This window comes from Hirsutella rhossiliensis (assembly GCF_020360975.1).
Source record: "Hirsutella rhossiliensis strain HR02 chromosome Unknown scaffold00002, whole genome shotgun sequence".
Classification (NCBI taxonomy): domain Eukaryota; kingdom Fungi; phylum Ascomycota; class Sordariomycetes; order Hypocreales; family Ophiocordycipitaceae; genus Hirsutella; species Hirsutella rhossiliensis.
This window is the reverse complement of record NW_025408668.1, coordinates 3,286,031-3,352,489: the sequence shown is the minus strand read 5'-3', so window position 1 is coordinate 3,352,489 and position 66,459 is coordinate 3,286,031. Positions and strand designations below refer to the sequence as shown.

General features: G+C 44.4%; 11 protein-coding genes and 1 non-coding gene across 12 annotated transcripts; 6 read left to right on the top strand and 6 right to left on the bottom strand.

Moving 5' to 3' along the window:
• Positions 1-24,497: 24,497 nt before the first annotated feature.
• Positions 24,498-27,666, bottom strand: HRG_01990 (uncharacterized protein; the record flags this gene model as incomplete). The annotated part of the gene is made up of 2 exons (XM_044860461.1): positions 24,498-24,528; positions 27,317-27,666. 2 exons carry the CDS (start codon positions 27,664-27,666, stop codon positions 24,498-24,500), a joined length of 381 nt encoding a protein of 126 aa, XP_044724094.1.
• A 281-nt stretch (positions 27,667-27,947) lies between these two features.
• HRG_01989 (reverse transcriptase (RNA-dependent DNA polymerase) domain-containing protein) lies at positions 27,948-30,932 on the bottom strand (the record flags this gene model as incomplete). Its single annotated transcript, XM_044860460.1, has 5 exons — positions 27,948-28,102; positions 28,165-28,420; positions 28,460-28,738; positions 29,130-29,287; positions 30,200-30,932. The coding sequence occupies 5 exons, from the start codon at positions 30,930-30,932 to the stop codon at positions 27,948-27,950; spliced, it is 1,581 nt and encodes a 526-aa protein (XP_044724093.1).
• A 4,073-nt stretch (positions 30,933-35,005) lies between these two features.
• Positions 35,006-35,427, bottom strand: HRG_01988 (uncharacterized protein; the record flags this gene model as incomplete). Its single annotated transcript, XM_044860459.1, has 2 exons — positions 35,006-35,328; positions 35,391-35,427. 2 exons carry the CDS (start codon positions 35,425-35,427, stop codon positions 35,006-35,008), a joined length of 360 nt encoding a protein of 119 aa, XP_044724092.1.
• A 1,507-nt stretch (positions 35,428-36,934) lies between these two features.
• On the top strand, positions 36,935-37,016 carry HRG_12061. The gene has a single exon. It is a non-coding gene; the product is annotated as a tRNA-Gly (tRNA).
• An 883-nt stretch (positions 37,017-37,899) lies between these two features.
• Positions 37,900-40,746, top strand: HRG_01987 (HMGL-like domain-containing protein; the record flags this gene model as incomplete). The annotated part of the gene is made up of 18 exons (XM_044860458.1): positions 37,900-38,095; positions 38,157-38,172; positions 38,227-38,357; positions 38,458-38,477; positions 38,526-38,538; positions 38,589-38,637; positions 38,703-38,783; positions 38,893-39,020; positions 39,278-39,322; positions 39,390-39,420; positions 39,544-39,605; positions 39,754-39,780; positions 39,846-39,865; positions 39,917-40,030; positions 40,092-40,122; positions 40,323-40,378; positions 40,575-40,585; positions 40,644-40,746. 18 exons carry the CDS (start codon positions 37,900-37,902, stop codon positions 40,744-40,746), a joined length of 1,134 nt encoding a protein of 377 aa, XP_044724091.1.
• Positions 40,747-42,811: 2,065 nt separating this feature from the next.
• Positions 42,812-44,139, top strand: HRG_01986 (uncharacterized protein; the record flags this gene model as incomplete). Its single annotated transcript, XM_044860457.1, has 2 exons — positions 42,812-43,674; positions 43,722-44,139. 2 exons carry the CDS (start codon positions 42,812-42,814, stop codon positions 44,137-44,139), a joined length of 1,281 nt encoding a protein of 426 aa, XP_044724090.1.
• A 1,070-nt stretch (positions 44,140-45,209) lies between these two features.
• Positions 45,210-46,648, bottom strand: HRG_01985 (peroxidase domain-containing protein; the record flags this gene model as incomplete). The annotated part of the gene is made up of 3 exons (XM_044860456.1): positions 45,210-45,593; positions 45,652-46,361; positions 46,405-46,648. The coding sequence occupies 3 exons, from the start codon at positions 46,646-46,648 to the stop codon at positions 45,210-45,212; spliced, it is 1,338 nt and encodes a 445-aa protein (XP_044724089.1).
• A 938-nt stretch (positions 46,649-47,586) lies between these two features.
• On the bottom strand, positions 47,587-48,933 carry HRG_01984 (uncharacterized protein; the record flags this gene model as incomplete). Its single annotated transcript, XM_044860455.1, has 1 exon — positions 47,587-48,933. One exon carries the CDS (start codon positions 48,931-48,933, stop codon positions 47,587-47,589), a length of 1,347 nt encoding a protein of 448 aa, XP_044724088.1.
• A 1,117-nt stretch (positions 48,934-50,050) lies between these two features.
• On the top strand, positions 50,051-51,230 carry HRG_01983 (PQ loop repeat domain-containing protein; the record flags this gene model as incomplete). The annotated part of the gene is made up of 3 exons (XM_044860454.1): positions 50,051-50,127; positions 50,182-50,439; positions 50,492-51,230. 3 exons carry the CDS (start codon positions 50,051-50,053, stop codon positions 51,228-51,230), a joined length of 1,074 nt encoding a protein of 357 aa, XP_044724087.1.
• A 2,038-nt stretch (positions 51,231-53,268) lies between these two features.
• Positions 53,269-54,687, top strand: HRG_01982 (secretory lipase domain-containing protein; the record flags this gene model as incomplete). Its single annotated transcript, XM_044860453.1, has 1 exon — positions 53,269-54,687. One exon carries the CDS (start codon positions 53,269-53,271, stop codon positions 54,685-54,687), a length of 1,419 nt encoding a protein of 472 aa, XP_044724086.1.
• A 627-nt stretch (positions 54,688-55,314) lies between these two features.
• HRG_01981 (uv-damaged dna-binding protein) lies at positions 55,315-56,505 on the top strand (the record flags this gene model as incomplete). Its single annotated transcript, XM_044860452.1, has 3 exons — positions 55,315-55,660; positions 55,741-56,281; positions 56,340-56,505. The coding sequence occupies 3 exons, from the start codon at positions 55,315-55,317 to the stop codon at positions 56,503-56,505; spliced, it is 1,053 nt and encodes a 350-aa protein (XP_044724085.1).
• Positions 56,506-56,791: 286 nt separating this feature from the next.
• On the bottom strand, positions 56,792-57,364 carry HRG_01980 (uncharacterized protein; the record flags this gene model as incomplete). Its single annotated transcript, XM_044860451.1, has 1 exon — positions 56,792-57,364. One exon carries the CDS (start codon positions 57,362-57,364, stop codon positions 56,792-56,794), a length of 573 nt encoding a protein of 190 aa, XP_044724084.1.
• Between the last annotated feature and the right edge of the window lie 9,095 nt (positions 57,365-66,459).

The window sequence follows — 66,459 nt, the reverse complement described above, 5'->3', positions numbered from 1 at the left end:
AAGGCTTATATAATAAGTTAAATGCGATAAAGAAGAGTATAATAAATATATATACCTAAACTATAGAGTTTATAAACACGAAAAAGTATAAGTATAATATAAACGATATAACGGTGCACTAAAATATTATTAGTAATACGTATAAAGGCTATAAGCCGTATTCGACTAAGGAAAAATCGATATAAAAATACTATACGAAAAATAGAAAGACGCTAAATAAAAACTTAACCTTTAGTATAAAAACGAATAGAATTACGAAGTATAGTACGCAATTAACTACGAAGTAGTATAATATAAACGATATAGCGTTAAGAAATAAGAAATCTTTAATTAGCTATAAGAAATTAGTCTCTTAAGCCCTAATATAATACTACGCGACGAAAATATAAAGAAACGATATTAAAAATAAATCGAAGAAGAATACCTAAATAAAACGAATAAGGACTAGGTAAAAAACGAGGTACGCTATCTATAAAAAGGCTATAGACTAGCACGATACGATAAGATCTAAGGACCCTATATATAGTAACGGTAAGCTATAGTAACTAAATAGTATTAGATATCTAAATCGTAGGATATTACATACGTATACTTTTAGACTATAGCGCGATAGGTAATTACGTTTTACCTAGAGTTATTAATCGTTACCGACTTATATAGAGATATAAGAAAGATCTATATAAACTTACGAATATCGAAGGAGAGGCCTTTAACTATAATAACGGAATTATTAATATAGAGATTAATTACCTCGATATTAATATCTAAGGCTACGACGAATAAGTTAACTTCGATATTATAGATATTAAAGAATATAACCTTATATTAGGACTTCTATAGCTATAGGAGAGCAACCTACTAATTAACTAGAAAACTAGCTAGCTATATTAGAATAAAGACGTAAGTTTCTAGGACTAGTAGATTTAGGAGAAAGTAAAATTTTACGATAATTTAGCTACTAAATAAGATAAAAGGGATAACCGTTTAAGTAAATTATTATAGGCTTTAGCGATATAAACGAAAATAGTAACCGAACTAGCGGATATAATAAAATCGACTAATAAGACCTACGTACTAACTAATATAGCTATATAACCTAGCATCTAATATAAATAGAATAAAGGATATAATATAAAGATCTAAAGAGTTATTACTACTCTAAGGAAAGACCTTAAATAAATTAATAAAGAGCTTAAGTTAAGAGAAACCAGCTCTTAAAAGAAAGAATAAAGCCTATAAGATAGAATAAAGAACATCCCTTAGGAATACCGGAAATATAATAAACTCTTTAAGGAAGAACTTAAGATAGGGTTACCCGAATATAGCTAATAGGACTACGAAATCTATCTTAAGGATAGAATAACGCCGACGTTCTATAAGATCTATAACCTAAACGAAAAGCAACTATAAACGCTACGCGACTACCTCGACGAGAACCTATAAAAGGGATATATATAAACGTTAATATCCGAAGTAGGCTACCTAGTTATATTTATTTTAAAGAAAAACGGTAAGCTACGATTAGTTATCGACTATAGACGCTTAAACGATATTATAATAAAGGACCGAATACTATTACTACTTATATTAGAACTATAAGATCGACTATACGGTAAAAAATAGTTTATAGCCCTCGATCTTAAAGGCGCCTATAACTTAATACGTATAAAAAAGGGACACGAATAGATAATAGCCTTTAGAACGAAATTCGGACTATTTAAATATCTAGTAATACTATTTAGACTTATAAATATACTAGCTACCTTCTAATAGATAATTAATAATATCCTACGCGAATACTTAGATATCTTTATAGTAGTATACCTAGATAATATCCTAATCTTCTCGGATACCTTAAAAGAATATAAGGAATATATCTATAAGGTACTTAGCGTACTTTAAAATACGAAGTTACTAGTTAAACTAAAGAAAAGTAAGTTCTATATATAGGAAGTAGACTTTCTTTAATATACGATCTTACTAAGAGAGATATAGATATAATAAGATAAGATTAACTTAGTTAAAGAATAGCTAACGCTAAAGAACGTTAAGGACATATAAAGTTTCCTAGGATTTATAAATTACTACTAACGATTTATTAAAGATTTCGGAAAGATCGTAGTACTATTATACGACTTAATAAAGAAGGAAAAAGAATTTATATAGGACGATAAAGCTAACGAAGCTTTCGAATATATTAAGACTACGATTATATAAGAACTAGTCTTAACTACCTTTAACCTAGAACGATAAATCGAACTTAAAACCGATATATTAGACTTTACTCTAAGAGTATAAATCGGATAAAAGGACGATAAAGGAAGACTACGACTAATTATATTTTACTTAAAAAAGCTATATAGCGTAGAACTTAATTACCCTATCTATAATAAAGAATTCCTTATAATTATTTAAGCTTTTAAGGAATTTCGATACTACCTTCTCGGAAGTAAGTATAAAGTTAAGGTCTATATAGATTATAAAAACATCTTATACTTTATAACTATATAATAGTTAAACGGATAATAGATCCGATAGGCCGAATATTTATTAGAATTTAACTACGAAATAATCTATAGAAAAGGAATAGAAAACGGTCGAGCTAATGCCCTTAGTCGATAAAGTAACTACGATATAAGAGCACCTATAGTAAAAGGATAGCTCTTAGAAATTAACGAAAACGGGAACTACTAGCAACGATAGCTAAATATAATATTTAAAGTATAACCTAATAACTCGATATACTAGAAGATCCTAAAATAGATAAAAGAATATAAAGTACTAAAGGGATATAATATAGAATATTTAGAAGTTCTAATATATAAGAATAAAATCTAGATACTACTAGCGTTACGAGATAAAGTTATATAAGATATATACGAATATCTAATATATAGATACTAAGGAATCTAAAGAATAATAGAACGGATTAAACGATAATATAACTTCCTATAGCTTAAGGAAGTAGTACGATAAGTTATTAAAAAATATAAACTTTATATACGAAGTAAAGCTAAACGATATAAGCTATACGGAGAATTATAACCGCTACTAGTACTAGAGAAACTATAGGATTCGATAGCTTTTAATTATATTATAAAGCTACTACCGTTAAAAGAACCTATAACTAACGTTAAGTACGATAGTATATTTATTATTACCGACTAATTAACGAAGTATAGATACTTCTTACCGTATAAAGAAGTAAGTAATATAGAAGAGCTAGTATATATATTCCTATAAATAATTATTAGTAATTATAGACTACCGAATAAGATTATCTTTAATAAAGGAAGTATATTTATAGCTAAGTTTTAGTAAGCTCTTATAGTATAATTAAGGATAAAATATAAGCTTAGTATAGCTTATTACCTATAAATAGATAGATAAATAAAACGACTTAACTAAACGCTTAAATAATATTTACGATACTATATTAGTTACGAATAAAACGATTAAGTTAAATAGCTACTAATAGCGTAACTAGCTTATAATAGCTTAGTTATAGAAATAACTAAGCTCTTACTAGTATACGCTAATTATAGATATAACCTAGAAGTATTTAAGGTTACCTAATAAGGACTATAAGTAGAACGAGCGATACTATAAGTAGATTAGCTATGAAAATTATATAAAGAAATATAATAAGAACTTTAATTCGTTAGAGAATAAATATCTACTTACTATAATTAGAAAAGATTATAGGGACTAATCTTTTAAGAGGGAGATATAGTCTACCTTATACAACGAAATATTAAAATAAAACGACTAAGTAATAAATTAGATTTTAAGAAACTTAGACTATTTAAAATTAGGAAGGTTATTTCGAAAGTTAACTACGAACTTTCGCTACTAATAATAATACGGATATACCTAATATTTGATATCTCGTTATTAGAACTAGTACTACGAGACGCTAAACTATAGGATAAAATCGAAGTCGACGACGATTAGAAATATAAAGCCGAATAAATACTAAATATAAGAAAATAAGGTTAGTAATAAGAATACCTTATTAAATAGAAAGGATATAGACTAGAAGAGAATACTTAGGAACTACTTAAGTACTTAACCTACTATAGCTCTCTACTTTAATAATTTTACTAGAAGGTTTAGGAGGGATTAAAGGACTAAGATCTATAAACTCCTCGCTAATACTAAACGAGGACTAATTCGCCTTATTAGGAACGCCTAACGATTATAAGTTATTTACTACCTAATGCTTATACGTATCGAGCGTAGGTAAAACGCTATCCTCGGCATCTACTTCTTAGATACTACGACGAAATAACTTAGAACTCTTTTCCTTCGTACGATTCCGAATCTTCTAGATACGAGCTAAACGATTAACGGCGATAGATATTTACGACTAAAGGTTCGTAAGCTATACCTAAAGCTCTAATAAGGCTTCCTTAGCTTCCTCCTCTTTAGAATATAGCCTACGCTACTCCGCTAATAATTTAGTTACTAAAAGAAATACGTTAGCTACTACGTATAGAAAGAATTAAAAGATACCTATAAGAAGAGGCTACTAAAACACTATTATAATAGGGACGACTACTAGCAATATAATTATTATAGCGCGAAGAATTTTCGGCTATCCGATAATTTATCTTCTTTGCCTTAAAGTATCGAGTGCACGGTATATCGGTAGGATCTCTACTTAAGTCGATATATTCGGTAAGAGTAGCGCGCTTAGAGGCTTTTTAGGAACGATTTTTTAGTATACGACTAGATATACTATTAGTAGTATATCCTAAAAAGATAAATAAATAAGGAACGATATACTTACGCATAACGCGATAAGAGTATATTTATATACGGCGGCTAAGGTAGCTATAGTAGGTCTTACGGATAAGACTAAAAGGAGGGGAGACATCGTATTACGACCACGGCTACTAAGCCGCTAACGGTCGACCGCGTTAAGCACGTAATATAGTCTAACGGATAAATAGTCGGCACGACTATCTAATAGATATAAGATCGAGGGGATCGTAGAGATCTAAGTAATCTAGGATTAATAGGATTACTACGCTCTATACGATCTAACGTTAGGGATTATAGCTAGGCCTATAATCTAAGGATAGTCTCTATAGGTATATATAGCTACCTACTTTTACTCCTTTAGATAGATAGCTCTCTAGCTTTTAATATAGATCTTTATTACGATTCTATCTCTAATTCTAATTACCTAGTTATAGTCTACGGTCTACGACCTCTAACTTATTACTAACGTAATATATATATTATTGCTTAGACTACGCCCTATTATATCTACTAATATAAACCCCTTAATAGGTTTATCCCTTAGGAATAACGCCGGTCGTTATATAAGGGCTACTAGTACTACGCTATAGTTAACGAGGCGCTTACGCGAGAGATATAAGTATTAGTAGAAAAGATCGCCCTAAGGCGAGTAAAGGGCGCCTTAGGCGCGATAGAAGGTACGGTAATTAAGGGTATTATATAGCTAGCTATAGAGGTCGACGGCTGCTATAAGCTTATCGTAGCCTATATAATCCCCTAACTAAAGTTTCCCTTAATCCTTAGGAAACCCTAGTTATTATATATAGAGTTATACTTAGTTCTATACTAAAAGAAGCTATAGTTTAAGCCTATATAATAGTAGGTCTACTATAACGACGGTTCTATAAGTATAGGACTAAGCGTGCGAGCTTTATACTTAGCCTAAGAAGTCCTTACCTCTATCTTTATAAGAACTATATAATAGGTAGAGCGGGAGGAAAGCCGGGCAGCGGCTAATATAGTAGTCTATATAGTTAGCTTAGCGGATATTAATAAGGCCCTTTAAATAAAGAAGCTAAAGTCGCCCGCTAAGCTATAGTAGTAGATACTAGAGCGCTTTTACGACCTCCTACCGCTATTTAAGTCCTAGGAAGTAAATAAGCTTAACCTATATAAGCTAGGGGTAGATTATAGGATCGTACTTTATACTAATAAGAAAGGGCAGGAACTACCCGTACTATTTAGACCGCTATATAGTATATTATATATAGAGCTACTAGTACTAAAGAAGACGCTAAGGGACCTCTTAGATAAGGGTTTTATTTAAGTAAGTAGCTTTAAAGTAAGAGCGCCGGTCCTATTTATACGTAAACTAAGGGGCGGGATATAGTTCTATTATAACTATAGGGCTCTAAACGTAATTACGAGGCTAGACCGCTACCCCTTACCCTTAATCTTAGATACGCTCTATAACCTCTCGAAAGCAAAGTAGTTTATAGTAAGGAACGGTGTTCCTACTATAAATAAAGCAGCTATAATATACTCTCCCGATTATATAAGCTAATAAGTAGTATATCAATTATAGACAAAATCTCATCCTATAGAGTAAGAATCGCTCGTTATTTTATATGTTATTATATATTAAACGGGTTGCCGGTTATCGTATAATCGGGAATCGAAGGAATAGAGCTAGCTTAGAATGCTAGCTAAGACCTCTTAAGAACACCGGCACGACCAACCTCCTCTAAACACGAATATTAGTAGAACCAAGACACTTCTAGATTCACTCGAGATATCACGGAATTCCCTAGTCTTAGGGCTATACGGCAGCCTAAATCTAGTCCCGAAAGGTTCTTCCGTTTAGCTATAATTATCTATATAAGACAGCATGTCCGCTAGTAGATAGATAGAGAATTATTAACTTTAACACCTCTTCTATATACTAATATACTACTAATAAATTCCGTTAAAAATCCTACCTTATACTCCTTCTTCCCCTCTATTATATAGTCTTACGTAATTCCTTAATTTCCTAAAATTCCGCTTTTACTTATATACCTTAAGATTTACGAAGCTAGATATAAAATAGGCGTTTTATAAGGTATAGATCTTAGAGGGTAACGAGTAAAAGACAGCGTTCTATATACGCTATAGCTTATTCGAGTAGCTTATAACGCCCTTTAGCCTATTAAGAGCGCCCGCTACCTTCTAGCGTTATATTAATAACGTACTTCGCGACTTCCTAGATAAGTTCGCCTCTATATATATAGATAATATCCTTATTTATATAAGCGGCTCTTATAAGGACTATATACGGAAAGTATAAAAGGTCCTAGAGCGCTTCTAACTTTATAGGCTCTACCTCGACCTAAATAAGTACGAATTTAAGGTTAAGAGGGTTAAGTACCTAGGCTTTATTATCTACGTAGGCATAGGTATATAGGTAGATCCTATAAAGATCTAGGCGATCTAGGACTAAGCGGCCCTAACTACGTAAATAGGCGTATAGAGCTTCCTTAGGTTCGCGAACTATTATAGGATATTTATTAGGGGCTTCTCCTATATTATAATACCCCTAAACGAGATTACTAGGAAGTAAACCGCCTTTTATTAAGGGCTTATATAAGAAGGAGCGTTCCGCACGCTTAAGGACCTTTTCTCGTAAGCCTTAGTACTACTTTAGTAGGACTTCGACCGGTCTACGTTAGTTAAAGCGGACTATAGCGGCTAGGCACTTAAAGGAACGCTCTCTTAAGAAGTAGATAGGCGGAAGTAACTAATAGCGTTCTACTCCCGTAAGCTAACCTTAGTAGAGCGGAATTACGCTATTTACGATAAGGAGATACTAGCGATTATTAGCTACCTTAAGCGATAGTAGGCGGAGCTCTAGAGCTATAAGAGCTTCGAGGTTCTTATAGACTATAGGAACCTCGAGTACTTTATAACCCGCTAGTACCTCTTAGAGCGGCAAGCCCGCTAAGCGGAGTATCTCTTACGCTTTAACTTCTTAATTAAGTACCGCCCTAGGCGGGACTCTATAGTCCTAGACGCGCTTTCCTAGAGGGATTAAGACCGGCCGACGGGAGTAGATATCGAGGCCTAGGATCTATAGCTTATCTTATAGGAAGCGCTACGGACTTATATAGGAGCTTCCCTAGTAAAGGAAGGCGCGAAGCGTAGAATCGGGTAATCGAAGTTATAAGCGGAAAGATCGGTTAAAGGAGTATAGGGTAGGATTTCGTCCGGAATTTATAACGAGTATATAAGGGGCTAAATAATATATTAAAAGAATAGCGTTGCAAAAGATACTTACGAACTTACTTATTCTATCTACTACTCCTAGGGAAATCCTTCGTCTTTTATAGACTATTGCTCGCCTACTAGTAGACTAATTAGTTAGCTTTCTAGCACATTCTATAGTGCTTAAAAAGCTCTATCTATAGTATATCTTCCTAACTTAGTAGGTGGTCTAATAATAGCGTGATGGTTAACGTAAGACTATAGGTTCTAGTATAAGTAGTGGATTTAACTAGAATGTTCTATGCCCTACCTATTCTCGTATCGCGGATATCTTCGGAACCGCTAGGCCAAAATAGGCAATAGGGTATCCGTTCTGCTCGTAATTAACTTATGCATTTTCTGCATATTTTTGTTTATAAGGAGAGGCTTATCCTAACCCGCTTTTCCTAGAGGAAGATATAGATGTCTAGTAGAGGTCTTTATCTTTTAAGGGTTATTCCCTTAGACTGTATTATAGAGCCTCTTTTTACTAGCTTATTCTATAAAGCCTCCCTATGCCTATTATTTCTTTATAAGAGTAAAATAGGAATATAAGGGTATATTCTTATAGACTTTAACTAGTCTATATTAATTAAAGTAAACTATAGTAGCTAAGTACTTAAAGGAACGCTCTCTTAAAAGGTAAATAAGTAAAAGTAACTAATAGTATTCTACTCTTATAAGCTAACCTTAGTAAAGCGGAATTATACTATTTATAATAAGGAGATACTAGTAATTATTAGCTACCTTAAGTAATAGTAAGTAGAGCTTTAAAGCTATAAGAGCTTTAAGGTTCTTATAGACTATAAGAACCTTAAGTACTTTATAACCCGCTAGTACCTCTTAGAGTAATAAGCCCGCTAAGTAAAGTATCTCTTATACTTTAACTTCTCGATTAAGTACTACTTTAAGTAAGACTCTATAGTCTTAGACGCGCTTTCTTAAAGGGATTAAGACTAGCTAATAGGAGCGGATATTAAGGCCTAGGATCTATAGCTTATCCTATAAAAAGCGCTATAGACTTATATAGGAGCTTCCTTAGTAAAAGAAGGCGCGGTACTAGTAAATAAGCTTTCCTTTATACCTTTATTACTAAACGAGCTTTCCTTTATACCTTTACCTTAGCCCGGTAAGGAAGGATAGACTAGCCTAAGGGCGCGCGCGGTAAGAGTATTCTAAGATAAGGCCCTTTAATGCTTATAAGATAAGATAGTAGCTCTAAACTATACTTATAAGGGCGTACGTTATACTATAAAGTCTAGCGCTTAATGCTTAGATCTAAAGCTAAAGCTAAAGGTATAGGTAGCTAACTACTATATCGACTTATAAGGGTATTTATACTAGTAAGAGAGACTATAAATACCGGGCGTACTATATACTATAAAAGCTAAGGAGAAGGATAGACCGCTAAAGCTAGATAAATAAAATAAACTTTAAGGGAAGCTAGTCTAGCTCGTCTATAACTTTAGTATTATAAGCTACTTAGGTCGGTAAGGTATAATAGTAGGCCTTATAAGGGATTTTTACTAGCCCCTCTTATAATACTACGTTTACTACTTCCTTTATAACTATAATATTTATAGCTATACTAAGATTTAAAGGGTATAGCTTAAGGGGCTACTTAAGTAGCTTCCGGTACTTAACTAGTTCTATATATATATATATAGATAGACTTTATATAGATCTTCTACTTATAAAAAGAGGTAACCGCTATATATAAGTAATTAAAGACTAGCTTAGTAAATTAATAGTACTAAAGCTAATATTATTTATAGATATAAAAGCTTATATAGAGCGCTTCCTTTAATACTAAGCCTACTTATATAGCTAGCTAACCTTTATTATAACTAATAAAAGATCGAACTAAACTAGCTACTTTTAATAGTACTTATACTAGCTACTTTAGATTATATAGCTACTTAGTATAGCCTATTACCTATAAACCGATAAGGGACCTAAGAGGGTTAACTAGGAAGTATAAGTATACTTATAAGTAATAGTAGATTATAACTATAAGAATATACCCTTATATTCCTATTTTACTATTATAAAGAAATAATAAGTATAGGGAGGATCTATAAAATAAGCTAGTAAAAGAGGCTCTATAATATAGTCTAAGGGAATAACCCTTAAAGATAAAGACCTCTACTAGATATCTATACCTTCCTTTAGGAAAAGCGGGTTAAGATAAGCCTATCCTAATAAAATAAAATATATATAAAATGCATAAGTTAATTACGAGCAAAACGGATATACTATTGCCTATTTTAGCCTAGTAGTTCCGAAGATATCCGCGATATAAGAATAGGTAGAGCATAGAATATTCTAGTTAAATCTACTACTTATACTAGAACCTATAGTCTTACGTTAACTATCACGCTATAATTAAACCACCTACTAAGTTAGGAAGACATACTATAGATAGAGCCTTTTAAGCACTATAGAATATACTAGAAAGCTAACTAATTAGTCTATTAGTAGGCGAGCAATAGTCTATAAAAGACAAAGGATTTCCCTAGGAGTAGTAGATAAAATAAGTAAGTTTATAAGTATCCTTTACAACGCTATTCTTTTAATATATTATTTAGCCCCTTATATGCTCGTTATAAATTCCGGACGAAATCCTACCCTATACTCCTTCGACCGATCTTTCCGCTTACGTTATCGATTACCCGATTCTATACTTATTACTTTTACCTTCTTATAATAACTAAGTAGACTAAGACTGCTAGCTCTTTATAGCCTAGCTTACGTTAAATAGTAAACCTTAGACCTCTATTAAGATAGCCCCTTTCTTTGCTATATATAGCTTTAAGCCGCCCTTCTTAATCCTATTCGTTATAGATATAATAGTAGAGTAATATAGTAGTTTATTATTAAAGAGCCGCGCCTCTACGTTTATATAAAAGCTATAAGAAACTATAGAATACTATTAATCCGCGATAGCTACCTTAGTATAAGATTAAGAGTAGTACGCTAATAAGACTAAGGCCTTAGTAAATAAGTTTATAGTAAGAGATAAGGTATAGCTTAACCTCTATAACTATAGGTTAGCGCAGCTAAAGAAGAAGCTAAACTAGCTATATATAAAGTTTATAGTATAAAGGGTTATTAGCTTATAAGTAGTTAAGCTTAATAGTCTTTTAATAAGGGTCTATAATAAGATTAACGTTAACCTCCTTTACTAAGCTTCCTTTAACTCGCTACTTAAATAAAAAGTAGTAAACGCTTAACTACTTACTATTAAGGTAGAAAGAGATAATAAATTTAAGGTTAAGGAGATATAAGCTATACGCTAAAAAAAGGTTAGCTAAGGGAATCGCTAAGAGGTCCTTATAAAGTAGCGCGGGTACCTTAACCTAACGTAAGAACCTATATATAAGTTTATAAGAGCTATAGCCCTTAATAAGTTTAAGGCCTTATATAGACTAATAGATAAGAATAATAGACTAATAGACTACTAGCGGTAGCCTAAGCTAAGACTATAAAGTAAGTAAAATAAAAAGGGTAGTTATAGTAATATAAGTATAATAATATAAATAAAGATAAAAATAGTATTTATTATAAAGTAGAGCCCTTAAACTACTTAAGCTTATTCCTTATTATCGTTATTACCTTTATTATTATTATTATTATTATTATTATTATCCTTATTAGCCTCTTCTTACTTATTAACGGCGGCGGCGGCGCTCTTTAATACGCTAAGTCGGCCCTTTAGGCCTATAAGCTAGTTAGCGGCGGCGGCAGCTCTAAGGGTAAAGGGGCGGCGGCTAGCTCTAATAGTAGTAGTAAGGGCGGTAGTAGCGGCGGCGGTAGGTATAGCTAAGGGGACCGCTAATAAAGCAATAAAGATAGTATCCCTAGTACTAAGAGAGTTAATAGTAAAGGTAAGAAAGCAAAGAGGGAAGAACCTACTTAGGGATAAGCCCTTAGCGCTCTAGGGCATAGAGGTTATAGTAGGCGGCTATAGTAGTAGTAAAGCGCTTCTTAGTAGCCCCTTATACCTACCTATACGCGCTAGCCTTTTAAGCTAATACTATAGCGAGTATAATAAGAGGCGCCGCTTTATAAGCGCGGCCGGTATATATATACTAATAATAACTACCGCTATAGTAGCGCTTAACTTAGTCGGCGTAAGGGAGCTCTTATAATATATACTATATATAGGGGGCCGTATAAGCGGCTCTAGCCTAGACCTAGCGCTTATACTTTAAAAGGTTAGTAAAAGACGTTTATTACGCTTATTTAACTATAGACTTATAAGGGTAGCGGAGATAAAGGTAGGGGCTAAGGGGCTAGGTATTATAGGTAGCGGTAGGGATAGTATCGTTATATTAAAGGGCGATATAAGAGCGGCTAGTATAGTAAAGGTATTAGTAATAGTAGTAAGCGCGGTAGTAAGGGTATAAGCGGAAGTAGTAGTAGCGGTAGAGCTATTATTAGCCGCGCTTAGTATAGCGTTAATAAACGACTTTATATACTCTAAGAAAGAGGAGGTAAGGGAGGGGGAGGTAAATATATTTATTATAGAAGTTAGTATTATAAATTATAGCCTCCCGCTTTATAAGGTAAGGAATTTACTAGTTAAAGTTATTATTATTATTAAGGCTATTATTACTACTATAGCTATTACTATAAATATATATTAATAGAGCGGCTTATATAGCTAGGAACGAACTAATGCCTTAAGTAAAGTAGAACTTATTTATTACTACTATTATTATAGTTAAAGAAAGAAGAGAAAAAAAGAAAAAAAAGAAAGGGGGTTACTACTTTATATACCCCTTAGTAAAGGAGGCTACCTAAGGCTAAGGGGATAAGTAACCTAAGGCTTACGTAGGTCTAGGCTAGCTACCGGCTACTTAAGGGCGTATATAATAGGTTATGCCCTTATTTAAACGGCTAGCCGGCTAATAAGTATAGAGCTAGGTTATAGCTACTTAGGCTAATAAGTATAAGGATAATAGAGCTAGTAAGGCTAGTACTATTAATAGGGAAAAGGCTAGGTAGAGTTAGCGGTATAGGCCTAATAGTATAAAAGCTATTAATAAAGTAGCGCTACGCTACGCTTAAGGGAGGGTATTATATAAGAGTCTTTAACTATTATAAGTTATAAGCTTAGGCTATAGCTTAAGCTATATAGTTATATATAAAGGGCCGGATCCTATATATATATATATAAGCTAGCCGCGTATAAAAGAGCTTTATATAGCTTATTAATATTATCCTATAAATAGCACCTATATATATACCTTTACTTACTTTATAATAATAATTATAAGAATCGTTATTAGTAATAGGAAATAAATATATCTTTATAAGTCCTTTATACTTACTTAAAACTAAGTAAATTAGCTTTAGTCTCTTTTTTTAATAAAATAGGTAATCCTATTTAATAAATATTAAGCTTACTAATACTTAATAAGGGCATAAGTAAAGTAGTAATTATATATACTTCCTTTTCCTCTTAAAAGTAGTTAATATACTTAGTAAGCTTTTTCTTTATATTATTAATTACTATTATTAATATACTTTACTAGTTATTATTAGTATTAAAAATATTAGTAATTTTAGTGTAAGAGTAAAAAAGATACTTATAAATTATCTTTAATAAGTTTTAAGATTCTAAGAGTATTATATTTTTCTCTTAGCTAATATTATTTATAAGCTATAGGAATATCTTCTTAATATTAATTAAGTAGTTAATTTACTCTTAATTCTTAGTAGATAAAGGTAAGCTAAGCTAGGTATTACTAGTAAGAAGTATATTAATTACCTATTATAGCTCCTTAGCTCTCTTAAGTATTATAATAGTAAAGTTCTAGCGCGTAATAATATAACTAGGAATACTTAATAGTTATTTATTTAGTCGGACTTCTTATTAAATATTAAAGAAAAGCTTTATTTACTTTACGCTTTAATAAAGTATTAATACTAGTATATAGATCTAAGAGGGTTAATATAAAGATTAGTATATAAGTTATAGTATTTTAATTAATATTAACTTACCTTTATTATTATTCTTAAGATAATATTACTTATACTTATAAGTAAGTTACTTAATATATCTTTATTAGTACTTACTTCTTCCTTATTATAGTTATCTTATAAAGTTCTTATTATATAAGAATAACTCTATATAATTAGTTTCTACTTTACCTTAATCTTAATAAGCTTTTTATAATTTAGTATCTTAGATATAAAAAGGTTAAGAATATATATAATATATTATATATATTATAAAATAGGTAAAGGTATATATATAAGTACCGTTTATAAGATAATATTAATAAGCTATATAAAGCTCTTTATACGCGGCTAGCGTATATATATATATATAAGATCTAGCCCTTTATATATAACTATATAGCTTAGGCTATAGCCTAAGCCTATAACTTATAATAGTTAAAGACTCTTATATAATACCCTCCTTTAAGTGTAGTATAGTACTACCTTATTAATAGCTTCTATACTATTAAGCTTATACTATTAGCCCTACTAGCCTTATTATCCCTACGCTTATTAGCTTAAGTAGCTAAAACCTAGCTCTATACTTATTAGCTAGCTAGCTATTTAAATAAGGGTATAACCTATTATATACGCCCCTAGGTAGCTAGCGGCTAGCCCGGACTTATATAAGCCTTAGGTTACTTATCCCCTTAGCCTTAAGCAGCCTCCTTTACTAAGGGGTATATAAAGTAGCGTCCCCCCCTTCCTCCTTCCCTTTCTTTTCTTCCTTCTTTAACTATAGCTATAGTAGTAATAAATAAGTTTTACTTTACCTAAGGCATTAGTTTATTCCTAGCTATATAGGCCGCTCTATTAATATATACTTATAGTAATAGCTATAGTAGTAATAATAGCCCTAATAATAGTAATAATAATAATAACTTTAACTAGTAAGTTCCTTACTTTATAAAGTAGGAGGCTATAATCTATAATACTAACTTTTACGATAAATATATCTACCTCCTTCTCCCTCGCCTCCTCCTTCTTAAAGTATATAGAGTTATTCGTCGACGCTATATTAAGCGCGGCCGATAATAGCTCTACTACTACCGCTACTCTTACCTATACTCCTACTACCGCGCCTACCGCCGCCGCTACTACCTCCGCTATACTAGCTACCCTTATATTACCCTTTAAGGTAATAATACTATCCCCGCCGCTACCTATAACGCCCGGCCCCTTAGCCCCCGCCTCTATCTCCGCTACCCCTATAAGTCTATAGTTAAGTAAGTATAGTAAACGTCTTCCGCTAACCTCTTAAAGTATAAGCGCTAGGTCTAAGCTAGAGCCGCTTACGCGGCTCCCTATATACGGTATACGTCGTAGGAGCTCCCTTACGCCGACTAAGTTAAGCGCTACTATAGCGGTAGTTATTATTAGTATATATATACCGGCCGCGCTTATAAAGCGGCGCCTCCTATCTTACTTATTACGGCGTCGGCTTAAAAGGCCGGCGCGTATAGGTAGGCATAGGGGGCTACTAAGAAGCGCCTTACCGCCGCTATAGCCGCCTACTATAACCTCCGCGCCTTAGAGCGCTAAGGGCTTATCCTTAAGTAGGTTCTTCCCTTTTTACTCTCTTACCTTCGCTATTAACTCTCCTAGCGATAGGGACACTACCTTTATTACCTATCGGCGGTCCCCTTAGCCGTGCCCGCCGCCGCCGCTACTACTACCCTTACCGCCGCCGCTAGAGCTAGCCGCTGCCCCTCTGCCCCTAGAGCCGCCGCCGCCGCCGACTAGCTTATAGGCCTAGAGGGCCGACTTAGCGCGCTAGAGAGCGCCGCCGCCGTTACTAAGGAAGAGGAGGAGGCTAATAAGGACGTTAATAATAATAATAGTAAGGGCGAGGGTAGTAATAAAGAATAAGCTTAGGAAGTTTAAGGGCTTTACCTTAAAATAAACGCTATTTTTATCTCCGCTTATACTATTACGCCTATATTACTATAACTACTTACTTTACTTTACTTATTTCGTAGTCTTTAAAGATATATAAGTAAAAGCGGAATTTTAGGAAATTAAGGAATTATACAAGACTATATAATAAAAGGGAAGAAGGAGTATAAAGTAGGATTTTTAATAGAATTTATTAGTAATATATTAGTATATAAAAGAGGTATTAAAGTTAATAATTCTATTTCTATTTACTAGTAGATATACTATCTTATATAGATAATTATAGCTAAATAGAAGAACCTTTTAGGACTAGATTTAAGCTACTATATAGCCCTAAGACTAAGGAATTTAGTAATACCTTAAGTATATTAAGAAGTTTCTTAGTTCTACTAATATTTATATTTAAAGGAGGTTAGTCGTGCTAGTATTCTTAAGAGGTCTTAGCTAGTATTCTAAGCTAGCTCTATTTCTTAGATTCTTAATTATATAATAACCGGTAACCCGTTTAATATATAATAATATATAAAATAACGGGCGATTCTTACTCTATAATATAGGATTTTATTTATAATTAATATACTACTTATTAGCTTATATAATCGGGAGAGTATATTATAGCTGCTTTATTTATAGTAGGAACACCGTTCCTTATAATTAATACTTCTTAAAGATTATTAGTAATTATCTCTATTATATTTATTAGTATAGGGGCGGAGGGAATATAGAATTCTAGATAGTAGAAATAAACTAAGTCTTAAAAAGACTTATAGTTTACGATATTAACGGCTAAGTATATCTATAAAATAAACTTAATAAGATAATATTAATATTATAGCTTTTATTTTTGGGTGCCTTATAATAAGATTAGTATAATAGATTACTATATTTTTATATAATAAATATAAATATACTAAGGTATATTTCTTTTATACTTAAGTAAATTAAAATATATTCTTAGGTTACTATTTTTTAATATAAAACTTACCTTACTTATAGTATATAAGAGCGCTTATACTAGAACCTTTAATATAAGGATAGATTAGTATAGACTAGTAAGATATATAAATTACTTAAGGTTCCTTTATTTTATAGTTTATACTTTCCTTAAAAGGCCGCTATATATTTAAATAATATAAAGTATTAAAGATTAAAAAATTATTCTTCTTATAAGGATATATATCTATATTAGTAGTATTAGAGCTTAAGATACTTACTTAAGAGTATATTATCTTAGGAGATTAAATATTATTATTAAGATTATACTAGTAACCTATCTAAAGGTATCTAAAACTTTAACGTTAAATAGGAGGGAAAAACTAAAGTACTTAGAGGAAAACCCTCCCCTCTTTTATAGCTAGTCCGCCCTTATACTAGGTCGCGGTTGCAATATATAGGAATCTTACGCCGGCTATCTTAAGTATCGTTATAGTTAGTCGGAATCGTATTAGCCCTACTATAAAGTAACCTTAGAAAGTAACTCCTTTATATACGCGGGGTATATAGCGTTAATCGGTAGTATAAGCGTTTTCTAGTTAACGGTTAATAGTTAATTATATAATTATCTCTAACCTTATCCTATAATAATATCTTTCTAGGCTCTACTTTATTTTTCCGCCGTAAGGCTTAGCGGGCTATTTTTTATTAATACCGGCCTTTAGCTAGGCCGGTAGTTAGGTTATCGCACTAGCTTCGCGCTATACTTATTAAGTTACTAGTATCGGCCCTAGGTTTTTATTTTCCTAGTTAGGTGGCCCGGACCGGGGTTAAGGGGGGAGGTCTTAACGAATTCGTCGCTAGGTCTAGGTAGGCGAGGTCCGGGCCGGCCTACTTATAGCGGGGCTAGACTGCTACTATATTTATAAGCGCTTTTAGAAGCGCTAACTAGCTAATTAATAAGTAGGTTAGCGTAGTCTACTAGTTTAACTAAAAATTAATCGTGCCCTTAGCTAGATTTAAACCGACTCTAGCGTTATAGCTAGTAGGCTTCCTAGGTATATAACTACTATACTATAAGAGTAGAGATTAAATATTATTTAATAAGTTAGCTTTAAATCTCGTTTTATACTAGCTAGTAGATATTTATTAATTAAGGAAATCTTAATAATCTTAATACTAAAAGTATAGCGGCTTTTTAAGAGATATTAGCTTATAGTAGGAATTATACTAGTATCTATAGTACTACCTTCTTTACTTCCTTAATTAAAAGATTAAAAAGGAGATAGTAGGTCTTTATTATTATTAAACGAAGAATTAAGATAATCGTACTAACTACTTTAAGTTAATAGTAAAAGGGTAAAAAGCGAATCTTAGTCTATATTACTATAAGGTAAGAAGCTTAAAGCTTAGAGTAAGATATTTAACTTTTAAGCGTTTTATCTTTAAAGAAATAGATTATTAAAGTATAAAATCTATAGAGTATCTACTATAAAGAAGAGGATATAGATCTATATAAATAGTTATTATAAGTAAGTAGGTGCTTTTAATAAAGTAAAGTAGATAATATATATAAATAATTAGTATAACTAGTATATATAGAGTGCTTTATATTATATAGTACTAAGGTAATAGGTATATATCTAATAATAAGAGAAAGTAAGAAAAGCTATATACTACTTTAATATTATAAAAAGGTATAAGTAATAAGCGTAGGATTAGGTAATTAATAACGTAAGCGGAATAATCGGTCGATAGAGTATAAGGTAGGATCTCGTCTAGAATTTATAACGAGTATATAAGGGGCTAAATAATATATTAAAAGAATAGCGTTATAAAAGATACTTATAAACTTACTTATTCTATCTACTACTCCTAGGGAAATCCTTTATCTTTTATAGACTATTGCTCGCTTACTAGTAGACTAATTAGTTAGCTTTCTAGTATATTCTATAGTGCTTAAAAAGCTCTATCTATAGTATATCTTCCTAACTTATTAAGTAGTCTAATTATAATATAATAGTTAAAGTAAGACTATAGGTTCTAGTATAAGTAGTAGATTTAACTAGAATATTCTATGCCCTACCTATTCTCGTATCGCGGATATCTTCGGAACCGCTAGGCTAAAATAGGTAATAGGGTATCCGTTCTACTCGTAATTAACTTATGCATTTTATATATGTTTTATTTTATTAAGATAGGCTTATCTTAACCCGCTTTTCCTAAAGGAAGGTATAGATGTCTAGTAAAGGTCTTTATCTTTAAGGGTTATTCCCTTAGACTATATTATAGAGCCTCTTTTTACTAGCTTATTTTATAGAGCCTCCCTATACCTATTATTTCTTTATAATAGTAAAATAGGAATATAAGGGTATATTCTTATAAATATAAAGTTATATCTTAGTATATATACTATATATAAAATATAAAAGAGTTTTACTAAGCCTTTATATATTACCTATTAATTAAAATTTCCTACTATATTATTATAGAAAGTATTCCCTCCTTTCTTTTTATTTCTAAAGGTACGCTCCTAGTATACTATATACCTTACCTTAAGAAAGGTATATCTAAAATAAAATAAACTCTTACTATTTACTAGTAAAAGTAAAGCTTATAGCTAGATAGCTAGAATTAAGCTTTAATAGCTTCTTTACTAGCTTAGCGATTATATTAGTCCTTAGTAAATATAAGACTAAGCGAATAATTAATCGACCGATTTAGCTTATAAGATACTAGCGCCCCTTTTATTAAGCTCGCTATATTTATAAAGCTCGCTATCTCTAAAAAGTTTGCTGCCTTTATAACTAACTTTACTACTTCTATAATACTTATCTTCGCCTAAGTAAAGCTTTCCTTATCCTCTATAATAAAGCTCGCCGCCTCTTAGACTAAGCCTAGTATAATAAACGTTAATAGTATTCCCTAAGCCGCCGCTAACGCTAATATATTAAATACTAACTCCCTTATCCCGGCCGCCCTTAAAACTTCTTCCTCTTTTACTAAGATAATCTCGAGACTCCCGCCCCTTAAGTTCTTATATATTTAGTTATCTAGGCAGTTTATAGATTAATAACTCTACCTACTTAGTTTTAATCCTTTCTTAAGATAGATATATTTAGCTTAAAAGGTAAAAGGGAGGTAGTAAGATAGAAGAACTATTTAGAATATAGCTAGAATTCTATTCCTACCTTTAAGTATCTACCCTTATTTTAATAGGCGTAATTAATATCCCTTTTAATCTCTATCTAAGGGTATATACTTTTAATATTAAGTAATTATTTCTTTAGTAAAATATAGTATGCTCTACTTATATAGAAGTTTATCTATTTAGTCCTTCTTATAAAGGGATATATTACTTAGGAAAAATAAAGGTTTATAAACTTTTATATAAAAAAGGAAATAATTAAAATATATATTTATATATTAATAGTAACTATACTATTACTACTTATTATAAAATATTATAGTATTTATAGTAATATTTATATTAATCTAAATAATAGTATATAAATAAAATATACTAAAATTCTTTACTTTCCTTACTTTTAAGCTAACTCTCTAAGGTAGTAATAGGTTAGGAAAAACGCCTTAAATACCTTCTATAGATTTAAATATCTACTTAGCTAACTTAAACTAAAAAGCTTTCTATTAATAGTATCTAGAATAACGCTAGGGCTTCTTATTATAAAGGACTTAAAAGAAACTAATAAAGTATATTCTTATACTCCTTAGTATACCTCTTAAAGTTTAAAAGGATTCTCTTAAAAATAGATTAAGGAAAGTTATTAGTCTCTTATTATAGTTATATAGGTCTAGGAAGGATTACCTAACTCCTTTTCTTCCCTTTACCTTACTTTATATAGCTATAAATCTCGCGTACTATTAAGATCTTTAAGGGCCTAGTTAAAATTCGTTGTTAAGAAATTACCTAAAATACCTAACGATAGATATTAGTCTTAAGCTATATACTAAAAAGTCTCTTATTTATTTAGTTAGTTTAATTAATTAGCTTAAATTATTAAAAGCTTAGTACTTATATAAATAGTCTTCTTATTAACGCGATTTATTATAAAGGCTTAGTTTAAAGACTAAAAGTAAACTAATAAAATAGTTTATAATATAAGAAAATATTTAAGCTATAAAGGGATTCTAGAAATCTAGTAAGGAGTTAACTTAGAAATATATAAAGAAGTAAATAAAGTAAGACTTACTCTTTCTACTACTCTAAAAGAACGCTTTTTACTACTTAAACTACTAAGGTTAAGTATACTTTAAGTACCTATAGCTTAGAAAATATTAACTAAATAGTTATACTAAAGTATTTTTAAAAGCACTAAAATACTAATGCTTTTTAGTTCTATAATAATTAGTATATAAGAGTAATTAAGGTTAAGAAGATTAAAATACCTTTTAGTTTTATTTAAGTACTTCTTTAATTCCTTAAAAAGGTTACTTATTACCGAACTAAGCGCTAAACTTAAGCGACTTATCGCCTTTATTAAGAAGAAATATAATCTTATTAATTTATTAGGCTTTATTCTCTATCTTAGCGTCGATATCCTTTTAGTTAGTACCCTCTTTAGTAAGAGCGTACTTATTAAGGGTTATATTGCCCTATAATATTAATAGGTAAAGTATTTTTTTAACTTAGTCTAAATATTAGCTAAGTAGAAAACTAAATTATTTTTAATTAGTATAAAGATTAATTTATTTCCTATAGTTATTACTTAATACTTACTACTTAATTTTAATTTTATAAGAGTCTTTAGTAATTATAGTAGCTTTTTCTTCTTTACTTATATTTATCTAGGTTATAGAGGACTAGACTTTCTTTTTTAATTATATAATTCTCGTAAAGAGAGATGCGAGAAGTGCATAAAAATGCACGAAGGTAAAATTAAAAGTAAGGGGTCGGATAGGCAGGGCAGAGGGATTTAATTCTTACGGGGGCAGCAATAAAGGTAGGGGAGTGATTGTTATATTGCCTTAATTGTCCTTCTTTCCTCTATCTAACGCCCCTCTTTATACCCGTCTAGCATCTCAATTAACAAAGAAGATCCTGCTTAAAGAAGCTACTAATGTCCTTTTAACTACCGAGCTTTTTACCGGTTTTTCCTTTCCTTTCTAGCCGTTGCCGGCATATCCGTCTTATCTCTCGCCACCTCTATAGGAAGCCATCGCTACTTCTACTTCCCCTTATGCCCCCACCCTCCTTTCTACACCTCTTTTTAGCTCCTTCTTCCTTCTTCTATACCGGGTGTTTTTTAGCTTCCTTGGTCCCTCGTGCTAAGGGATATCTCCGAGAACTACGAAATCAGGCCACGCTTCGCGACACACCCCCTTAGCTATGGCCTGCCCCTTAAGGGCATAGCTAATACGGCTTCGGGCTAGTGAGCGTATAGAGGAGGTCTTAGTCTATACTTCTCCCCTACTCGAGAAATCCGGGTTTTGGCCCCGGGCTCTTTTAGACCTACTTTAGGAAAAGGGGCCTAAGGAGGAAATCAAGTCCTGCAAGAAAGGGGGTCTTCTCTAAGGATAAGTCCTAAAAGGGGCCTTTAAGAAGAATAAGTCCTAATTAAGCTAGGGCCTCCTTTAGGACAAGTCCTAATTCCTCTCTTCGGCTATAGACGTCTCCTTCCTCCTACGTGCTATTAGCTCCTCTCGTAGACTCTTAAGGCGGGCTTCTAAGGATAGCTTCTCTCGAACGTCTTCTAGCCTAATTTACTATAAAAAGACAGCTAGCTTCTACTTCGGTAGGGGCTTCGTAAGACCGTCGGCTTTTATTGATGCCGTTAGAACCTAACGGACGGAAATAAGTCCCCTTTAGACCTCTTAGCGTAACCAATGCTAGTAGATATCGATATACCGTAGCCGGGTCGATAACTTACTGTTTTCCGTAAGAATTCGTATAGTTTGCGTGTTATCGTATTCTATAGCTAATAGGGTCGGAATTTACAGTCGTAGAGATATTAATAGCCGGCTAAGGAAAATCGCTTCTTTTAACGCTTCTAAAAGAGCTAGTAGCTCTGCCTCCGTACTAGAAGTCGTAACGGTGGCCTGCTTCGAAGCTCTCTAAGCAATAGTTCCTCTAAAAAGGGATATAATATACCCTTATAAGCTTTTTCTATCTAAGGAATTATCCGTAAAGGACGAATCGCTCGAATAAAGGAAGATTTCGGCAGCTTATTTCCTTCCCTGCCCTCCTAGGCGCAGACTATATAATCTCATTAAATAGAGATAAAGGATAGCTCTATCTACTGCTTCTTAATGCCTAGGGCTAGGATTCTAGTTATGCCTAGCTAGCTAGGAGACCGTAAAAGAGATATCCGGTCTAGTAGAAATAGCTAAAAAAAGCAGGGAGCCCACCTTCTATTAATATTAGTGTTTCTCTTACTCCCTAGCTTAAAAGGACGGATCAGGCAAAAGCTCTTCGTCTAATATAGGCGTAGAGGGAAGCTTCTTATCGAGGGAATTAGGGAGGAATTTATAAGCGACCTTATCGATATAGGCGTCTTAGGTAAGCTAGATTATCCGTTAGGACCTATTCCTAAGGATTCGTATCCCTAGGAACCACTTTAGCTCCCCTAGCCTAGTTATCTTATACCTTTATTATAGGCCTCGTATAGCCTCCCTAGCAGCAGCTTCTTCCTCTTTCGGGTAGGCCTAGATAATATCGTCGACGTAGAAGAAGACCGTGATTTTACCCTTCTGCATTATATACGGTTCCTAAGGGACTTTCGTGAAGCCTAGGGCTTCGAGGGAACCTATTAAATGCTATTGCTAAAGAAGGGGTGATCTTCGTAGTCCGTATAGAGCTTTCCTAAGCCGTAGAACCTTTCCTAGCTATTAGAAGCCTAGTAGAAGGCGTATATAGACAACTTCTTCTTCCTTAAGTAGGCAGTTAATAAAGGCGTTAACTATATCTATCTAATCGAGCTCGAGGTCGAATTCTGCTACTATAGCCATAAGGGTCCGAAAAGACATCCTAGCTAGGGTGGTTGCCCTAGTAGGTAAATCCCCTTTTTCCTATTAATTCCTATAGATAACTAGCCGGGCCTTATACTTTTAAAGGAAGCCGTGTTTATTAGTCTTATAGATAAAGACCTACTTATAGCTAAGGACCTGTTTTCCTCTTGCTTTTTCCTTAAGGACCTCTTCGAAAGACCCTATCTCTTCGTATAAGGCTAGGTAGTCTTTCTAGGCCTAGAAAAACTAGTCTCTAAAGGGGTGTTTTTCTAGCTGCTTCTGGTTTGCTAGTGGGTCCGGGAGGTCTCTTTTATATACCTTCCTTGCTAATACTAGCTTAAAAAGCCGGCCTGCTATGAACGCTCCGTGGGAACCGTCTTCTATTAGCGTTAGGTAGAAGTCGGAAAAACGATCGAAATAGGGGAGAAACTAGTCTTCTTTCGTATCGGGCCCTATACCTTCCTTTGCTTCTCGAAGCAGGGATAAAAAGGCAGCCGGGTAATCCTTCGAGAGAGGTGCCTTTCCTACCCCCTTAGGGGCCGAGACGGGAAGACTAACTAAAAAAGCTGCTTCTAGATCTTCTTCTTACGTAGGAGGAGGCGTAGGTAGGTAGGCGTATTCTAGCTCTACCGCTTTCCTATAGTCTCCTTCTTCGTCTAGATCATCTAATCTAGCAGCTTCCTCTTCTTCTTTTTCCTCGAAGTCGGCGTTATCCTCTACTACTTCGACGTCGGTTTCTTCTTCCGTTTCCTCGTCTAGGACCTCTTCTTAAGACTATTAGGAAGGGGGGATTTAAATCTTCTAAATTAGCTAACGTTAAGAGAGTAAGAGGGGCTATTAATCCCTCTTTCCGTCGAAGAAGCTAGATTCGTTGAAAATCACATCCCTAGTCGAAATAACCTTCCATAGAAGAGGAATCTAGATCCGGAAGATATTCGTAGAATTATAACTAATAAGGTAACTAATAAAGGCTCTTAGATTAAGCTTTCTTTTCTTCTTCCTTTTTAGCTATGCATCGGCAGTCATTGCGTATACCTTATAGCCGTAGGCACGAAGGTGGGCTAGCGAGGCCCTCTTCTTCGTAAAGAGCTCGAGGGGGGATTTCTAGTCTATTCCTTAGGTAGTCCCTCTAGGGGTCCGGTTCCGAAGGTAATAGGCGGTCTCAACGACTTCCCTCTAAAGGTCGTGTGGAAGCCTTACAGTAAGTCTTATCGTACGGGCCCTTTCTATTATAGCACCCCCTGATCTTTCTGCCCCTCCGTTCTAGGCCTAGGTATTCGGTGCTAACGGGAGGGGTAAAATGCCCCTTTTTCGAAGCTAATTTAAGATATCCTTCGTAAATAGCTCTCCGTTAGACCGTATCTTCTTTACCTCGTAGCTAAAGTAGGATTTCATCTAGTTAACGAAGTCCCGGAGGGCAGACTAGTTATGCTTGCTTAGGTAGGTCTATAAGAAATAAGGGAAAACTATCCCTAAAAAAGCGTCTATGAAAAACATTACCCTAACGAAGCTTTCCTAGTCCCTAGAGACGTCGGTCTAATCGACCTAAATTTCCTTACACGGCTAGTCCGGCCGTAAAGGCGTTCGTCTAGAAATTCGTCTCCTAGTCTTTCCTTAGCCGCAGTGTTCGCATTCGACGGTCTTTGGTCCCCTTATTCGTACGCCCTATTATTGTCCTAGCTTATATAAAGCTAAGGGGCCCGGGTGACTAAGTCGTGCGTGCTAAAGATTGCCGTCTCCTTAGGCTGCTAGAAGAGGGTCCTTAGATCCTACCCTCCTAGCAGGGAAAGCTAACTTCTCGAGAGATTCCTTCCTAAGGATAGGTTGGAATTCGAGAATAAATTAACCGAATTTTTCCTCGATAAGCCTAATAGTCTGATTCTTCTAGACTAGCCTCGTAGGCTTAGACGTCGTATCCTAGAAGATTCCTTCCTTTCGAAGAAGGCGGAAGGAAATCAGGCTCGTTAAAAATCGAGGGCAAAAAGCTACCCTTTTTCTTCGAAGAATTTATATAGATCTATTAGGTAATTTTATCGTGAAATTCACCCTTCTATATCCTTCTATCCGTACGGTTGATTCCCCGGCAATAAGGTATTCCCTCCGTGCCTTCTTAAAGGACCGGAATCGTAAGAGTGTATTGCAGATGTCGAGGGAAGCACCGGAGTCAAGGATAGCTGATTTTCGTAGGGGATAATCGGAGGGTCCTAACGGTTGGTCTTGCTAATCCGTAGGGAAGACGAATGCTAGATTTGCTATACTAACGATTTTTCCTCGAATTTGCGGCTCGAATAAGGGCAGCGGCGTTATTAGTTGCTATTTCTTAGCAACCCGAATCTCGTCTATCTTCTTCTACAACGAGGGATCCTCCTTAAGAGACTATTATATCGTTTCTTATAGCCTCTTTAAAGGGTTAAATCCTTCGGGTCGGTTTTCCTTAAAGACCTACTAGCATTGTAATAATCGATGGCCTAGGGATTTGCAGGCTAGGCAGCCGTTTCGTCGTCTAGTCTTCTGTTTCTTCGAGGAATCCTCGTCCCGATCCGGAAGGTCTGCTTAAAAACCCCCCCTTTTTACCCCTTGTTGCTGATTTTGACGAAGAGGTTCGATTTCGACTAGTTCCCTGATTTTTCGACTAACGGACTGAAAGGTCTATTAGGGGACTAGTCGGGCCGGTCTGACTAACGGGACCGGGGCCGGGCCCGGAGCAAGAGGCGGAGCCGGGGCCGGGCCTAGGGCAGCCGTTGATAACGGTGTTAATGCTCTCGAGGGAGGAGGAGCCGAAGGAGCAACAGCCGCAGCAGCAGCAGCGGGAGCCGCAGCAACAGGGGCTGCAGCAGCTGCAGGGGCAGCAGGTCGAGCCGTCTAGGTCGAGTGCTGGCCACGAAGGAATAAGACTGCTTGCTGTTGTACTCTAGCAGCCTCTTCGTCTAGTTCCCGGCTAGCCTCTCGAAAGATAGTCGAGTAACCGTTACTGTTGCGATTGAACTTGCTTCTATTCAATTCTGTCTGACAGCTCTCAACATACATATATACATAGTGGCACGTCCGTGCCACTATCCAGTGACTCACCACTTGTAACTGCTGCCTAAACATGTCTTGGTCCATGTCTCATATCAAGTCAACACTCCCCTAGAGCTGTCAGACTTCAACTGCAACGCTATTCATAGCGTATGGGTCCAATTCCAATCCTCCACCTGTTCCTCTCGAAAGCATCCCTAGGCAGAGGCTTGGTCATCCCATCTGCTAGCATATTCTCCCTGGAACCCAGTAGACTTGAATTCTCCTTCCTTGACCTCATCAACGACGTGATGAAATGCTATATCAACATGCTTGATTTTCGACGTGTTCGATACTCCTCGGGTCAGCTGTACAGCCCTTATTATCTCCAAGCAGTAGTGGCACTGTTTGCTCCCCTTTCCTTCCAGCTCTGCAAGTAGTCGACGTCCCCAGAGAGCAGCTTTGTGGCCTCCCCATCCCAACATACTCTGCTTCTGTCGTAGATCTTGCCACTGATTTCATCTTCTTGCTATACGTCATGACGGCGCCTCCGTAGACCATAAAGATGAACCCCAGGATACTCTTCCGGTCCCTTGGATCAGTAGCGTAGTCGGTGTCAGAGAACGCTTCCCCATCTTGTAGGCCTGCAGAGCCGACGTGCCCTTCGATGTTGTGGTCAATGGAATAATAGTCGATATCGCTGCCTTCGACTCCTTGAGCGTGCTCATTATTTCCGCCATATGTGATACCGTGGTGAATAGTCCTGCCGACATAACCCAATATTCGTAGCAAAGCCTTCCAGTGGTTCCAGCATGCCTCTACCGTGAAAGATGCCATTCTGTTAACTGCGAATATAGTGTCGAACCTCGTATTGCATAGCCAAATCAGCTTTCCGAGCAATTCCACGTATTTCAACCATTCGTCATGGTTCAGAGGCCGTCCGGTTCCTCAACGAGCTTCCGTATAGCTCCAGGTTCCATGGGGTTGCGTGCTTCATTGAGTCGTCGTAGAGAAATTCTGCCACGATTTCTTCGCAAATTGTGATTGACCAATCATCAGCTTTCCTTTGTGCCTTTGAATCCGAATTCCGAGAATGTTCTCTGCTTCTCCGAGGTCTTTCATCTCAAATCTTCCTTCAGCTTTTCCTTGACCAGTTCAATGGCATCCTCGTCCCCTGTAATCATAAAGTCATCCACGTGCACGCCGATGATTACCCCGACTCTGTATGTCTGAATATTGTCGGGTCCACTGTCATCGGTGAGAAACCAATCTCCTTGAGATATTCTGATATTAGCAAATACCACATCCTTGCAGCTTGCTTCAATCCGTACAAACTCTTCAGGATCTGAACGTATTTCCCGAAATATTGCTGGAGCTCAGTTGGCACTTTCATGAAGATCCTTTCCTTTAGGTCTGCTGCAAGGAACGCAGCCACAGCATCCATCTGGTATACCTTCCAGCCTTTCTTCGCCGCTAAAGCTAGAATGATCCTCATCGCATCGAGCCGGATCGTGGGTGCGAAGGTTTCCTCGTAATTGATCCCGTGTTTCTGTGTGAACCACGAATCTGGGATCTTGTTTTCGGCAGACTCCTTTCAGCAGAGGTTATATCCGCTCCCTGTATTGACAACGATTGTGTCTCCTTGGAGCTCTTCCTCCGAATCTGCAGTGTCTTGGTCGGTCGGGTTCCCATCCGCTGCTTCTCCGGCATCCTCCCCAGCTTCTGTAGCTTCCTGGTCCATGGTCCTATCCCTGACCGAATCTTCGGCATCAGAGTCATCATCAGTGAGCTCCCCTTGCTCCTTTTTCTCTTCCTTCTCATCGTCATACTGCGATTGTGATTCTTGGCTGATTTCATTGTCCATATACTTGCTCTCATCGAATTCCACGAATCGAACCTCGTGGACCTTCTTATCAGCTGGGTTCCAGACTAGATAGATTTTATCTGTCTCCTCTTTGTATCCAACAAAACTCCTTGCCATGCTCTTTCAGAAGCTTTGTTCTCTTTTCTTTGGGAATAAATACCCAGGCAGGACATCCGAACACTCTCAAGTGCCCTGATCTTGGCTTCTCTCCACGCCATAACTCCCATGGGCTTTTAGCCATTCCCTTGACAACTCCCTATTTCTCAGATAGGCCGCTGTTGCGTTCGAAAACTCCCAGTATGCTGCAGGGAGGTCCATTTCGTGGCGCATAGCAGACCCCTCTCTGATATGGTTCTCATGCCTCTCAGAGATACTATTCCCTCCGGGTGGTAGCCCACTGTTGGTCTGATCCGAATAGCTCTCCCGTGCAAAATACCTTCATTGCCTCGTTTAGAAACTCCTTCCCGCGATCAAAGCGCATCGCCTTGACCTTTTCGCCTTTTCCGTACTCGCGACACTCTGCCTCTGCAACAACTACCCAGGCTTTGATCTTGTCGGTAATTCTCGTTTTGTCTCTAGAGAAATAAACCCAAACTCGCCCGGTAGCCTGATCGGTGATTGTCAGCATGTACTTCATTCCTTGAAGTGATAGCTCAACTGGCCCCCAAAGATCTATATGGACTCTCTCTAGCTTTTCTGTCACCGCAGACATTGGCTCCCTTGAGACCTTTCTTGTCATTTTGGCCTCGGTGCAGCTTGAGCAGAATGACGGGCAGAATGAGTTGTCTCCGAGATCATCCATTACGGCGTTCAGTTTGCCCTCCATATGCTTTCCAGGGTGTCCCAGCCTAGCATGTAGTAGTCTTTCAGGCATCTTCAGGATTGACTTCAGCGCTACCCCGTTATCGCCATCCTTTCTTGGATTGTATGGGCTCGGTGCCCTCTTGTCTGGCTCAAGCGCCACACCTTTTTATGTCTGTGGCCAAACAGCACCTCCTCCTGATTTCTTGTCACCGTGACTGTCTTCCCCGGAGAGTCCACGACAATACATGCTCCCCTGTCTTCCAGTTCACCGACTGATAGCAGGCTGCTCGTCGCCTCCGGGATGTAGTGCACCCCATGTACTATTGTCGACTTTGCTCTTCCTTTCTGTGAGATGTAAAAGATCCTCACATCTCCTTTCCCTCTTGAACGAACCTCGGAGCCGTCTGCAATCTCAACACTTGTCTTTGTAGGGGACAACTTTGAGATAAATTGGTCTTCCCTTGGGGTGATATGGACGGAAGCACAGCTGTCGAGATACCATTGTGGAGGGCTGTTTCCTTTGTGTTCGAAGCAAGTAGGTAGATCTCTCAGATTCACTACCACTGTCTTCAAGGATCCTGACCGCGTTTGCCTTTTCTTTGCTATCCATGGCCTCTCTCGCCTTCGCTTTTTCAGAGGCTAGCCAGGTCTTCCCTGCTTTGGTTTGGTGCCAAATTGCACAATCATGCTTGAAATGCATACCGCCACAAGACCAGCACCCCCCTGCCTTCTTCAGATACTCCTCCTTGCTATCATCGCCACCATCCTGTGCTTTGGACCTGTTGTTCCCTTTGTTCCATGCACTGCGGCCACGACCTGCGAATTGTGCGGTTTCTCCCTTGATTGTCGTATCGACGAGCTCCAACTCTTTGCTTTCCAGAGAGCTCTGCACCTTTTCCATTGTCAACGTCTCTGTCGAGGCGTTCAAGATCTCGACCGTAGTGTTAAAAGCGTCGTCCATGCTCATTTGCAAGAAGCAAATCAATAGCTGTTCATGGATAACAATGTCCTTGTCTTGGCTATTAATCTGAGCTCGAAGTCGCTTTAGGTCGTCGACCTTCTCCTGCACAGTTCTATTCGTCTGCGTACTAACGTCGTATAGCATTCGCATCAGCTGTCGAAGGCGCGCTTTGTTCGATGTCGCATATCGCTTAACGAGGGATTGATAAATTGCTCGTGGATCGGTGAGATGGTTGACTGAGTTCTTGTGGATCTGGTCAATACTCTGTCGTATTTTCATTCTCGCAAGAGAGACATTTTTAATGTCCGCAGCATTCTCTCCTGGCGTTGATAAATCTGACGATTCCGCTGTTGCCTTACCGGTGACGCAGCTCATAAGATCGTCACTCAACAAGTTATCTTCAAGATCCATCTTCCAGCTGTCAAAGGAGTCTCTTCCATCAAGGATGGTTCCTTTGTAGTCTTTCTTGCCCATAGTGCCGGGTCTTTGCTGTCAACCGTCGATTCTTGACGAAAAAGTGTTCTCATATGCCGAGTTCAATCGTGCAGTGGAAGGATAATAAAAGCAACCGGGCTCATAACCTGTTGCGATTGAACTTGCTTCTATTCAATTCTGTCTGACAGCTCTCAACATACATATATACATAGTGGCACGTCCGTGCCACTATCCAGTGACTCACCACTTGTAACTGCTGCCTAAACATGTCTTGGTCCATGTCTCATATCAAGTCAACAGTTACTAATAGGCTTTATTAGCAGAGATATATCCCGTAGCCACTAGCCGGAAAGAGCTTCTATGAGGAAGTATTAGTTAGCTTCCTCGAGGATTTCTTCCTACTTAGCTAGCCACGAAGAAGCTAGCAGGTTCCTAGCAGAAAAGGCTCCTAGATATGCCGTATAGGTCTTCCTAATACGGTTAGTTATATACCCTCTCGAGGGAGCTATCGAGGTCTCGAGCTTTAAAAGCCACTGCCTAGGAGTCTCTTCTTCTCGAAGAGTGATTAGCTTTGCGGCACTAACGGATTCCGTTATCGCCGTACGAGCAGCCGTTAATAGCTTCGTTTCGTAGAGGTATTCCTTCCGGTGACTCTCGTAGTCGCCTAAGGCAGCAGAAAAAGCTCTCTGTTATGTAGAGGTTAGCTCGGAGAAGAGGGTAGCTCCCTCTATAAAGTCCGTCGCCCTAGGACGAAGAGGGGGCTCGAGAGGGTCCTGCTTATTAGAAAAGACTAAATTATAGATGGTTCTATCTACCCGAGCCCGTAGCTCCTTTACCTACTTATCCTAATCTTAGGGCTCTATAAGAATCGTCCTACGGACCGTAGGGACGGTAGAGGAGTCGATTTTCGTTATTATTGCGGGGAAAGGTAGAAAAGTCGGTTAAAAATCGGCTTTTCTAGTAAGAGGGGTAAAATAAAGCTACGAGGGATGCAAGAAAGGTGCCTTTTATAGTAGCCGGAAGGTATAAGAATACTATTCCTCCCGGGCTTATAACTCTCGCGAAGAGAGATACGAGAAGTATATAAAAATGCACGAAGGTGAAATTAGAAGTAAGGGGTCGGACAGGCAGGGCAGAGGGATTTGATTCTTACGGGGGCAGCAATAAAGGTAGGGGAGTGATTGTTGTATTGCCTTAATTGTCCTTCTTTCCTCTATCTAACGCCCCTCTTTATACCCGTCTAGCATCTCAATTAACAAAGAAGATCCTGCTTAAAGAAGCCACTAATGTCCTTTTAACTACCGAGCTTTTTGCCGGTTTTTCCTTTCCTTTCTAGCCGTTGCCGGCACATCCGTCTTATCTCTCGCCACCTCTATAGGAAGCCATCGCCACTTCTGCTTCCCCTTATGCCCCTACCCTCCTTTCTGCACCTCTTTTTAGCTCCTTCTTCCTTCTTCCACACCGGGTGTTTTTTAGCTTCCTTGGTCCCTCGTGCCAAGGGATATCTCCGAGAACTGCGAAATCAGGCCACGCTTCGCGACAATAATAGCCTAATATATTATATTCTTAGCCTTTTTAAAGACTTTCTTATTATTAGTTATCTTAGTAACGCGATCGCGTGCTTTCTTTATATTTATACTTATTAATAAGGTATCTTCTGCCTTTTATTTTTTTAAAGGCGTACTAAGCGGACGGCCTATTATAGATTAGTATAAAGATTAGTATAAAGTAAAGAGGAGTATTTAAGAACTCTTATTATATCGCCGTTGCTTTTAATTATCTATAAAGAAGAGAGCTAAGAAATACGAAAATATCTAAAATTATTAGCTAGAGTATTATATAAAATAGAGAGAGATATTACTTACTATTTAATATATAGTATTAATATAGGTATTAAAAGTAAAATAAAAATTCCTAATGCTAAACGAAGACTAAATCTTTACTTTATATAAACCTACTTTTTACTAGAAATTAATTAGGTTAGTAGATCTTTATAACTAGATAACTATATTTTAATTAGCTAAGAAGCTTATTACTACTAGCTTATATTATTATAACCTTTCTTTTTTTTTCTCCCTCCTTAATAAATATATACTCGCTTATAACCGCTAAGCCTTTAAGGTTAGTATACTATTTATATATAAATAGCTTTATATTAATATATTAATTATTTATAGTAATCTTACTTTTAGTCTTATAGTACGCGGCCGGTTTTTAGCTAGCTAACTAGCGGAAAGACTCTCCTTAGCTAGAATATAAATACTAGCGGAAAAACTAATAGTAAAGGTAAGGGGAAATTAGTTAAGCTAGTAAGTATTATTAAGCGTAAATAAAGATTTAAGCTAAGTAGTAAGTCTTTATTTATCTTTTCTTACTTAAACGTAATAAGACTTAAGTATATTTCTTTCTTAGATTATCTATTAATTTTAATATTAGCTATTACTTTACGCGAAATTCGAAAATTCTAGTAAATTCCTAATTTACTTATCCCTTACGCCTTATTCGCCTACTTTATTTAAAGGGTTATATAAGATATTACTCCTAGCCTTTATATCTAAAAGGTAGTATTAGTAGCTATCTAAGAGTTAGTAAAGAGTATACTAGCTACTATATTCTAAGGTAAGTTAATATAATTATTATACTAATTATTATACTAATTAGCGACTATAAATAGTAATAAGATAGCTAGCTATTATAGCTAAAAGAGTTATAATTTAATAGAAAGATATTACTACTCTTAAGGATATTATTAATATCCTTAGGAAATAAGACTAATCTTTCTTAGTCTAAAATAAAGCTAGTATATATACCTTATTAAAAGTTATTATATTAATTATTTATATTAACCTTTTTCCTTTAGCGTATAGTTCTACCTCTTAGCGTAACTTTTCTAATCTATCGAGAGTCGAAAAATAAAAGCTTTTATAAAGCACGTAACTAGTAAAGATTAAAGAAGCGCGTACTTATAAAGTTTAAGCTTAAAGAGATAATTTTAATAAGAAGTAAAAGTAGTTAAAAGAGTAACGATAATCGAAGGTATAGTAAAAGAAGAAAACTACTACTATAGAGATTAATAGTAAGGGGAGTAAAAATAAAGATAATTCTAACTATAAATAGCCTTAAATAATTAAAAAGATCTATAAAGTCCCCTTAGATAATAAGGCTAATAAGGATAAAATATTTAAAGAATTACTATAATTATTAAGTATAGAAAAGCCTATAATAACTATAGATAGGCTTAAGCTTATCTTAGCCGGCGGGAAGTATAAGGGTAGAAAGTTAAGAGTAAAAGAAGCTAAAAATATCCTAGCTCTAAGTTAGAGATAAGGAGATAATTAGTATAATTAATTAGTACTAGACTTCTAGTTCTCTAATCTTTATAAATTCGCTTAACTAAAAGTAACTTTAAATAAGAATCTACTAAGTTATTTTAGGCTAGTCTAGGTACCTAGCTTTATCTAAAGTATATATTAATAACCTATAGGTAAATATAGTCTTTTAGCTTAAAACCTATTTCTACCTATAGACTAGACTGAAAAAATTAGGCGGCCTATGGGTAGCCACGGGCGCCTACTTTTAAAGTCTACCCGGCACTACTATGTTCAGGCACTCGATGCCTACGGGCTATTCCCGACCCCGAGGAACAAGGGGTTTCAATTAGTGTGAGCAGGCCGGTAGTGTTGGGACTGATCAATCGTACGTGTATTGTCAGAAAGAGCAAGGTTATACTGGACAAAAAAGGCATATAGGGACGGAGGTGACAAGACCAGCATTATATACGCCTATTCCATGCCCTAAACGTAATCTCGCCTGTAACATCGGATATTTGTCGCCTCAATACTTCGTTTGCAAGGTTTCCATTTCGCGTGAGTCCAGAGATGTGAGCAAATGCAAACTGGAAAATGGATGCTTGATCAAAACAGACTGAAGACAGCGTTCTGTTCAGCTAATGTCTGAAAGAGTCAAGGGGTTTAGAAAATTTCACTCCCTACGGCCAGACAATGCAAGGCCTTCAGAGGTATCTAGTCTTGAGTTACAGTGACCTGGCAGTCCCCTGTTTCACCGCGATTCAAGCCCCCTTGACCCTTCCAGCGAAGGTCTTGTTACTCCTATTAATTCGCGGCCTTCTGCGCTTGCTGGAGGTTGGTGAGCTGCTGCGCAATTGCACCATTCTTCTGCGTCCTCAACGCGTCGGCGAGGCCTTGGTTCCCGCTCGCCTCCGCCTGCACTGCATCCTGCTCCTTCTTTTTCTGAAGATCCGTCAACTCCTTGATGCGTGCATCGACCGCCGGGGTCTTGCTTGCAGTTCCACCAGCTCCAGCGGTTGCGCCATTTCCATTGGCATTCCCTGCGGCACCTGCAGCGCCGCCCTGCGCTTGGTTGACGGCGTTGTTGGCGGCTTGGCCCTGATTACCGGCCAGAGCAGAGGCAGCGACTGGTTCTTATGTTAGTTGGGCACTGGGACAAGAGAAGCGTGGAAAGATGGTGATGACGCACAGGCAAGAAGGGCGGCGGCGGCGGCGATGCGAACCATGTTGGGCAACTTTGAGAGTAGTGGGAAGGTTATGTGCAAAGAAAGACGGGCGTAAGCCTGGTGTTAAGGAAAGAATAAAGAATAAGAGAGGGACAACGCCTGGTTGTTTTGGTATAGGAGAGAGAGAAGTGCTTAGAGGATAAGGACGGATGCTGACTTCTAGAATCAAGACTGGAATGCTCTAGGGCCATCGATCTCTTTTATACTTGTCTGGCAGACGCGCCACGCCGTCTTTCGTCTCATGTCCGAGTTCGTTCGGGTTCGGACCCCTTTGGAAAGCCCCCCAACTCACACAATCAATGGCTTGAGAAGTTATGGGACGACAGGCGGGAGTGAGGCGCGGCAGACTTGGGACAGGCTTGTCTCAGGTGCCGAGTATGGCCGGTTGCAGGGCCTGTCCAGTCGGAACTCCCTCTGAGCAGCTGAGTCGGGTACGTTGCTGTGGTGGCGATTTGCATACGGCCCGCAGGGTCGGTTTTGTCCCTGGAGACAGTGGTGAAGGGCCGTGTCGCCGTGAGACGGGGGGCGTTACAGGCGACGTGAAACGAGGCGCAGGATGGGCGAACATGTTCGAGCGACAATTAGGGGTTGAATCAATTCTTTAGCGTCTTCCTTGGACGGGATTGACAGAGATCTGACGATGTCCTCACATATGGAAATGGACAGCATCCGGGACCATGGTGTAAGTTGACCAGCCGTCAAGGCGGCGCTAACCAAGGCTTCGGCTTAATTCATGGATAGGAGCCGTCGACGGACCGAGGACAACGCTACGAGTGCTGCTGCTTTCTCTTATAAATTTAAGCAATCCGCCAAATGGCAATGTGCCTCACCTTTCTTGGCGCAAGAAAGCACGGTTAGACCAATGTTTGAAGTCGGTCGGTGCATCACTGCCAAGGCACATGGCCAAGGCAGGGCATGAATAACTCCCGTCTGCCACGTGCAGTGTGCAGTAGGCGCGGCGCCTTTGGCATCAGACGAAAGAATCGGACCGTTGTCCTTGTCTTGTCTCTGACGGATAGGGGAATGCCTCTTGTTTTAGCTGCGTGGAGCAGCAGGTTTGGCAGAGGTTACGTAGTTGCCCTTGCCAACCCCGGCGCCCTCGGGTCCCGCCGAGGTCCTTTCGAAACTCGAAGAAGCTCCCTATAGCCCCGGATCTAGGAAACGGTAGGGTTGTCTATTCACGCCCGCCAAGTTTGGGTGATGCGGCATACATATGTCATGGATGCATTTACAACTTGCGTCGCCCAACCCCGTGCACCTGGACTTTTTCTTTCTCATCTCTTTCGAAACCAGGAGTCGATGGAAGCCATCCATCGATGGAAATCGGGGGCTGTGCCTTGGTTGCTGGAGCAATGTCCGCGAGCCGACTGGCGACACTGGTAACAGGAGAAGGAGTCTCCTGACTGGGATCCGGGAAGAATGACAGGACATAATCATCGTGTACGCAATTAACGACAGCAGTCATCACAGCGGGTCCAGCATTTGCTTGCTCACCATGAGCTCACCAGCGTGATTGGTTTAGTGGTAAAATTCTCCGTTGCCATTCGAGCAGCGTCGGGGAGCCCTGGGTTCGATTCCCAGATCACGCATGATTTCTTCTTTTGCCTGGCGCAGCGGGTAAATATTTCTTTTTTTGCTTCTTTGCTTGACGGGAGGAAGTTGGACGAGTCTGCAGCTGAGAGAGAGCCCAGCGGCACGGGATGCTCTGCGTAGACCGAGTCCGCTAGTCGCGTTGGCGGGGTTGATCAGTAGCAGCGTACGTGGCGTATTGCAAGTCACTCGCTCGCAACGCGACGCCTTGGACTTTCCAAGGCAGTGGTGGAAAGTGTCGCTCGGCTAATAATTAATAATTCGTTCCCCTTTTCCAGCCTGAGCGGTAGCTGTCCGCGGCCACGAATACAGCGCGCCCCTGCTCAAGTTCCTGCTCAAGTTCCGTGACACAACATGACTGAGGCGAGCATGGCAAGGGCGGGGGCGAACAGATTCTTCGCCCATACAAACTTGGCGCATATGTCATTTAGGGAGCCTCCACTGCCCCACGGCGCTGGGCTGGCCCAATTTTGTTGGGTTTCGGTGTGAAAAAGGCACGACACATGCTGTGCGAGAGCGAATAAAAAAACACGCGCAAAGCTTCGGAAAGAACAGACAGATATTCCAAAAGATATCGGTATAGTGGTCTTAGTGGTCGTGCATCTATCCATTTTGGGGAAATATTTAGATCATCTTCACGTCTATCCGTAGAAGCGCTACATAAACGGTTCTCTTATTGGCGGTGGAAAAGGGGGCGTGGGCGTTTTTACCCCGCTTTGGTGAGTGACTCACCCCCCAGTCCCCTCCGTCCACGGCGAGGCAGCGTTTTTGGAATTTTTGTGTCTACTTCGAGAGCACTTCTCCCTCCTCCGACATCTCTTCTCGTCCAATCGGCCCCGACTCGTCTCGAAAACCCACGACTCCTTGCGAATCGCCGCGACAATGTGCTCCGATCCAGCAGCAGACGGCTCCAACGACCAGCCCACTGCGACGACAGTGGCGGCGGCCCTGCGCGAGGCCAAGCGATCCAACCCTTACCAGTCCGTCGGCGACTTCCTTTCCAACACAAACAAGTTCCAGATCATCGAGAGCACGCTCCGAGAAGGCGAGCAATTCGCCAATGCTTTCTTCGACACCGGTAATGCCATTGGGCCCAGCACGTCAAAATGCTCCAAGTTACTAACTCGTTTGTCCAACAGAGACCAAGATCAAGATGTGCGCCGACCTGCTTCCCCCTCACGGTCGACTCTACTGACATCGTTCCCTCAGAGCCACGGCTCTCTCCGACTTCGGTGTTGAATACATCGAGCTCACATCCCCGGCTGCCTCGGAGCAATCTCGCCGCGACTGCGAGGCCATCTCCAAGCTCGGCCTCAAGGCAAGCAATCCGGCCAGCCATTGTCTCTGCAATTACTGACAACTCCGCAGGCCAAGATCCTCACCCGTTAGTACCTTCACTTTGGCTGCCCGACTTCGCTTATCTAACCATTAACTGGTCAGACACAAGGTGCACTCTCGAGGTAAGTTGCCTCATCAGCTAGATCTTTTTCTCAGCTAACGCCAGTTAGGATGCCAAACTTGGTGGGTTTTACATTGCGGGAGGCTTTTGACGTTTTGCTAAGCCATATAAGCGTGCGACTGCGGCGTACACGGCGTCGATGTCGTCATTGGCACCTCCAGGTCGGTCCCCTTTCCCTCTCCAGCTCCCGTCTGGTCCCGGGCGGCCTCCACTGACATCGCGACAGCTTCCTGAGAGAGCATTCTCATGGCAAGGACATGGTCGCCATCACTAAGCAAGCTCTCGAGGTCATCGAATACATCAAGAGGTACCTAGCATTTTCTACTTTTACCCGTCCATCTCCTCTCACCTCTTTCTTTTTCCCATCGCCAACTTCGGCCTCAGAAAGATGCCCCAAAAGCTAACCCTTTTCACAGTCGAGGCTGCGAAGTCCGGTTCTCCTCTGAAGATTCTTTCCGCTCCGACCTGGTCGATCTACTTCAATTATATCGTGCGGTGGATAATGCTGGGGTCAACCGTGTAGGAGTCGCCGACACGGTGGGCTGTACGTGCATCCCCTTTCCCCTCTGTTCCGATGATATCGCTGCCTTGGGCGTGCCTTGGAGTCTCTATGGAAGTGCCCAAGGAGTGACTGGAAGGAGTGCGGAGTCGCGCATAGCCTGGGATAGTAAGGCCTTTTGAGTCTACCATCCAAGGCAGGTCGTGGCGCCGTCTCCTGGTCGTCAATTCTCAGCCATCCTTCTATGCCTGTTCCGAATCGTGCCAAGCGCTTGAGGAAAGGACACCGCTAATACTTTACAGGTGCTACGCCTCGCCAGGTCTATGATCTAGTTAGGACGCTTCGAGGTATGCTCAACCCAATTTAATTATCTCTTGCTTAGTCCTATTGGAAACACTAACTTTACTTTCTTAGGCGTTGTCTCTACGGATATCGAGACCCACTTGTGAGAAAGCCCCCTTTTTCCGCCCTTGAGAGCGAAGCTTTTTATCGTCGGTCTTCAGGGCCGGCGTTAAATTCCTTGCCTCCCCGGCGGTTATTGGGCACCAGTTTTCGCTTACATACGCAGCCACAATGACACAGGTTGCGCGATCGCCAATGCGCACGCTGCTCTGGAAGCTGGAGCAACTCGTAAGTTCAACCCCGATTTACCGCTGTCCTAAGAATTCTTATATCTATCGAAATACCTTTTCTTGGCTATTGGCAACCCCATCCCTTCATCATGGGCCACACCCCATACATAATCGTTGAGCCGCAAGCACTAATCAATAAATTACAGACATTGATACCTCTGTACTCGGTATAGGTAAAGTAGCCATTCTAATACTCAGGGTTATCATCTTCGCTGCTAAAAGCTAACCAATAACCAAGGCGAGAGGAATGGCATTACGGTAAGCACAGCGTGGCTACCTTATGGTTGATGGTTCGGCTAATGCATCCAGCCCCTGGGTGGCCTCCTGGCCCGCATGATCGTCGGTAGCCACGACTACGTCACTTCGAGATACAAGCTTCACAAGCTCAAGGAGATCGAAGATCTCGTCGCAGAGGCGGTGCAGGTATGTCTTTCTCAAGCTTCGTCAAGCCTTCAAAAATTCAGTACCTAATGTGAACATCTAGGTCAACATTCCGTTCAACTCGCCTATCACAGGTGCGTTTATTTTTGTCTTCAGCCTGTCTTCCCTCTACATCATTCTCGGCACGAACTTCTTCAAAGTAATGCCAGGCGACGCTCGGCTACCACCTCAATACGCTCCGAGCCCACTTGCCTTACGCCGTCGCGGCGAACAATTCGTTTCATCAACACATCGTATGAAATCTTCCAAGATCAGGTCGCTAACTATCATAAAGGCTTCTGCGCATTTACTCACAAGGCCGGCATACACGCCAAGGCAATTCTCAACGATGTAAGTACTTTTTTCTCTTTGCTAGACTGCTCTTGGCTCCTTGTTGCTAACTCCTTTACCGCCCTCAACCTACGAAATCATCAATCCGGCCGATTTCGGAATGTCGCGTTATGTCCATTTCATGTCCAGACTCACTGGGTGGAATGCTATCAGGAGCCGAGTTGAGCAGCTTGGCCTAGGCATGACTGATGAACAGGTTAAGCTGCTGTACGTCTACCGGCTCTATAATCCCCCTCAACAACCGATGGCTGACATGACATTCAAGGACGTCCAAGATCAAGGCCATGGCTGATATCCGCCCCCTTGCCATTGACGACACGGACTCGATCATCCGTTCCTTCCACCTCGAGTTGCAAGACCAACAATAGACGTGGTAAACCACGTTGGCAGATGTTGAGGCAAGGAGCCGGAGGATTGCGAAGGATATCACGTAAAGTATGGGATCGGCTCGGCCGCCTTGATGCTGCGACTCTAAGGAGGCGAACCGAACTCGGATTATTAGAGGAATGGCAGGGTGTAATAAAAATCAATTTGCACCCCTACTATCTTCTCTTTACAAACGATTCTCGACGTATTCCTTAAGTGGGCGGCGAAATGACGCAGAGGTATCATCTTCAAAGGCAGGACTCCTGCGATCACGGCCTCGTTGAATCAGTCAACCTTCTACACGCTGCCTGGTTGCATCAACAGAGAAGCGCATTTGCGCGTCCTCACTAATCTGTCTTCCCCCCTTCTGGCCATTTGTTTTCTTGTTTCCGCAAGATAGCACCGACTTTGCGGGCAAATACATGGCCTCGTCCTTTGCGTGGACTCTCAGCTAAGCAAGGACAAAGGCCTGATTGCATCACCGTCACCCGAACTGCATTCGACCGACCCCCATCTTGATACATTAGTCCCGCTCCAACCATGCACCGCCGAATCCGCCCAACGACGTAGTTGCGGGTGATAGCCACCGAAGACTCCGCTTTGGATGGCAATCAGGACTCATCTGCCGACAGAACCATCAAGAACAAGGCTCGAGTCGGCGACTTACATGATCGGACCGTCTGCCATGCTGGACATTGGCCCTGAAGGATCGATCAATGACGATGGGTCCCTGGATTTGGTACACCTGCTCCAAAGACAGTCCAGGTATATGAAACAGGGAGTTGCAAAAGGCCATTTGGAAGAGAAGGGGTGGAAGCTTTGGGGGATTGGAAGGAGGAACGGGAGCCTTGGCCTCGGGATGACGACTGAGCGCAGATACGCAAGCCGTGGAACATCTGTTGATGCCTGAGAAAGCCGTGACAGGTCCAAGGGAGGTCTGCAGAGACACAGGCACTGTGCCAACTGGCGTCTTTTCCATCGTCACTTACGTGCCGTGCCAGCCCTCGGTATGGTAAAGGCGCGGCACGGATCGAGCGCGATAGGCCGGTGGCTGATTAGCCTTCGTATTGCGGGATGTTCCGTGTGAACTGCAGGGAAAGCATGGCAATAATTTGCCAGTGTCCCACCTGCGGAGCGGGAGAAAATTCAAGCTCAAATGTCGCCTTGCGTTGTGCACACGAACGAGCATGGCATCTTTTGTTCCAGCCCCCACGATTCATTGTGCACGAAGAAAAAAAGCAAAGGGGGGTGAGACACGGTGGCTTGCACTAGGCAGCGTTAGTGGACATGCACTAAAGATGCACAACCACATGGTGAGTGCGCTGGAAAGCGACGACAAGGGCCCTGAAAAGCGACGACAAGGGCCCCGAAGAACCACCAACACGGGGCCCTACATCCCGGCGCCGTGGCAACCAGACGAGGCCGTTTCTGCAGGATTTACAGTACGAATACGCGAGGCTGGATGGAACGTGTTTTCTGTACAGTACAGTAGGGGCCTGCAAGGCGATCCCAGAGCCGTGCCCGCCCCGAGGCCTCCTCGACGGACAGGGGGCACCGGCAAGGAGACGCCCCCAACCTCCGTGTAAGCATCTGTGCCTGATGCCGCATGCACCAAGTACCGTAGCATCGTTACGACGCTGCCTTATCGCTCTTGAACGATAAAAATGTCGGGAAGCCCCCCGGGGGCGTGCACCCGTTTTTTCCCTCTTCCCTTTCACCCCATCGACACCTGCGTGCGAGCGCAGACAAGAAGGGGAAACGATAGTCGAGCACGGCGAGGCCAGTTTCCCGGTGAGCCTCGACCCACGGACAACTGACATGCCCTTGCCCTCTTCTCGCATCCCCATCACTGCTCCTTGGCTCCTCCTCTACCTCCCCTCTCTCCCCGTTTCTCCCCATCTGCCGTCTTCTTCTCACAGGCTGGACCAACAGACAGGCCGACAACGACCCCGACGACAAAGAGACGAGCATGCGCGCCGTCTCCTTTGGAACATACTTGGATATCCCCATAGTTTCCCCCTCGTTCCTTTGTTCCTCCCGCGTCATCGACAATACACGCCTTTCGCCATGGTTCCCAACTGCTTCTTCATCCGACTGCCTCCCCCAGCCGCCCTTCTCGTTCTCGCCGCCGTCCTGCGCCTCTCCTCGGCCCATGTGCTCCCTCGAGAGTTGCCCCCTCGAGAGTCGAGAAGCCTTCCGATGCCGACGCTCAGTGCCAGGCCCTCGCCCCTGGCTGCCACTCCGGCCCCGACGCGGCCTGCCCGGCTCCGTGAGCGCGACTCGTACAACACCGTCTGCGGGTACATAGGAGGAAACCCCGCGCTGCCGGCGACCTGTACCGAAGGTTCGCACTGCGCCGTCGACGTCCAGCATGGAGTCATGGGCTGCTGTCCCGATGGCCATGAGTGCACCCGCGGCATCTTCACCGGCTGCGTCGACAAGAACAGCAGTCCCCAGACCCTCAGGGACCCATACGTCTTCACCTGCCAGGGCGGCGACGTCTGCTACCGCAACTCGTTTGACGGCGGCTTCTATCAGTACGGCTGCGGCTCTGCCTCGCACCTCGCCACCGACGTGGCCTCGACGGCTCCCGGCCGCGACCCCCTCGACGTGAGCCACGTCACCCTCGCCCTCACCGCGACGCCCACGCCTCTGGCCACGCCCGTCGTCATCGGCACCCTCTCCTCGTCGGCCTCGGGCGCCAAGTCGGATCCGGGCCAGGCAAGCAGTCTGAGCCCAGCCGTGCCATCCGCCGCCGCCGAAGCAGGCGCGCCACCCAAGGACGCCCGCTCGCCCAACACAGCCGCCATTGTGGGAGGGACCATTGGCGGCGTCGCTGCCTTGGTGCTTCTGCTTGGCCTTTGTATCATGCTGTTTCGACGGAAAAGGGGCCACGGGCGCGGGCCTGGTCAGGACACGCGCTACATCAGGTGAGTGGCCTCGTCGAGCCTCCTGCTATCATCTAACTCGTTCGCAGCCCCATGGCCGATGCACGCCATCATTTTGAGCCTCTGCCATCGTCGCAGTCAGCTGGTCCGGAAACAGGAGCAATGAGGCATCGTCCGCTGGGGTCTTCCAATCTGGCCGCAGCGCCGGACAGTGACAACTCGGCCGCGCCGCAGCCCAAGTTTCTCAGCGACGGCGCGCCTCCGAATGGCGCTGGGAAGCCCAGAGGGCCCCCTCGAGATTTGGAACTCGATCAGGTGCCGCTGACAAGAGGAGTCGACGGCCTGTCCCCGGGCGTGAGGACGACGCGAGCAGCGTCCCCAGAGAATGACAACGCGACACTGGCCACCGACGACAGCGCAAGCTCGTACCGCGGACCGCGCCGGAGCGGAGGGGGAGCCCTGTGGCAGCAGAATCGCAGACAACGCCGCAACTTGATGTGGATATGATGACACCAAGGGCAGTTGAAGATGGTGAGTGTCCGACACCAGCATGCGACGGTCTCCCGGGAGGCTTTGCGTAACGATACCCTTTGTCGACGCTCGGGTACTTTTGGAAAGTGATTAGTGGTCGATATGATTTGGGGCAGCATGGTCTGCAGTCTTTGAAACAACAAAACATGGCAATTGCCGGCGTTGGATGCTTGCGAGAGATATCCAGGCTTGCAGAGGTTCGCGTCTTTGCGTGCACGGGGATAGCGGTGGGTTGTCTATAGCGGGATTATGCCAGCCATTCGCGTTGGTCGCGAGAGGACTTTAATGCACATGGCGACGCTCTGGCAGAGAAGCATGACCAAGAGAGCAGGGCTAGATGAGACAGGCAGAGTCAACAAGACATCAATACCCATGACACGCTTGTGGAGTGGGCGAGAGCCTGGTGGGGGCTCTGGGTAACTTGCTGCCGTCAAGGTCCGTCATTTGGCGGCGCGGGGGCGCCGGGGCGATTCGGCGCCGGCGGGCTGCTCCACCCCTTTGCCTACGCTGCCACCTTATGACAGTCAATATTGTACTGTGCAGACGGGGCGCGAGACAGGCTGCAGACACAATGGATCTGCAGTAGAGATGGATTACCTGGTCGGTCGATCGACTCGTGGCATGGCATGGAAGAAGACCCGCTTTCTCGCATCCCTCCACCCTCCCGAAGCAGACATCTTGGAACGCCGAGCCCGGCTGTGGCTGGCTGTGTTGCATCGGTCAATGTTGTTGGTTAGCTCGGGCCGCCCTGACAAACACAAAGGGACAGGGTCGTCTGCGAGGAGATGCGGGTATTAAACAAAGTATTAATAGGGATCTGGTACCGAGCAAAGAGCCTCAACGCCGTAACGAGCCCCGAGGCGTGTCCCGCTCGTCGGCCGACCTTGCCCGTCCGTCGACATCAGCCGTCACCGGCAAGCTACTCCCCCTCTTTCCGCAAAAACACCTTGAGCGTTCAAGCGTTGTCTATCGTATGTTCCCCCTTGCTCCAGGTGTACTCCGTGCGTGCAGACTTGAGAGGGTAAGAAGACCAGTGTCCGCCAGGTCTAATGCGGCGTCGCTCGAGAGTCGTGAAACATTACCATGAAAAGGTCGCGGTCGTGAGCCCGCGCCACAAGAAAACTTGCCCAGGTCTGCCCCTTCGACCCGCCTGCTTTCTCTATTATACCCATCCGCAAGGGAAAAAAGTTCGTCAACATGTCGTCGCGAGAGATACCCACGAGCCCCGAAGGCCCCGGGAGCTTGTCCCTGTGTAGCAGCGCGTCCGTCGCTATAGAGTCCCGTCCGCCCCTCAAAAAGTCCTGCAGCTGCTTCTTGACCGGGCTGTCAAACGACCCCATAAAGTTGGGCAGCGCCTTGGTGCACTCGGTCAGCTCGTTGATGTTATACACGCCCAGCAGGCTGAGCCGCACGTGTTCCCTCGAGTATGCCTGGGCGGGAAATGTCAGCCACTCCGTCCAGCCGGACCGCCGACGGGGGAAAACGCACCTGGTTCCACTTGATCTGTCCGATAAAGGCGCTGCTAAACGACCGCCACGTTCCGCGCGTGTGCGTGTCGTTGGCCAGGTTCATGTCGCTCTGCAGCTTCAGCACCCTCTTGGGCGCGTCCTTGCTCGTCGTCTCTCGGCAGTACAGCGTGTCCCACACGCCCGGCGTGCTGTCTTGTGGGTCACCCGCCGGGTCAGGCTGCATATTGCGCTGCTGGCTCGTTGTGTGTGCGCCGGTCAGGGCCGCAAGCCCGGCCGGGCTGATTGTCTTGTCCTCAAACATGGAAATCAGCGTGTCGGCGCTGGCAGAGGGCCCCGGCAAGAGTCCCTTGGGCGAGGGCTCCTTGCTGTCCTTGCGCCCGATAAAAGATCGGATGCGGGGCCCGAGGGGGCAACTGACGGTGCCAACCGTGGCCCCGAACTGGATCAAATCGGCCATGCCGATGCCGAACTCCTTGTGTTTGTCGAACCAGATCCTCATCTGGGCGCAAATCTCCAACAAGCCCTTGTTCTCCCGACGCTCGTCGCACTCGCGCACCAGGAGAATCGAACCGTCCGCGCCGCTCTTCTTGCCCGTGCTCTTGGACCATGTGCCCGCATCGTGGAAGCCCATGCGTACGGCCTGGCGGGCAAAGTCGTTGCAGCGTTCTGCCGACCCAGCCATGGCGGCGTGCATTTCGTCGGCAATGTATTTCCAGATACAGCACTTGTCTTTGGCGCAGGCGGTCGACCCTTTGGGCGGGACCGAATTGACCCTTCCCGACAGACTCTGCCCGCTCTCTCTGCCCGCTCTCTCTGCCCGTGAGGATGTTCTTGATGGCCCTGCCCGTGGCGCCCAGGTCCTTGTCCGCGAGCTCTGCGAGATCTCCAATCAGAGATGTCGATAACGGTCCTTGACGTTTCTCAATCTCGGCCAGAGTTTGGTCCATGCCGGGGAAGGCGGCCGCGACACCGGCCATTGCCACGGCGACGGCGTTTATGAGTGTCGGTTTCCTCATGGTCAACAGATAGAACAATATCAAGGAATAACTTCCAGAAACAAAAGTGCCTTTGGTCGTCGATAAGATTCTACAGATCAAGAGGCATACATCCCCCACCTTATATACTCGCCCCAAGGCAACGCGCCGCAGCAGGACGGCTGCCGCTCTGGCCGACTCGTCTCCGCGTTTGTCACAGCTGGCCTCGCGTTGAAGGACGAGTACATTCCCGGCGCGTGACCCCAGCTCTAGATCCCGGGGACGGGTTGAGATACGCTCGGTCGCCGCGTGCGATCCTTCAAGTAGCGAACACGGCACGACACCGGAGATTGCACGGTGCAATACGGCTTGTTCGCTCCCCTGTTAAGCGTACAGCGCTCAGTCCAAGTCTGCGTGCAGAGACGGATACGTCAGCAGTGCAGCACTATGCCAAAATTCAATATTGCCAACAGTCGCTTCGCAGGACCTCGCCAATGAGTGGGCTGGAAATCATCTCGTTCAGGCAGAAACACAAGTCGGCGCGAATGCCGAAGCGCGTGAAGCAACGCAGCTGCGGTTGGCTTGTTGCATAGCCGCTGTTGGTTCCGACACTGATTTGTCCACTGGCAAGGGTATAGCGTTGAGCCACTCAGATATATTCAGCTGGCGTTCAGAACGCATAGACTTCGCGCGTCTGCCTTACTGACGGCCGAGAACAGTGCTGAAGGTATGCTTCGATGTTGTGTTGGCCGCGTGCTCAGCCGGTAATGGTCGCCACGTCACTTGCTTCCTCGCCGTGGCACAGCGGACAAGGCTGACAGAGACTTGGAAGTCCAAGACGATTGCACCGCCCACCCTCCATCCTGGCTTCAGCATTTGCATTTGCGCCAACCACTTTGAAACATTCACGTCGCCTGCCGCAGCCAATGTCCGAGCAGACCGACCGCGATGGCTGCCAAGCCCCGGAGAGGCCAGTAGGATCAATACGACGATGACTCCTGTGTCCCGATTGACCATATTTTGAGAGATGACTCGTCTAGTGTTCTGCTGCCACCGCAAGGTTGTCGGCCCGTTCCGAAGTTCTCGACCGCGCGATCCGAAGCGTGCTCCCAGGCGCCGGAGCACGTGGCAGCCACCGAGCCACAGCTGTGCAGCGTCATACTTCCGACAGGGGAATCATGTGCCTTCCAACTCCACGAGGGCCGTACAAGGCCGAGCTGGTTGCCCACATCTTCCCATACGAGGACCGAGCCGTCATCGGACCCGGCCCAGACCTCAAAGGCGGCATTCCCACCCGTGTCACCTTGATACACGTCGCAGGCCAGCCGCTGCTGAGACTTGGCCTTGCGGCCGCTCAAGGCGGCGAGGAGCTTTCCTGAGCCGCGGATATCGTAGATGAGGAGGTTGCTTGACTGTCGTTCGTTGACGATGAGGTACCGTCCACATAGACTCCACACGAGCTGCACGATTCCTTGACCGTAATGGTCAAAGTCGAAGTCGGCGTTAACTTTCCCAGCGTGAGCAATTCCCCAGTTTGCAACGGCGTGATTTGTGCGGTGGAGGTCGTACAGCCCAATCCATCGGGTCCGGGTGCCGGCAGCCACAAGGGTTTGGTTGTTGGCATCTTGCGACGGCGCAGCCAGCGCAGCCACGGTTCCCTTCATGCCAACGCCACTTCCTTTGGCAATGTGGCGCCTCGACGGTATTGTCGGCACCGCCAGGACGGGGCCGTCGGAACCATGCCGGGACACGTCGAAGTAGTCCAGTCGATTGGCCGAGCCGCACAGGAAGTGAGAGCCCGAGCCGTGCCACAGGAGGGAGGCTGGGGTGATAAATGCCTCGGTCTCGGCCTTGATCAGCTTGTACGCGGCCAGCGGGGCTGGATGCTCATGGCTAGGGAAGGCGTGGTTGAGATGCAAGGGATGATCGCGGCAGCCGACGAGATACGTCTGCGTGGACGACTCGGCTAGAGAGAAGAATGGAGCAGTAGCGATGACCTGCGTGGGTTCGGGCAGCTTCGTTGTCGACTGAGGCTCCAGTTGAAGCTCTCGATGGGGATATTGCAAGAGGTCGGCTGGAAGGACAATGGAGGAGACTGTATTGTCTGACGAGCCGACGACGACAGTCGTTCCATCGGCAGTCCACTGCGCCGATGAGTAAAAGGAACGCTGGGCCTCGCCATGGCCGTGTCGGCGAGTCGATGGCGGCGTCTTGCTTAGGAGAGGCCTTTGAGCAAGGAGCTTGACATCTGGTGGTGTGCGGTGAGGCTTGTCCTGCTCACCGGGGGCAGCGCCCGTCGTTTTGTCGACGGTGTCTCCTGACTCCATGGACTGTGGTCATGGGCATTGGCTTTGTTGATCTCACGACGATGACGGCAAGCAGCGGGCTTGATTTTTATTCCATTTCAAGTTCCGTACGAAGAGTACGTCGAGGACTGTTAAATTCTCGCGAGACCTCGGGTCAGACTGCCGGTCACGCCACAAGCCAGCTTATCCGTTGCCGACAACGTCGCTCAACGATGACTCGACAGATTGTCGCGTGGAGATGCAGCGGCCAGAGGGTTGGAGACGGGACGGTCAAACGGGTGGTAAAAGGAGAGGGCAAATGTGTATTAGGAAGTACCTGCTTGGAGTTGTGCCGGGCTCGGGAGAACCACAGCGGAAGTATGTGCACCGTGCCCACAGGTACCTCTCACCACCTTATTACAACCAAGGTACGGATACAGGTAGCATCCTTTGCACACTGTGCACAGTTCCATTCCAGGTGCCGTCCTCTGGCTGAGCGCACGTCATCAGTTGGCGCTAGCAGGCGAGTACCTGGCGAAAGCACGCTATCTGCTAAAGCAGGCACCGCATTCCCATGTACCCTTTTGCCCTGACCCCGGCATTATGCGACTCACAGGCCAAGTCCGCCGCTATCGGCACTCACCTGACCTCGCTGCGGCCGCTAACGTGCCTACCCAGGCTGCGCTGACTGCAGGGCAACCAGGTGTGCTCCTCCTCTGCTGCGCTCGCTCGCTCTCCCGCCCGAGGTCCCTCGTCAAACTCCAACACACTCCCGACTCTCATCAGCCCTCGCAAGTCGCGCGCTGCCTCTGCTCCCCGCGCTGCTGCCACTCCAGTGCAGACCGCTTGCATCCTCGACGCGAACCAGAAGCACCTCGTTAAGCTTTCCCAACTAGTCCCGTCGTCCCCGAGCCCCCTCCCACCCGTCGAGCATCATGCCGATCGTCTAGTCCTCATATCCCCTCTTTGCTCTTCTTCTCGGCCGGCCGGCCTCTCATCAATCAATCCACATACGACGGATTGTACACCTCGTGCTGCGTAGCATCTGCCGCTTCCTCTTCGCTTCTTTGCATCCGCAGGTGCCGCCGCCAGCTTCGTTCACGCGCAAGCATCTCCACCGAGCAGCTCCACCCCGGAATACAGCATTCGCCCTCCCGCCATGGACTTTTGGGAGTCGGCCAGCGTGCAGTGCGAGAAGCTCAAGTCGCCGTCGTATCTCGAGCTCGTCATCTCCATGTGCGGCATTCTTCCATGGAGCTGGCACATATGGCCTTGCTGACTGCGGTGCAGCCTCATCCTCCTCGGACTCTTGATCTCCTACCTTCCCCAGCACTACCGCATCATCTCCAGGGGGACATCTGAGGGCATCTCACCCTACTTTGTCCTCCTCGGCACAACTTCCGCAACGGCCGGCTTCGCAAACATCCTCACCGTCCCACCGTCGCGCGCCGCCATCGGCTGCTGCAAGGAGGTGGGGACCTTTGAGTGCGCCGCAGGACTACTTGGCGTCGCCCAACTCGGCGTGCAGTGGCTTTGCTTTACTCTCATGTACGTGCCCAACGCGGTGCCGTGTGCGCAGCCCTTGCTGACCGGCTACCAGCCTCGTCCTCTTCCTCATTTTTTTCCGCTACCGAGAAGCCAATGTGCCCCAGGAAGACTTGGGCGGGGAGTCGCCTCGATGGCAAACAGCCGTCATGGTCGGTCTTTTGTGTGTTCTGCATGGCTTGGCTGTCGTCATTGTGACCGGCGTCTTTGCCATTGCCGTGCCTAGCCACCTGACGGCCTGGGCAAACGTCCTAGGCGTCATGGCCACCGTCCTCGCGGCCATCCAGTACGTGCCTCAGATCTGGACGACGTATCAACTCAAGCACGTTGGGAGCCTCAGCATTCCGATGATGTGCATCCAGACGCCAGGCGGGTTTCTCTTTGCGGCCAGTCTGTATGCGAGGCTGGGGTCGGCCGGCTGGAGCACTTGGGTCATCTACCTGATAACGGCCACTATGCAAGGCACGGTCCTGGCCCTCGGCATCTACTATGAAATTGCAGCACGCCGGCGCGAGGGCTGCGGCGGCGATTTCTCGGCAAGCGTGCCGCGCTCACCAGTGGAACACTCGAGCCTCCCGCGCCGACCCGCCGCGAGCCGGACCTACTCTGAAGGCTGGGAGCGTGGGCTGCCGGGGCCGTTCACAGGGCACCCTGAGCGCTATGCCGAGACGGAAGAGGACCTGGACCACATGCAGGAGCGGGAGGAGCGAGCCATTGCGAGGGAAAACCAACCGCTGCTTCGACCGGGGGGGATAGGCAACCCGCGAAGGAACTACAGCTCAATCCACAGCTGATTTAGTTGGGTGGACGTGGGGAGAATGGAGCCAACGAGGAGTGGTAGAGGAAAGCCTGGTCGGATCATGAAGCGTTGACCGGATATTGTTCATGTGTTACATTAGCATACTATTACTAAACTTGCAAGGTCAGCAGCATCTCCACCACCAACTCGCATACTTGGCGTGCGACCCGAGACACGTCTCTGGGATCTTGTTGGCGGCAGCTAGTGATGTGGAGAATTACGAGCCGAGGCCCCGGACGCGCAGGCCGTCGTGGTCGGCCTCGATGATGGACGGATGGACGGCTCCTCTTCAGCCCCTCTTGACCCCTCTTCGATGCGTGTGCTTGGCGGCCTTGGAAAGGGCAAGGCCTGCTTTACAAAGAGGCCCGGTTTAAGAAGTCAGTCGGTCTCCGAGAAGCCGGACGGGCCCCTCAGTCCCGAGCAGCAGGAGCATGGCCGGCCCAGTCGTCTACTACTCATTAGTTGTATCGCACAGCAGACCGAACCCGTCGAGGCCAGCCAGGCGCCAGAACCGGCCGGAGACAGCTGGCACTGGGCCGGACGATCGAGGCTCTACCGGACGACGACGCCTGCGGACTTGGGCTCTGGTCCGCAGTCAGCAACCCCCGACTGCGCCCTGGTAAGCACATACACACCCCGCGCGCGTCCCGAAGAGGCAGCTTGCTCCGAGCCTAGCGGGAGATCTAATCGCGATGCAAGGCGGGGGAGTCGGGATAAGTGCTTGCATGCCTTCGGTCGTCGGCAGAGCTGGCGTCGTCCCCTTGGCACGTGTAGCTTTGCAGGATAATGCGTTTTGTTTATTCTTCCGAGATGCGACAGTGCGCGGCAAGCAGCGGCTCTATGTATGTGTGCATGCGCGCGACATGTTAGATAAAAACCAATGCCGTGACTCCCTCGCTGCTCAAGCAAGGCCGCCTTCTTGAGACCGAGGTTGCTCCGCTCCTCCGTCCCCCCGCAAAAAAGCCGGTACTTGGACGAGTTCTATTTTCCCCGCATTCTGGCTTGGCTTCCATGATTTGTTCGGCGCACGAGGCTCTAACTTGATTGGGACGCGAGAGCAACCTCACTTCATTCAACTTCTTCAACGTAGGGACCGGACGGGGGGCCTTTAGCCATGAGCTGGGTTTTTCTTGTTATGCGGTTTGTCATTATATCGCCGACTTTGCCGGGCTTCCTCTTGCGCCTGCCTTTTTCGGCTCTTTGTAGACACGGCTCGTTCTTGGAAGCACATGGAGTAAATCTCGACGGCAGGGGGAACAAACAAAGGAGGAGGGAGGGGGGGAAGCAAATTGACAAGTCAGAGACGCGGTGTACCTTGCACAACCTGAGAAAGGTCTTACTGGGGAACATTTCACGGTAGGCCTTGGAAATGGTCAGTAACGACCACCTTGCCCTCCTGCGCCGGATCAGTGGAGGTGTGAGAGAAACAAGAGCAGTCTCGACAGGCCTCGAGGATAAGAGCACAGGTTCGTGCAAATACACGACTGTATGAGGCCGTCAATACCTCCGCCCATCCATCTCTCTCCCTCTTCGTGTGCCTCTCGTCCCCCGCTTCCCGTCCGCACCTACATCCGCGCTCCCCGGGCGGATTCGGCCTGGGCAGCTGGCGTGGAAACGAGCATGGCGGGGGAAGGCCGAGCTCGCGGGCCAATGCCACTCGAGCCGGGGGAGACGGACGACAAAAGGCCCTTCGTATCCAGGATGCATGGTATGGTGGCCGTCCTTCGCCCAGCATGTGATGCTTGGGCACCGCTTGTGCTTTGCATCGCATGAGAGGGAGAAGGGGAGAGAGAAGCCGTTATAAAGCATCCTCCTGTCTCGCTTCTCTCCAGCTTTGAGTCGACTGGGTAGGCTGCTCTCAGATCTGGGTTCCCCGTGAGATTTGTCTCCAAGTCCGCAACGCTCCTATCGTGTCGTGTTAGCTGAGCGGCCAGAAAGGGAAAAGGCGTCGCAGAGAAAAGAACAAGCCAAGCCAATCTTTTCTTTAAACTCCCCTTTTCTTATTGCCCTTCTTGCCCTCATCCCTCTCCACCATGGTTGCTTTCGGACTACGGCTAGTGGCCTCCTTGGCCGTCGCCGCGGCGGCTGCATATGCGGCCCCTCCGCCGGTTGCGGCCCCTCCGACGGTGGCCCCCGCTCCGGCCGCGGCCCCTTTGCCCCCCGGGAAGATGCTCAGCTTGGCGTCTCTCACGCCGCCAAGCAAGGACCCCTTCTACGCCGTGCCAGATGACGTTGAGCAAGCCCTTCCGGGCGCCATCCTGCGACACCGCGCGCCGCCCAACCCCATCGCAGGCTTTGGCATCCTCCCCATCAGCCTCCAGGCCACCCACCAGATCCTCTACCGCACCATCGACAGCCTGGGCAATGCCACGGCCACGGTGCTGACGGTGCTCATCCCCTACAACGCCGACCTGAGCAAGGTCCTGTCGTACCAGGTTGCCGAGGACGCGGCCACCATCGACTGCGCGCCTTCGTATGCCTTTCAGTTTGCGCACGCCACGGGGCCTGACCACGGCACCATTCTCACCGAGGCCGAGCTGCTGCTCGTCGAGGCCGCCCTCGAGCAGGGTTGGGTCGTCATCGCGCCCGACTTTCTCGGGCCCAAGGGTGCCTTTCTGGCCAACGAGCTGGCCGGGCATGCCACGCTCGACGGCGTGCGCGCTGCCATCAACTCGGCCTCCTTTACCGGCATCAGCAACGAGCCGACCGTCACCATGTGGGGATACTCGGGCGGCAGCCTCGCCTCGCTCTGGGCCGCCGAGCTGCAGCCGACGTACGCTCCCGAGCTTAGCATCGCCGGGGCCGCCGTCGGAGGCACCGTCCCCAACATCGCCACTGTCGTGAAAAGCGTCAACAAGAAGGGGTCGGCCGGGCTGATCCCTACCGGCATCCTGGGGCTCGCCAACCAGCATCCAGACCTCGACCAGCTCCTGGAACAGCACGTGCTCCCCCAGTATCGCGCCCAGTTCTACAAGCCCAGGAGCCAGTGCTTCATGGCCAACAACAACCAGTTTGCGAACAAGGACGTGGTCGGCATGCTCGACGACCCCAGCCTCATCTTCAGGCACCCGCTGGCCGTCACGCTCATCGCCAAGAACGCCCTGGGCAGCTCAACGCCCAAGATCCCCATCTTTGTCTACAAGTCGACGGCCGACGAAATCAGCCCCGTCTCGGAGACGGATTCGCTGGTTCGCACGTACTGCGCCGCGGGGGCCTCGGTCGAGTACCAGCGAGACGCCGGTTCGGACCACGGGAGCCTGGCCGTCCTGGCTGCTCCCAAGGCGCTGTCATGGCTAATAGCCACCATGAACGGGCAGCGCCGCACGGGGTGCGTCACGCGGACGGTGCCGTCGTCGCTGCTGGACCCGGCCGCCATCGAACTCCTTCCAAAGATTCTCATCGATGCCCTGCTGAGTCTGCTGGGCAAGCGGGTTGGCCCAATTATTGGGTGAGGGGCACCGGGGAAACATGGCTGGCTGATGAGCATGCTGCTGCCGGGTCAGGAGATGACTCTGGGCGACGTACCGGCGACGCGGCGATTGCTCAGCATGGTGTTTGCACGCCGCGTCCGGGGTCCCTGTCTGATGACTTTTGCCGCGTGGGCCTGGCACCATTGTTGCGCAGTGGGCAGCCATTTCAGGTGTATCTATCTTCGGTTAGATTTCGTAGATTGCAGGCAACAGTGATGGCTTGCAAATCCAAGGCCATGGAGGGTCTGTTGCCAATGACTGGTCGTTACAACTATGAAGGGTGAAACTCCCTGGAATGTCGCTTAATCGTAGGTGACAAACGCGATAGACCCGCCAGGGCTTGCGCTGGCTCGCTGATTGGTGGCCGGCTGACTCCCCACTGAGTCACCACTATGATTCACCCCGTTATCGTCATGGCGTCTCTTGAACCCTCAATCGCCGACTCCATCCTCTCCAGCTCGCCCCATCCCGCTTCTCTCGCACGCCATTTAGCCCTGCTCAGCCGGGGCCGCCGACCTACACTGCCCAACGAAGCTTCGGGTCAGGTCAATTCATCCCTCGGCCACCTTGTTCCCTGTCATCCGTCCGCCTGCTCCTCTCTCAGCCCTCATGGCCATCTACAACGCCGTTCCTCCACCCGAGGAGCTCACCTCCGGCCAGACTCCCGCCGCACAAGCTCCGCCGACTCAGGGTCCCTTTGATGTTGATGCTTGGACCGTCTCGGCACTTCAATCGCTCAGCGTCTCTCCCGTGGCCCGAGGCACAGGTACTCCCCTGGCTATCCCCATCGACCAACACCCGTCCCCGAAGCGGGAGAAGCCAACCGTAACGCTTCCCGATGCGGATGGTCACGAGTCGCCTCGTCGGCCGCCTTCTCGGCGTGACAGCCAGCGCAGGCGCGAATCTGTCCTGAAAGGCAGCGAAGGCAGTCGGCAGCGCCGACGTTGGGAAAACGGTACGCAACCGGCTCAGGACACTGCTGCAATGAGCGGCTGCCTCGATTTCTAACAGCGCGACTCCCTGAGTCACTGGTAGACCACCTCGTTGGCGTCCCCAACGTCCAACCCCCCCTTCCGTCCGACTGGGAGGTCAGGCCTACTCACCCGATCCACCACACTCCGTATCAGCTCGCCCAGTTCTGGGACCGCGGCATCCGGCAACGCGTCGAGGACAAGGCCGCGGCGCTGCAGGCTACGCGCAAGAGGCAGCAGCGCAAGGCCGGTAGCGCCACGGGACTTGGCGTCGGCGAAGTGCCCCGCGACCTCCGCGAGTTGGCCAGGCGCAGCCCGACCATCCGGAGCTGGGTCCGCGCCCTCGAGGAGCCGGTGCGCCAGTACCTCGTCGGCGAGCAGACCAGCTCAAGGCCCCCGGCGGAGTTGGCAGATGACAGCGCCGCCGACGAGATGGATTCCGAGGACGAGGAAATTGTCTTTGTGGGCCGGAGCGGCGCCATGAGGGAACTCAATGAAAGGCGGCAGGCCGGCTACAAAAGAGCCAGGCGCGAGATTGAGCAGGAGACAGTCGATTCGGGCGTCGTCTTTGACTCCTTTGGCGAGGGCGAGAGCGCCGCCTTCAAGTGCGATTCTCTGTCCGAGTTTGCGGTGCAAACAAGGTGCGCTGACGAGGTGATGCAGGCGCTGGCTTGCCCATTCCATTTCCGACTACTACGGCCTCGCCTCTCGCTCAGTTACTCTCGCCAACCCCGCTTGTCGAGTTGTATACGTCGGACTCAGACAAGCCCATCAACGAGCGGCTCCACCCCTCATAAAGCTGCCCCAGCCTCTGTGGGAGATCTGCTGAGCTCGGCCAAGGTACGGTTTTGAGCAGTACTTGAACTAGCGTGTGGGTGTGGTTGCCATCGTCAAGAAATTTAGACCGGGCGCCTCGCTGCTTGCGACGTGATTGTCTTGATACAGGCGTCTCTGGATAAGGCCTAAGCAGACGCAGGAACCAGGCCTGCTAGTGTAAATATGACGGCAAATATATGTGGAACATGTCATATATAATCTTTGAAATGGGCGGCTTGAATAATACGGATACTCCCAAGATCCTGCACTGGCTTACCACAAGTCTCATGCCACTTGAATCAAGCCCAACCTCGATCCAACACCTCGCAACAGTTGACCAGAGCCCGCTCTCCCCCAACGAGCTGTGCATACTTGGAAACCTTGGTACGCGTCGGCATGGCTAGAAACTGCGCCAGGCCCGCATGGCCGAACTCATCCACGAGCGTCCCGGACAGCACCTGGGCTGCAAAGACGTTCAGACCAGCTCGTCGCAGGAATAAATCCCACGACGTTTCCGCAGACGTCACGAGGTGGCCCAACGCGGCGGATTGTGAGCTCTGACGACACAACAGGGACAAGATCCATTCCGAAAGTGTCCTGTCGGCGCCGGGGACAAGACAAGTCACGACTTCGGCGTCCAGAGAGGCGGCGAAACGGACAAAGTCGGCATAGGCGGCCATGTCGGACGAGCTGTGGTTGCTACTGAATTCTCCCGCCTGATTGGATTCTGAGACGAGAACAATGAGCGACTGGTATTTTCGGCTGGTCTGCTGAACACGCTCACGGAGGGGAGTCTGGGTGCTTGATCCAGGGAGCGGCTTTTGCTTCGCTTTCACGAGCGTCGTTACAATGACCCCAGTGCTTGGGGACATGGAGATGTCCGCCTCGAAGCTGACGGGCAAGACAAGCTTACTTGAAAGCCCAGTCCCCGAGGGCCAAGGCTGTATGTCGTGTTGAGAGTAGTCTCTGTCGAATATCAAATGGCTTGGCCAAGACTTCTCCAGGTGTCGAAGGACTGGGCGGTCCAGAGTCAGCGAAACAATGCACGGCCCTTTTTTCTCGGGGATCTCATAATGAGGGGTTGGAGCCGGCCTCGAAGTTTGCGCAGTGTCGAGGGGCGCCGGCAGCTGATTATTGACAGATGAGGATAAGGACTCAAGGGACTTTGTTGTTATTTTGCCTGGTGGAAGGTCGTTAGAAAACCCCAATCGAGGCCGCTTGGCAGCACGCAGCTCCATGAACCCCGATAACAGGGTGGTAGTAGCACTCGAGTCCGTCGAAAGCGGTAATAAAGTATTGCCATCGTCAACCCTCTTGAAACGAGAGGATTGACAAAAACCTTGAGGCTTTTTTAAACTCGTTGGTAATGGCTCGCGCTCTTCTTTGTCTTGGGACAGGTGTGCATGGACGCTGGCAGCGTCGATGTGACCCAGAAGACGTCCATGGGTTCCCGAGTCGTCGACATAGGGCTCTTCAATATCCACGTCCTCTATGAGATCCAGAATCATCAAAGCCTGGGGGAGAGAAGCATATTTTGCACTCTGTGGCGAGAATAGCAAACTTTCGTCAATGAGAAACTCTCTGCTCCCCTTGACAGGGTCCAGCTCATCCATTGATAGTACGGCAATGTTTCCGCCATAGACTGGCGTCCACTTGAGTGAGCCGTCTAGTCGTACATCTTTAGGGAGTAGCTGTAATTGGATTGCCATTGTCGAGTCCGCTTGCAACCGCGAAAAGTGTTCCCTGCCACTCCAAGCTTGGTGGATCCAGCTTGGCTGTGGGATGTGAAAGTCCATGACTGGAACAGGAACTCGTGCAATTGAGTCAATAGGGTTCAGCTGTTCTTGCTCGACGAGTCCTGTCAGGTCAAATCCTTCATCGTCCAGGAGAGCTGTTACCGTGCCCCCGTCGAAACACTCATCACTCTCTGCGAAGTCCAGCGACGCAGTGCCCTGAACGATACCAGGCAAGTCTATGTCTTGGATTGGATCCGAGTCTGTAAGAACAAGAGGCACATCTAGGGCGACGTCTTGAGTCACCGAGTGTCTGAAGGTCGCTTCTTGGTCGAACCTCGAGGGAGACGGGATAGCCGTCGAAGATGACGCAACAGTGTCTGTGCCAGCGAGGAAACCTTTCACAGGGGTGTCGGCTTCATAACTGTTGCGGACGGAAGGAGTTGATGGCTCGGAAGTCAGGTCGATAACGGCAGCTTCAAGCCCAGGGACAAAGGGCAGGTCAGGCTCGGAGACTGGGGATATCGGCGGCGTGACAACCTCGGCATGGCGTCTACGAAACTGCGCGGGTCAGTGAAGGAACTTTATTGCCAATTGGCAAGTGAGGGCATACCAAACCAGGAAATGCTGCAGCAAGTGAGGAGTAGCGGCTCTCTCCAGCCCTCCGGTGACTGCTGACGTCAATGTCTCCATGCTGTTGAGGCTTTTCTGGCGGCGCGACTCTTTCCAGTTCCAGTTCTCGGTGCAGCAAAGAATGCAGCTTGGAAGACTGGAAGGGGAAGGCCAGCCCTTCGTCCCGCTCTGGCTCGACTGGGGTCAGAGGAAGCCAGGTAGTGGAGAAATGGCAATGTTGCTTGGCAGAGGCATCTTTGAAAACTTGTTGCACGTCTAGATCAGGTACTGATCCGAGGTCCAACTCGTCAACGGACAAGAATAGATCCTTTGCGGGTGCTAGACGTGGTCGCAGTGATGGTTCTCCTGACGAGAAGAGTGGAGAGCTGTATGGATGACGAGGAATCTCCTCGCGTGAGTCGACCAAGGTCTCGAGAGGAGCTGATGGCCAAGGAATCGAGCATCGTCCTAGATCAGGCTGCTCGACAAAGCCGTCAGACGCAGTCTCGAGGGCAGAATCGCGGATCAAGGACACATGGTTTGTGAACGGGAACGGTGGTCGACGATGGTCTCGGAAGCAGCCCGAACGGCGTCCATATTCATCAGCGGTTTCTGGGCGCTCGCAGGCTTCCATTTTCAAGGGCCATGAGGTTGCGGCGAGGTTCACGGTCGCGGATGGCGGAAGGAAATTGTGCCACGTGACAGATACGGCCGCGTCGACTCTCGAGTCGGAGCCCTGCTGCGGAAAGAGCCACGAGGAGCCACTCGACATCTGCCGGGCTCCGAGCCTAGAAGCAGGGGCTCCAATCAAATTTGGAAGAGGGTGGAAACCCGATAGTTAAAGATGGCTAAAATGTCAACGACGTCCACCCGATACTGGGTGAGAGTTGATAGTAACTGCAGTGTCGAAAACATAGTGTCGTTCACGTCTGCAACCTGTGGATAGTACAGATTCGATGATGGAGTTACGCATGTGTTATAGAGGACAGACGAGGGCTCAGACGGACAGGATACTTTTACGAGGCGAGGTCCTGGTTTGTACTTACTATGCCGCTCTCCTCTTTCTCATGTCAACCGCCTGCAAGACCGGCCTAAGACCCGCGCTGCACGACAATTGTATAACTACCATCCTCCACAAACTGGCTAAAACAATTTCTTCTATTCAATTGATCGCGGTGCCTGTCAAATACATATAAACTACTCTTCTTGCATTTTACCACCATCCGCTCCACAGGCGACGGATCTGATGGGCCTTCGTCAGAGCGTGACATGTACCGTACCCGGTTCTCTCGACCGACGACGAAATGACAGGAGGATAAAGCATCTTAGCAAGATAAAGCAGATTGCCGTGTCAATAACTTCGCTAGCTGACGGTGGTCTCAGTACTGGTGTTTTGGCTAAAATTGACGCCTCGTCGCCCTGCCACCGGCGCCCTCCATCTGTTCAGTTTCCTCACCTGATGTGACGCTCTAATTCCATTCGAAACAGACGGCCTTTGCCTGACTAAACCTGACCACGGTGAAAGAAACCACGGAGAAGGACCAATGGAAACACGAGAAAAGGCTCTAAAATCTGCTTTACTTCAAATAAAAAGCATATCGCGCCATTACTCGAATAGCCTCTAACGACTACTTCCATCTCGCCTGCCTTGCCTTTGTACCCGCCTGTGCTCCCGGAAGCAAGATTTTCGCTGCTGTTATACCGCCTGGGTGTCTCTGCCCACCTTCTAGACGTCCACCTCAGATTTATCGCGACACGGAAGCCTCCATCCTTCCTTTGCCAGACGCTGGTGCATGCCCTTGCTGATACTTGACTCTAGGAAACAGTGACGAAAATCAGTGTCATCGGCGGACTGAACGAGGACCATCCAATCCTCCACATGTGAGGAGAGGGGCTGAAATGATGCAATATACGACTCACGATCATTGCGGAGAAGAGCGCCTGGGAGTGAAGCAAAGACGCTGGAGGCGAAGAAATCGAGGGAATCCAGCCGCCATTTGGATGGGCATCTTGTCGGCAAACCCCCAGTCAATAATGCCGAGAGAAATCAGTGATGTTTCCATAGCAGCTTCCAGTGTCAGCTTACCTAGTAACGTTATGGTTTGAGTCGACGAGGAATTTTTTTTATATCATTACTCGCATGCAGCCTCTAGGGCCATGGCGAGGCTAGTAGGGGCCTAGGCCCCTATTAGCAGTCGTAGCTAGCTATAGAGCCTAGGGGCTTATAACTAATTAGGGAAAGGGTGGCTATAAAGGCAATTATAAAGGAAAGGTTAGTCTAGTCCCTCCCGCGCGGTATTTTTCCCCCCTAAGGGCCCTAGGGCCCCTAGGTTACTCCTTTTCGAGCTACTTAGCTGTCCCTATCTCTATTTTAGCTAAGAAGGTTAAAAGGGCTTCCCTTCCTTCCTTAGAGCTATAGAGAATAGGTAGGCTAAGGGCCCCCTTCTATCTCTTAGAGGTCTAGTAAAGGACCTCTCTTTCCCTCCTATAGTTTAGGCACCTTAGGATAAGGTGCTTAGCTATATACCTTCCTTAGCCGTAGCGGTAGTCGTCTCGGTCTACCTTATTAGTCCTTTTTAAGAAAGAAAATAGGAAGCTAGCCTTAATAAAGAGCTAGTAAAAGACTAAGAAGGTTAGCTTAGGCCTCCCTATAAAGTCCTTTTCTAGGCTAAGGGCTAAGTAGGGGGTCTTTTAAATAAATATATAGTACTTACCTAGGCCCTTAGCCCTAGGGCCTTTAGCCGCCTTAGTAGCTTAAAGGCCTTTCTAATAATCCTTAGTAGCTTACTAGACCTTTCTTTATAAGTAGCTAATAGAGACTATATAGGTCCCTTAAGTAGGGGCCCCTAAGCTTTTTTTAGCTAGCTAGTTAGCTAGCTTATTACTAAAGATCCTTAGGTATCTAAGGCACTAGTATAGCTATATATTATAGAAGGCTAATCTAAATAAGAGCCTTTTAATATATATAGCTAGGTCTAAGAAACCTATAACCTTCCTTATAGCGGCTTAGCTATCTATAAAGATATAGGTATCTATAAGGGGGTTAAGGGGGCTAAGCCTTAAGGGCTAAGGCTTCTTAGCTAGGTCCTCTAAGACCCTTAGTATTATAAATAGCTTTATATTAGCTACTTTATATAACGACCGGTATTATTCCTAAGAGATAAACCTATCTAAAGGTTTATATTAATAGATATAATAAGGCGTATTCTAAGTAATAATAAGTATATTATATTAGTAATAAGTTAAAGGTTATAGACTATAGATTATAACTAGGTAATTAAGTAATTAAAATTAAAGATAAGATCGTAATAGAGATTATAATAATTATAATATATTAAAAGCTATCGAGCTATCTATTTAAAGGAGTATTCCGTTCCTTCCTTATATATCTCGAGAGCTTCCCTAGATCGCCGAGAGTACTAGGTAATCCCGTTGCCTAGGAGCGCTAGGGCGCTAAAGCGATCCTACGATCCTAGCCGTAGAGCGTTAGAGCGCTAGAGTAACCCGTCGATTTAAACTTAATTAGCCCGTCGGTCTATCTAATATTCCTTGCTCCCTACGTTACGTGCCCTCGTAATATATACTAGTCCCCGTAGTTCGCTAGACCGTGGTCGTAATACTTTAATCGACGGCCCTAGGTTCTTATAGTACGCCTTAATAGGCCTATTTTCTAGGCTTATTTTATAGAAAGAGTAAGCGTTAGTCTTTATAAGGGACCCCTTAAGGCACCCCTTAGAGCTATTAGTATAAAAGGCTAAGGGCTATAACCTAAAGTCTTTTAAGCTAGCTATATTAGCTAAGAGGTATTAATACTACTTCTTAGCTAAGGGCTTAAGGGCCTTTATTATTATAATAAAGGCCTTAGGCTTTAAGGCCTATAAGGGCTCCTAGCTAGCTTTCCTTTTTTCTAAGTTATAATTAAGTCCTATAATAGCTACTAAGCTTTTAAGGAGGCAAAAGAGGTATATATAAAGCTTAATATAACTTAAGGCCCTTAGGTTAAAGCCCAAGTTAGTAAGGTTATCTTATATAGCTAGGTTATAAGCTTGCTTTATAAGGTAACTAGGTAAGAGGTATAGGGTTTAAAGGGCGTAGGAGAGGCATACCTTTTTAAATCGTACCTTTAGTAGTAGTAGGGCCGCTTTAGCTTTTAAAGCCTTAATAAGGGATCTTTTAAAGGCCCCTAAGACCTTTAAAAGAGCTTAGTTTTAGAGCCTTTAAAAAGGCTTTATAAGGCTCTTAAGGGTCTTAGGCCCCCTATACTAATACTAGGCTATATAGCTTACTATAGAGGTTATATAAGCTTAGTAGAGCTACTTAGAGGATTTAAAAAATAGGCCTCTTTATATAGAGGTTAAGTAAGATAGTCCTTTAAAGGTAGCTTATATAGAGGCTACCTTCTTCTTAATATATTATTTAAATAGGAGCCTAGAAATAAAGAAGACCCTTAGCTACTATACTAAGGGCTTTACCTTAAAAATAAGCCTCCTACTATTATACCCTTTAAAATAAGCTGCTTTTACCTACTAAAGTAAATAAGTTCTATCTTTAAGGGGTTAAAATAAACCCCTTAGTCTATAGCTTATTCGAATAGGTTAATAGCTATTACTTTTAGCTACTAAACGTTCTTTATAGCTAAGTTTAACGTTATAAAGATACTAAAGTTATCTATATAAGATAGCTAGTACCCCTTAGCCGCTAGTATCCCCCTTATATATAAGAAGAATAAAATAGGGCTAATAAGGGACCCTTAAGGCACCTTTATTACTAGGTCTATAAGGGGCTAGACTTATATTATAGAGTAAGTAAAGGTATATATATAGGTACCGTTTATAAGATAATATTAATAAGCTATATAGAGCTTTTCTATATATAGCTAGCTTATATATATATATATAGGATCCGGCTCTTTATATATAACTATATAGCTTAGGCTATAGCCTAAGCTTATAACTTATAATAGTTAAAGACTTTTATATAATGCCCTCTTTTTAGCACGGCGCGGCGCTACCTTATTAATAGCTTTTATATAATTAAGCTTTAAGCTCCCTATACTATTAGCTTTACCTTACCCTTTTCCGTTAATTATACTAGCTTTACTAGCCTTATTATCCCCGTGCTTATTAACCTAAGTAGCTAGTACCTAGCTTTATACCTATTAGCTAGTAGGCTATATAAATAAGGGCGCGGCCTATTATATACGCCCTTAAGTAGCCGGCGGCCGGCCTAGACCTATATAGGCCTTAGGTTACCCGTCCCCTTAGCCTTAGGCAGCCTCCTTTACTAAGGGGTATATAAAAGGGTATCCTTCTTTCTTCCTTCCTTTTTTTTTCTTTCTTCCTTTCCTTTTCTTCCTTTTTTAACTATAGTAGTAGTAGTAATAAGTAAGTTCTACTTTACTTAAGGCGTTAGTTCGTTCTTAGCTATATAAGCTACTTTATTAATAAGTACTTATAAGAATAGCTATAATAATAATAGTAGTAATAGTAGTAATAATATTATTAAGATTATACTAGTAACCTATTTAAAGGTATCTAGAACTTTAGCGTTAAATAAGAGGGAAAAACTAAAGTACTTAAAGGAAAACCCTCCCTTTTTTTATAGCTAGTTTACCCTTATACTAAGTCGCGGTTATAATATATAAGAATCTTACGCTAGTTATTATAAGTATTATTTTAGTTAGTTAGAATTATATTAGCCTTATTATAAAGTAACCTTAGAAAGTAACTCCTTTATATATATAAGGTATATAGTATTAATTAGTAGTATAAGCGTTTTTAGTTAATAGTTAATTATATAATTATCCTTAACCTTATCTTATAATAATATCTTTTTAGGCTCTACTTTATTTTTCTATTATAAAGCTTAGCGGGCAATTTTTTATTAATACTAGCCTTTAACTAAGCTAGTAGTTAAGTTATTATACTAGCTTTACGCTATACTTATTAAGTTACTAGTATTAGCCCTAGGTTTTATTTTCTTAGTTAAGGGGCCTAAACTAAGGTTAAAAGGCGGTCCTAATAAATTTATTACTAAGTCTAAGTAAGTAAGGTCTAGGCTAGCTTACTTATAGTAGGGCTAGACTACTAGTATATTAATAAGCGCTTTTAAAAGAGCTAATTAATTAATTAATAAGTAGGTTAGGATAGTTTATTAGTTTAACTAAAAATTAATCGTGCCCTTAGCTAGATTTAAACTAACTTTAGTATTATAGCTAGTAAACTTCCTAGGTATTTTAATAGGGATAAGGGTATATACTTAAAGCACGCGTAGTACGCGGCTAAGGATTAGTAAAGTAATTAACTATATAATTATCTAATTATCGGTCCTATATATAGCTCTAAGGGTCTTAGGTTATTAATATAAGTCTTAGAGATTTCTTTACTTTATACTTCTTTATCTCTACTAAAGTCGCGTAACTAACGGTCTTTACTTTAAAGGGGGGAAAATAAATATTTAAATTAACTATAATTAAAAAAGATACCTTATTAAATAATTAAGGTCTTTATAAAGCCTTTAAGTATACTTAGAAGTAAGTTAGATAAGAAGTACTAAGGGTCTTATCCCTTTAACGGGCTAATATTTATAAGGGTACGATCTTACTTATTAAACTCCTCCTTAGCGACTTTCTAACCTAAGATACTAATAGAAAGGGCGCGATAATAACTAGTAAGGCTCTCTTCCTAAGCACGTAAGTATTACGGAGTAGGTAGAGGCGTATATATAGGTGCCGTCTATAGGATAATATTAATAAGCTATATAGAGCTCTTCTATACGCGGCTAGCCCGCCCTTATACTTATAAGATCCGGCCCTTTATACGTAACTATATAGCTTAGGCCGCGGCCTAAGCCTATTACCTATAATAGTTAAAGACTCTTATATAATACCCTCCTTTAAGCGCGGCGTAGCGCTACCCTATTAACGGCTCCTATATAATTAGGCCTATACTATAGGCTCTTCCCTACCCTTTCCTATTAATAGGGCCGGCCTTACTAGCCCTATTATCCCCGCGCCTATTAGCCTAGGTAGCTAGGACCTAGCTTTATACTTATTAGCTAGCTAGCCGTTTAAATAAGGGCGTAACCTATTATATACGCCCCTAGGTAGCTAGCGGCTAGTCTAGACCTACGTAAGCCTTAAGTTGCCCGTCCCTTCTACCTTAGGTAGTATCCTCTACTAAGGGGTATATAAGGCGGTATCCCTCCTTTCCCCCTTCCCTTCCTTTTTTCCCTTCTTTAACTATAGTAATAATATTAATAAGTAAGTTCTACTCTACCTAAGGCGTTAGTTTATTCTTAGCTATATAGGCCGCTCTATTAACGTATACTTATAGTAGTAGTAGTAGTAGTAATAATAGCCTTAATAATAATAATAACTTTAACTAATAAGTTCCGCGCCTTATAGAGCGGGAGGTAGTATTCCGTTATATTAACTTCCGCGATAGATATATCCGCTTCTCCCTCTCTTACCTCCTCCTTCTCGGAGCGTATAGAGTCGTTCGTCGACGCTATACTAGCCGCGGCTAACGACGACTCTGCCGCTGCCGCCGCTTCTACCCGCGCCGCTACCACCGCTCCTACCGCCGCCGCCGCCGCCTCTACTACGCTATTCGCTCTTACGT